This window comes from Castor canadensis, chromosome 1 (genome assembly GCF_047511655.1).
Source record: "Castor canadensis chromosome 1, mCasCan1.hap1v2, whole genome shotgun sequence".
Taxonomy (NCBI): Eukaryota; Metazoa; Chordata; class Mammalia; order Rodentia; family Castoridae; genus Castor; species Castor canadensis.
The window spans coordinates 52,158,054-52,216,926 of record NC_133386.1 but is presented as its reverse complement, the minus strand read 5'-3'; the positions used below and the strand labels follow the sequence as shown (position 1 = coordinate 52,216,926).

The following is a 58,873-nucleotide window of genomic DNA, read 5'->3' as shown; positions in this document are numbered from 1 at the left end:
CTGTCTATCAGACTCCAAGGCTCAAACTCTTTTATTTACATTTTTATTAGCAATATTAGTTGTGCAAAAGGGTTTGATTATGATATTTTCATACAAATGTACAGTGTACTTTGATCAATTTCATCCCCTTCTTACTTGTTCTCATCCTCCTTTCCCCCCTTTTAAAAATAGTTTAACAGGTTTCATTATTCTATTTTCACAGATGTGTATAAAGTACTTTGACAGTATCCACCCTCTTTTTGTCCTGTTTTAAATTCCCATCATTCATTTTTAAGGACTAAATTCCACATATGAGAGAGAACATGTGATATTGGTCTTTTTCATGCTGGCTTCTTTCACTTAATATAATGATCTCCAGTTTGATCCATTTTCCTGAAAGTGACATAATTTCACTCTTCCTTATGGCTAAATGCATTGTGTATGTGCTTCAAATTTTTAAAAATCCATTCATTGATTCCATAGTTTGACTATTGTGACTAGTGCTGTTATAAACATGGGTGTACAGGAATCTCTACTGTATGTTGACTTGCGTTCCTTCAGATATATGCCCAGAAGTGGTATAGCAGGATCATATATAGTTCTATTTTTAGTTCTTTAAGAAACCTCCATATTGATTTCCATAGTAGCCGCATAATTTAAATTCCTGCCAAAAGTGTATGAGGGCTCCTTGTTTCTGCATCCATGCCAGCATTTGTTGTTCTTTGTTTTCTTGATTGTAGCCATTCCAGCTATGGTGAGATGGAATCTCAATGTTGTTTTATTTGCATTTGTGGATAAGGATGTTGAACATTTCTTCAGGTATTTATTAGCAATCTGTACTTCTTTTAAAAATCATTCAATTCATTTGCTCATTTGTTAATTGAAGTCTTTGTTCTTTGGTAGTTCATTGTTGAGCTCTTTATTATATTCTGGATATTAATCCTTTAGCCGATGAATAACTGGCAAAGATTCTCTCCCATTCTATAGGTTTCTTTTGATTTTTGTAATTGTTTCCTTTGCTGTGCAGAAGCTTTTCAACTTGATGCAATCCCACTTGTCAATTCTTACTCATTTTTCCTGAGCAATTGGAGTTTTATTTAGAAAAGCTTTATCTATGCCTATATCTACAATGGTTTTCCCCTAGCAGTTTCAAAGTTTCAGGTCTTATATAAAGATCTTTGATCATTTAGAGTTGATTTTGTACAGTGTGAGCGATAGGGGTCTAGTTTCAGTCTTCTATGTGTGAATATTCAGTTTTCCCAACAGCATTTGTTGAAGAGGCTGTCTTTTCTCCAATGTAGGTTTTTGGTACCTTTGTCAAAAACCAGATTGCCATACATGTGTGGGCTTATTTCTGGATCTTCTGTTCTATTCCATTGAGCTGCATGTCTGTTTTTGTGCTAGTACCATGCTGGGTTTTGTTACTATGGCTCTGTAGTGCAATTTGAAGTCAGGTACTGTGATACTGCCAGCACACAGTCTTTTTGCTTTGGCTGTTCCAGGTATTTGTGCTTACAAATGAATTTTAGGATTCATTTTTCTATTTCTCTGAAAAAGTGGCACTGGAATTTTGATGGGGATAGCATTGAATCTGTAGGTTCCTTCCAGCACACTTTGGAGTCAGGAGCCTTTGTCTTACATTGAGCACCTGACTCACCAAACCTCTGAGTTTGTTTTGCCATCTGAAAATTGAAAATGATCTCAGATTTCCTTTGCATGCTCTCATGAGCTTCTGATGAGTTAAGCTATGTAAAATTCTTTGAAAGGTGGTCCCAAAACCAGAGAGGCACTGCTCCCACAGTCACTCAGTACAGGACACTTGTGACCTGTTGTGTGGGGTTGTTTCTCCATACCCCAAGTAATCAATTCTGCAAGCTCTCCCTAAACACCAGCTGGGTGTTCTGTAATTCGATTCTGTTCAATCTGATACTTTCTACCTGGAGATAGATCAGATTCCACAGGATGAGGGCTCAGTCCCTAAGACTCTACCTCTCCCATACTTCAGCTGACAATTGCAGACCCCAGGTTGTACCTTGTACTTCTGACCTGCCACCTGCAGATCTGGTTCCCACAATACCCACCTCACGCTTGAGCGATTTGCTAGCGTGGCTCACAGAACTCAGGGAAGCCCTTTATTTATGTCTGCTAGTTAGTTGGATAGAAGAAATGCATATGGATAGCACAGGAAGAGGCACAGAGCTTCCAGACCTCTCTGGGAGTGTCGCCCTCCAGAAACCAACGTGTGCTGAGCTGTGTGGAAACTCTCCTACCCTGTCCATTTAGGTTTTTGTGGAGGCTTCAAGACATAGGCATGGCTGATCACATCACTGGCCTTTGGTGCTCAGCTCCCTGAAGGTTGAGGGGTGGAACTGAAAGTCTCTACCCAATACTCATGCCTTGGTCTTTCCTGTGACCAGCCCTCTTCCCAAAGCTACTGAGGAGCCTTCATCTACAGGTCAGCTCATTAGTATACAACAGACACTCATCGCCTCAACAGACAATAACCAGAAATTCTAAGGGTTTTAGGAGCTGTGTGTCAGGAAATGAAGATAAAGATCAAATATGTATCTCATGTTATTATATGTAATATCCATATTTTATTGAGCACTACTATAAAATCAATCTGAAAACATTTACAGGACAGTCCCTCTGTCCAAGGCATGCTGCAAAGGCTATAAGAGATTTAAAGATGTCTAAAGTGATGTTTTGTCCCTCCAATACAAGGCAGAGTAAGTCAGTCCCCTAATAAACAGCACAGAGTATGAGTGCTGTGTGGGGTCAGGGGAGACAGAAGCTGTCCAGGGGAGAGGATGGGAAACAGGGAAGTCCTCAAAGGATCAGTGGGGTTGGATAGACAAAGAAGAAGAAGGAGAGAACTCTCAGGAGGGGGGACAGTATGAGTGCAAAGTAAGCTGAGGAATGAGGGGGAGGCTGCCTGGGGAGGTGTGTAGGGGCGGCATGGCAAGGGCTGACACTCAGCTAGGCTAGAGGACTGAATTTGAGAAGTAATGGGGGCCATGGAAAATAAGTAGAGGACTCCTTTTGCCCCTGCCCAGTCACAGTTCTTCTTTCCTCTGAAAAGCAAGAAGAGGAGGAAACCTTTAGTTAAAAATGAAACCCAGAGAGAAAGCTGTACAAGGCCCTTTATTCTCTTCATGCAGAGTGGTGGCGATATGACTTGATGGGAAACCAACTTAGGTATAACTGAGAGTGATGACTAAAGGGACCATCTAATGGAATCTAATGTTACCATTTTACAACTTAGTGGCTGAGGTCCAAAGAGCCAAAATGTTCTGCTTGAACTGCAAGAAGAGCTAGACTTCATATTCACACATACACCTTTTCCAGAAGTTTTTTGCCTCACCTCTTCAGTGCATTTAGGGTATTCTCATCCAGCCAGTCTCTCCAGCTCTGTTCCCCACAAGTGGTAATGGCTTGTGGTGTGTAAGCCTTCCTGGTGTTGCCAGTAAACAAAGGGCTTCAAGCCAATAGAACTCACACTCTGCAGAAGGTGATTGAAGAATCAAGGCTCAGCAACCTTGTGTACAGACACAGGTTGAGCAGGAAGGCAGGGAAGGAGCAAGCTGAAGGCAGCTCAGGTTCTGTATGGGCTAGTAGCCATGATTCCCGACTCAGGATTAGGACAGAGTCTATAATCTACAACCTTTCCTCACAAAATAAGACTTTCAAGACTTACTTATTGAGGAATCCATAAAAATCTCTCATGTTTGGTGGCTGAGGGGATGGATGGCATAGAGAGAGAGAGAGGAAATTAATGATAATTTACTTACAAAACTTGCAGTTACCTACAAAATACTGGTACGTGTGGACTTCAGATATCAAAAAGAGTAGCCATTAATGAGCTCTGTCAAATTCAAGTAAACACAAACCCAACCCCCACATTGCCCAAACACCGTGCTGGGGAATTTGCCAGATTTTTCCATAGTCACTTTCACAATCTTGAAGAACAGAATATTCTTCTTTGCCATCTACAAGAACTTTCGACATACCCCTTTGCATATGTCATTTTACAGAATGAAACTTTGCATTTAGTATGTTTTCAGAAAATACTTAATAGGTGTAAAAGAGGACAAGTAGCCCTTCCTAACTGCCCATCCAATTGAATACATTCTCGGCATATATTGAGTATGAACTTCCCCAATGACACACCATTTAACAGTGATATACATGAGACCAATCAGCTTTTGTGAGGTCTGACATTTATATAGTTTCATGAGTCCCCTTTAAAAGGGGGAAACAGGGCTGAGGCATGATTCAAGTGGTAGAGTGCCTACCTAGCAAGTGTGAGGCCCTGAGTTGAAACCAGCACCACAAAATAAATAAATAAATAAATAAATAAGGAAAAAATATGTTGAATCATGAAAACTGTGACCACTCTGATGTCATTTGACAGAGAGAAATTGAATAGAAGAGTAAATAGATGGACAATAGTGGTTTTAACTGATTGTAGTGAATATGTCTTGGTTTTGCAAAATTTACAAAATTTTATAAATATTTATAACCAAATGAAGAAGGTCCCTCATAAGAGCCTATGCAAGTGAAGGAGTCTGAAATTTGTCCTTCATTTAACTTCACAGTCTATCCTGCAGCCACCAAAATTAACCACCAGTGTACATGTAAGTAGGAGAATCCGCAGGGGAGGGCTCAATATTTGTTGTAGGTCACAGTCAACTTGGGGCAGTGACCATTTGATAGAGTACTGAGTAACAAGGACTCCAAATGCTCATTGGCTGAGACTCAGACTTGGACATCCTGTCATTGACCAGGTTGTAGAATAGTATACAAAGCATGAAGAATAGCAGCTGTGTGGGTTGTCTTCTTACATTTGCCTCTGCATACAACCCTAATACAGCAGACCCTTGATATCTTCAGGTCTGTGCCTTCAAAGAGACCTCCATTGAGGAAAGGCCACACATATGCAGTACGCAGAGTTCAGTGCTGTACTGCAGATGCTTGATTCATTTTCACATAACACCCCAACATCTGCTAAAGTGTGCATCTTCCAACAAATCTGAAATGTTCACTTTATCAGTTACATTAAGCACATTCACTCTTACCTTGCTTTTCGGGGGGGCACCATTTGCTTTTTGGGAAGCAGATTTTCACAAAACTAAGGGCGGGGGTCAGTCAGCAGATCATGTGATTTTAACATAGCTGACAATAATCTGGGGCTGACTAAGTTCTTCTCTGTATCAACTGAGCTGTGTAACACATGGGAGAATTTAAAATTTTTGTTTTTAAAATTTCTTTTGATTTTTTTAAATTATTTTTTTTTATTGCACTTGGTCAAACCCTTGTGTAATACATCTGCAAATGATACTGTGGCAGGAAGGTCAGGAGAGGGAAGAGAGATTAATGAGTGCTACAGTAAAACAAAGGAAAACTGGAGTTGGGGAATGTTACCTGGAGACCAGAGGAGGGTCACCTCGCCCCAGAGGTTAAAACAGCCAATGAAATAACATGTGGTTATGTATGGGAGAAACTGTACCCCACCCCCCCACCATTTCTGTAACCTGCTCTAAATGGCATATAAGGAAAGCCCCCTTTGTTCTTGGAGCTCAGCCTTTGGACTCCAGTCCACTGAGTCACTGCCAGCTTGTTTAATATACTTGCTTCCCAAAAGCTTTGGTGCCCTCACAGTCTCTGTCTGAGCCCTCCTGCAACATTTCTGGGGGCCAGCCCAGGATTTGGAGGGTGGTGTTTTCACTTCCTTGTCACTGGCTCAATATCCCTGGCCCGCCAGGAGGGCCACCCCTGCCAGGCACCACCAGACTGTGTTGATCCGGGGGAGGGAGCCTATCTTCTGGCAAGCTGAGGAGGTGAGTTCTGGTTGTACAAAGGAACCTGGGAAGGCTCAGGAACCAACCTGGGAGCCCCACTCATCAGACTGGTAAGAACCTGGGTTCAAATTCAGTCCTGCCTCAGGAGGCAGAAGGGCAGTCTGATCAACTCTCAAAAGGCACCTGAATAAACCCCTTTTGGGGGGTAAAACCATGTCTTTTCAGGTTAGGGAGCGGGATGGAAGTACTGTGCTGTGAGAGTATGTGAAAGTGCAAGTCTGAGACATAGACTGGTTAAGAAGTGAGTGCAGAGTCCCAATCCACAGGTCAGTGATGAACTCATATGGTCCAGGGTGAGTCCTAACAGGGCTTCTGGTCCAGGGGCTTATACAGACTCATGACAGCCAAGAGACACCTAAATCCCTGAGAGGGGAGTGGCTGGAGACAGACAAAGTAAGTGGTGTTATTTGTTTTCCTCTGTATGCCAGAAAGGAGGACCCCTTATCTCCTCTCCTCAGTCCTCATCCCTTCTGTCTTTATCTGTCTTGGTGTCTGGCAAAAGGGAGACTGGGAGGAGATCAGAGTAAGAACATCCCCCTAGATTTAATGGAGATTATGGGATAAACTGACTCCTGACAAGCTGAGGACCTTCTGTGAAATAGACTGGCCTGCTTTTGATGTAAGATGGCCCTCAGACAGGTTATTAGATAAGATCATATTCAATAGAGTTTTTAAAGTGGTTGTAGGGGAGCCTGAAACACCCAGATGGTTCCTTATATTGACTGCTGGCAGGATGAAGACCTGCCCTAATAGAGAAAGCACATAAGGTTATGGTACCCAGAGGGGACAGCAGCTTCCAAGTACAGGGAACAATGTAAAAAGCCAGAGAAACCCATATTAGTGGGAGACCCCGAGAAGTCCCTGTCCCCATATGCCACTGTACAGATTAGAGAATTTCTAGGAGCTGCAGGTTTCTGCTGGATCTGGATCCCCAATTACTCTCTCTTGGCAAAAACCCTTTATAAAGCCACAAAGTGGGGAGAACAGGAACCCATGGTATGGGGGGAGAAACAAAAAAAGGCCTTTAAAAAAATAAAGAGAGTAGTCACAAGCGCTCCTGCTCTGGGCCTGCCAGATATGATAACGCCCTTCTTCCTACATGTAGATGAGAGAGTGGGAGCCATAGGAGTCTTGATCCAGCTGCTAGGTTCCTGGCACCACCAGGTGGCCTATTTATCACAGCAATTTGATGCAGTTTCCCAAGGCTGGCTGCCCTGTCTGTGCACCCTGGCAGCTACTGCTGTCTTGGTGACTGAAGCAGACAAACTTACTTTAAGACAAAAACTCACAGTCCAAGTTCCCCACTGTGTTTTGACTCTCATGGAATATAAAGAAAATTATTGGTTAACAAACTCCCAAATGGCCAAATATCAAAACATGTTATGTGAAAACCTGCATGTCCAGCTAGAGGTTGTTAAGACTCTAAACCCAGCCACCCTACTACAGGTTAGTTCAGGCCCACCAGAGCATGACTGTTTAGATTATGGATGAAGTGTTCTTCAGCTGGCCAGGCTTGACCAGCCAGCCCATTAGTCATCCAGACATTGGGTATTTCATGGATGCCAGCAGCTTTGTCCAAAAACACACATACTTTGCCAGATATGCAGTAGTGACTCTGGACACTGTCATAAAAAACATGATCACTGCCAGTTGGGACTTCTAACTCAGAAAAAAAAAGTGTTAAATATGGACAAAAAATTCTAAAATTACTAAAAGCTGTATGGGCCCCTAAGCAAGTAGCAGTCATGCACTCAAGGGCACCAGAAAGAGGAGATGACAGCCACTTGGGGAAACTGAAAGGCTGATAAGAAAGCCAAGAGAGCAGCCCTCACAGGAGGACAAACCTTGGCCTCACTGGCAGCTGCCTTGTTCCTATGTCCCTTATCTGAATGGGATCCATGGTATACTTCACAAGAACAGGCTTGGTTTGAGACTGAAGGAGAAAATTTTCTACTGGGCAGATGGTGGAAGTTTACTGATGGCCACATTGCCATACCTGAGTCACTGGCTCCCACATTTGTCAAACAGTTCCATGAAGGAATTCACTCAGGACAAACAGCTCTCAAGACCACCTTGGCCCAGCATTGTTACGTCCCCAAGCTCTCCAGCATAAGTAAGACAGTATGGGAAAGGTGCAGTCTGAATGCCAGAAACAATCCCTGATATTTGCTAGTGTTTGCACCTTCTCAAGATGGATAAGACTTCCCCACTCAGACTGAGAAAGACCAGGTGCCTGTTAAAGAAAATCATCACTCGATTCAGAAAACCTGTGTTTATTGAATCAGACAATGGGCTGGCCTTTGTGGATGAGGTGGTACATTAATGGCTAAGAGATTAAAAATAATTTAAAAGCTACACATGAGAAATTTTAAAGCAACAGAGGCCAATAAAAGAAGGGGCCAGGAACTAGAGAAAAGGTTAGTTCGAAAAGAATTAATTTAGAAGATAACACACATACACAGGAAAGCAATGTGAGTCAACTCCCTGTATAGCTATCCTTATCTCAACTAGCAAAAACCCTTGGTCCTTCCTATTACTGCTTATACTCTCTCTTCAACAAAATTAGAGATAAGGGCAAAATAGTTTCTGCTGGGTATTGAGGTGGGGGGAGAGGGAGGGGGTGGGGGGTGAGGGAAGGGGTAAGGGGGTGAGAGAGGGGCGGGGGGGGCGAGGGAGGGGGCGGGGGGGTGAGGGAGGGGGCGGGAGGAAGGGGGAGAAATGACCCAAACATTGTACACACATATGAATAAAATAAAAATAAAAAAAAAAAAAGAGCATGGCTGATATTACCCTTCCTAATCCGCAGGTACAGTGGTCTTTATCAAGATGAAGGTCTTTGCCCCAGAAGTGGGTCTGAGTATCAAAGGGGGGAATGTGGCAGGAAGGCAGGGAGGGGGAAGGGAGATTATGAGCACTACAGTGAAACAAAGGAAAACCAGGAATGTTACCTGGAGACCAGAGGAGGGTCACCTCGCCCCAGAGGTTAAAACAGCCAATGAAATAACATGTGACATGAAATAATTAGACATCAGACAATAGCCAAAAGCTATTCAACCACATTCAAGTTTTAGGTTTCTATCCCTTTCCCTATCCCTCCCATGCATGGTCTCCCCTTGGTGTGTGACCCATGTCCAATAATATTGCTGCATTTGTTTTAGGTCTATGATACCCATGAAAACATGAGATTTTTGGCCTTCTGAGCCTGGCTAACTTCATTTAAGATGATGTTCTCTAGTTCCATCCATTTTTGTGAATGACAAAATTTCATTCTTGTTTGTGATTAAAATTCCATTGTATATAAATACCACATTTACTTAGTCCATTCATCAGTAGTGGGTCATCTTGGTTGTTAAACTAGTTTTAGAAGACTATGGTGTTAAGTGAAGTTGGGAAAACAACACTTGGTGAAAAAGAGTAAAATCTCCAGGAAACTATTTTTAAAAAGGAACTAATATTTACAGTTTTTTTCCATTAGCAACAAATCCAGATGGAACGTAAAGTCAGTGTCCCAGATGATCTGCTAACTGGAAAAGTTTATAATGCACTAAAACATTATAGCTTCTCTGTACTCAAAAAGAGACTTCACAGGGGCAATTTAGCAAATTTGGAAAAAAATAAAAATATCAGACAAAAACTCACTCTTAGTGCCTGGCAGGTATGTCTCCCTTCACTGGACCAAACATGAACGGGTCATTTGCACCTTCAAGCCTTCTTGGCTAGGGTGCTGTAAAACAAGACATCTTTTTTGTAGTTCTCCTTTCTTGTGGTTTAATTATAAAAACAAACATGACAGGGTTTTTCTGAATAAGACTTGTTTTTAGAGCTATGATTCTCATAAATGGGGAAAAAATATCAGAAATGGAATCTTCAAGGGGCAGTGTCAAAAGAAACACTCTTACATGCCCCTTTTCCAGCTTGGAGGGCAGGGGACACTGGTACCATCAGGAATGGTACCATATACCTGGATGGTGGCATAGGTCAGGGAAGGATGAGAATCAATGACACAGACAAAGTGGGGGAAATATTTTGCAGCAGTTTTTAAAAATAAGAACTCTCATCTTGGCTTTTATTTGGTTCACTTTTACAAAATAATTGTTTAAAACTTTCTTACAAAATTTTTTAGCAAGACACATCAATAACCTGTGGGAGATGAGATCACTGTTCCTCTGACACAAAGGCATTCATGCAAAGAGTGTTTACGATGCTAGACAGCACGTTCAGCCCCTCCACAGTCCTCCAGATCAACCACTTCCAGTTTTTCCAGTTTAATGTTATTAGCTATGGGGAGCAATTTGTTCGAACTGCTATTGTTTTCTGGTACCATATCTTTCCAAGTAGTTGCCAGCAGCTTCCCACGGGTTTCTGGAAGCGTTAGTGACAGAAGTCCACTCAAAAAGGCCAGAACTCCAACTAACGACTAGAAGAAATTAAAAAAATAATAGTAAGTGACATATCAAGAAAAAAATGTACCTCTCAGAAAATAGTAACTTCTGAACCTTTTGCAGAGTTTGATATAAACATTACTGTGTTTACTCCTTGGTGAGATCTCAGGTTACTGGTGTTGGATTGGGAGTTTGTTAACTCATCAACTAGGCTTAATCTGGTCACTCATTAATTCATTCTTTATGAACCATTGTGGAGCGTCTATCCAATAAATGCCAGCTCCTGCCTGCAGGCTCTGTCCTGTGAGCTGTAGTCACAGAGAAAAAAGAACCTATGCCATCTTTCCAAACCCCAGTCTTTGCAGGAATCAAGCAACTGAGCCCTCAGTTTAGACTTGACCATCAGGGACTGTCCTAGTCAAATCTGCCCTGCCCCAATAATTGGTACACTACTAGCTGTTCATATATGATAGGATATGAATGACTAAACAAATAAACAAATGTCTCAATGAACCAGAACCTACAGAATTTAGAGGAAACAAAACAAAGACAACAGAAATTACTACTTGGTGACAGGGAGGGACATCTGGTTACCTACAAAATGTCAGTATGATTTCTTTACTTTACAGATTTTAACACAGAAAAGACAACCTTTCAGCCTACCACCAAGGTGTTCACATTTAAAAATGCAAGACAGATTACAAATTAAAGTCTGTATAACTTCTCTGTCAATCATTATGGAAAGGTTGGCTGATTTTCAGAACTAAATATTTACACAGTCTGTACAAAATATGACCCACCCTTACATAATTTAAACTCCTTTTGCAAAAATAATACTTGGTGGAGAGACCACATAAAACATGAAACAATTTTTCTGATAAACCTACATAATATGGTATTTTTACATCTCCAAGAGTGAAAATCTTAAAATACATAGTGCAACTGTGAAGTGGTATGAGCCCTCATCCATACAAGATGAGACCTGGAAAGGCAGTTTCTTATTTCATTTTGCAGAATGCTTATAACCTAATTCTCAGAAATACACACAACTTTTACCTAGAAGCAACAGCAAAATTTAAAGTGACATTCCAAGAGATTTTTTTCAGTGTTCTTAAGACACCTGGTTCTCAAGTCATGGCTGGCATATCCATTGACCTAGACACCCCAGAAGAGCCAGCCCTATGCCAGGGTCTGAAAAATACCAAGTAAGTCTAAATGCAAAATAAGATCAAATAAATCTAAGATAGGACTGGATTTTCTTCCTAGCTTGATAGTAAGAATGGCAGGCAGTAAACAGGCCTATAACCCTCAAACTCCACCCTATTCCTGCTACCCTGGCCAACTGCCCACCCCACAAACCCCAAACCAAACACCCCAAGCATCCTCCTGGCCAATGGATCCCTTCACTCTGACCAGACCCCATGATCCTTCACCTCATCCTTGGAGCTCCCCCCGCCAACAAACACTGCCCCATAGACCTCTCAGCTTCTCACATACTCATGGCCTTTTACTTTCCCGAGTGAAAGCAAAAGTTCTTGAGCTCTTATAATCTCTGCAACCACTTTGCCTAGGTTCTTGCCCCTTGCTAACTGTACGGTGTGACTGTGAGCAAGTTATTTAATGTCTTCGTTCCTCAGTTTCCATACCTGTAAAAGAGAAATGAGACTGGCACCTGCCTCAAAGGACTGGTGAGGGGATGAAATTACATAATGTACTTAAGGCTTAGAACAGTGCCTGGCCCATGGTCAGTGGCCAAAAATGCTAGCTATCGTCACTGTTATCGTCTCTCGATAAACAAGTTGTTTTTAATGTTCTATCACTACTGCAGTTACATCTTTGAAAACAAGACGTGTACTAGAGCCTCCTCACCTGCCCAATCCCCAGCTCTCCCTGTGTCCCCATTCCCAACTCTGCTGGGCCTGCCCCTCTTAGCCTGACCCCTCCCAACTCTGTAGAATTTGCTCATCCTGGGCACAAATCCTCAACTGCCTCACCTGAGGGACATGTTCCTGTCCTGCTCTTTTCTGGCTGCTGCCCTCTCTTGCCATCTTCACCTCCTCTCCAACCCTGATCTCCTTAATGATCCTCGCCCATCTAACCAGCCACATTCCTTTTCCCCTCCAAGCCTCTGCTTTTCTGTTCTCTCTGCTCAGCTGACTCTTACTGGTCCCCAGATACAGACAAAAAACTCCCTCCTCCAGGAAACCCCCTCTGACCCTAGCCTAGGTTGGCAGCCCTCTTTCAGTCCCTAAGTCTGGGGCTTGTAATGTTTGCTCTTGCTCTTCTGCCTTTCCCCCCACACCAGCTATCTCAGGACAGAGGCTGTTTTTTTCATCCCTGCTCCTCAGCACCTAGCAGAGTGGTGAGTTCAAAATCAGCACTCAAAACATTGTTGTTACTTTCCCTGTCCACCATGAGATGAGCAGTTCCTCCACCTGCTCTGCCCAAGCTCAGGAGGTCAGCCAAATGTGGGCTGAACCTCTGAAACTGAGAGCTAAATAAAATTTTCCTCCCTTAAAAAAAATCTCTACTAAACAAGACTATAAACATAGAAAAATGAATTTGACATCCACCTTCTTTGAGATTAAGTAATAGTCGGTAATAAAAGCATCAGAACAAGTGGTTTTCATGGGCCTGTTCTCAAAAAGGAAAATATAACCTTCTAGATTAGTGTTTTTATCATTCAAAATGAAAATACTGGTTCTCCAGGGCAGTGTGATACCCACAAACATTTATTAATATGTATTTATCACTTATTTTCTTGCTCATTAAAAGCAACAAGCAACATATGTGCATCCCATGGAAGCAAGTTCATAGATTATTTCTGCAAATATACATAAGACCCCGTAGCAGAAGATGTCTTGGGCAGAGGGTTGGGGCACTCGGGGGCAGGGAGGCAGACAGCCGACTGCCCTGCTTCCCTCAGTACTGTTTGCTTATTTGTTGGTTCGCCTTCCATAAAAGACACATGGGATTTGGGCTAGAGTCCCAGCTCTGTCACCTTTAAGGTGAGTGACCATGGCCTAGCCATTATTTTCTGTACATCTGTCTCCTCGTGAGTAAATAAGGAAAACAAAAGTATCTGCGTTATATGAGAATTAATTTTTGCAAAACACTGAAAATTAAGGCTGTTTAAGAGTCTATTAAATAAAATAAATGATGCCTTTTAGTTCTATAGTCATTAATGGACCCTTACAGATACGCTTCTTTTAAATTTGATTTGGCTTTTTTAAATTGTTACAGCTTCTTGCTTTAAAGAACTACTTGCTATTTTTATCTCTTTTTTAAAAAAATGAGGAACATAAAGTGCTAGCACAAAAGAGATGCTTCTGGAAATTTCCAGCCCTAAAAAAGGTGGTAGACTCTTCCCAAACACCTCTTTATATAGACCAGACATTCCATATTATTTCTTTCCTTGAAAAAAACAAAACAAAAAAAAAGTTCTGGTGAGTCTTCTTCTTGCTGTTGTTGTACTGAGGATTGAACACAGGGCTTCGTGCTTGCTAGGCAAACACTGTACCACTTGAGTGAGTCCCATCCCCAGACCTGGAAAAGTCTTATTAAGAAAAATGTACATAGTTTACTTTTCTCCAATCTGTCCTGGTGTGCTTCTAATGATATTGGAATCACTTGGATCAATAACAGCCAGGGTGCATACTCTAGTATTTTCCACATGCTGTGCCCAATTCAATATGGTTGCCACTGTCGTGATGGACACCAGTTTTGGCCAACATGGTGCAGAACTATCCTGGATTTCCTCAGGCTGGGAAGTTGTCAGCAAGAATGACCACTTTTATTTGCTTTGTCTGATTTTCAGCATCTACTTTTGTTGTGGCAATATAGTCAGAGGAGAAACCAAGCGACACTCAAAGGAGTGGAGAACTCAGATTTTAATTTTACGCCAGCGGGCCCAGACGTGTACCTGTGTCTGAGCCCTGAACAAAGGATTCACAAGATATTTAAAAGGTAGTGTAGGGCATCAGGTTACAAAGATGTGCTCAGGTCATGGTGTCCTAACCAGTGAGTTAGATTGTTTAGGTTAATTGGGCTGGTAGGGAGCTAGGGACCTAGTGTTGTTTAGATAAGAACAGCAGGGGAGGCCTGCTTTGGAAAGTTTATTTACAAGTGGAGACAAAGGAAGGCAGGAATGGGTGCTTATCTCTGCATGGTGCCTTTCATCTCGGTCCTGAACTTTTGCTTGGCTCTAATGGGCAATTCCTCACAGCTCTGTCTGAGGTTACAGCTTTTAATTGACAGTTTACCATGTTTTACAACCCTATTTCAAGGCTATCTTCCTCTTCACTTTGACATACTTTCCACTTTCCATAACCAGTCAGAGCCTAGAGGTGATTAAGTCTAAACCTTCTGCATCTTCTTTGTAGCCACCAAGAGCAACTACTAAGATAGGCAAGTAGCAGGAAAAACGAACTACAGAGGCTAGTAATTTTTCTCCGCCTCCGAGTCAGCTGAGAGAGAGGATGGTCCTGACACCACAATGAAGCAGACTTACTGAGCACGGCTACTGGGCAGAGCAGAAGGTGCTCTGCTAGGCCACTGATTCCAAAGAGCAATCTGCATACCACTTGTGGAGCCAAGGTGACCCCAGTCGGACCAAGAACCTTGTTTTCTTCCTTGTGACATTATGTGAGTGTATTTTACGAAAACATTACTGTTATCACACTCTCAATTTCACTAGTACTGCTGCTTAGGACAAAGCTAATTTAAAAAGCCAAACTAATTGATTTAAAATATAAAGGAAATTTCAGTGTAGGTAGAGCACAAGATGAAGGAAATGCTTTGCTGGCCCCAGGGGCTACAGAATGCTCCACAAGCAAGAACTCAATAGTGTAGCTGGAGAGAAGGACACACCATGGAAGCATATGGAGTACTGTGCAGACTGAGTATAGAAGAGGTTGGCTCATAGGGCCTTGTGCGGCCTTTCTAGAAATATGACAGTTGAAAGGCTGCCTTGCAGTTTAGCAGGGGAGGTAAGAGAGGAGCATTCCCTTTGAAGGGGCTGTTTAGGCAGAGGTGTGGGTGGGGAGTGTGTGGTAGCTGACACAGGGAGCAGGTGGGAAGGCCTGCAATGGGAGGGGAGTGTGACAGAAGTGGAAGCTGTGTGAAGAAACACAACAGAAGACAGGCAGGTGGTAATATGGAAATTATAGGCTGAATCTGGGTTTTTATTCTGAAGATGACAGAGGTAGGATGGAGGTGGGGGTCACTTCTGTGCTATTCTGGTGGAGTGGAGGGATGGAAGAGAAGGAGGAGAGTCAGGAGAGAACAGGGCAGGAGGTGATGAGGACCTGAACTGTAGTAAGCAGGGGTGTTTTTTATGGAGAATGTAAGGATTTGATGATTAATGGCTTGGGAGAAGATGAGGAGGAGAGGGTCAATAAAAAGCCAACATTCAAGTGTTGTGCTTGTGTTCTTTGACTTACCCTTGATCAGAAGTGAAAGAGAGGGCTGGCAGAGTGGCTCAAGCAGTAAGATCACCTGCCTAGCAAGCATGAGGCCCTGAGCTCAAACCCCAATGCTGCCAAAACCAAAAAAAAGTGGAAGAAAGGAGGGAGGAGGAGAGAATTTAAATCACTGACCAGTGCCACCGTGAGAACCCTGGATTTATTCTAAGACATTAGAATAGCCACAAGGTTAGTGTGCAGCTACCTCCGCAGCACAGAAAAGAGTGAGAATTTAGGAGAGGTCGACCTTGCAGGAGAGCAGAGGAGAATCAGGGTGGAATCTTAGAAAATGAGTCAGTTTAATTGGTCATCAGAAAAAGGGGGAACTGAGGAAGACCAAGAAGGAACAGTCTAGAGGGAGCAACTGCAAAGAAACTTGGGAGGGAGAGCTTAGAGAGGAGGGGAAGGCCAGCAGGAGGGGGGTCCCCCTAAGTCACTGCTAGGAATGCTGGCACCATGTGCCACCCTCTGCCCTCTCCAGCTCTCATCTGCCTCAGGACCAGAAGAGTTACCCTAGACCAAGTGTCAGGTGTAATAGTGTTCTGTCTTCCCAACTCTCAGTCCCCATGTGAAACACTGTGCAAACCAAGGATGACTGCTCTCTTCATCTAAAACCAGGCCAGTAGCTCCCATGACCAGAGCCAGAAGGACTCAGAGGGAAGCCTTGCCCACCAAGAGCCCCTCAGGTTCCAAATCAATGGAAAAAACCAGATTCCTCAACTTCTCCAGCAGGTACAACAGAATCTTCCAGGAAGCAGGCAGCCTCCAGAATTTTCCTGGAGCAGCAGGTTCACAGCAGGAATACAGACACAAGGACTGGGCCTGAGAGGGGACTGAGAGCAGAGCTCTCTGCTGCAGAGCTGGCTTCAGGCTGAGGGTAGAGAGAGCCCTCTTCTGGCAAGCAGAGTGATAACGAATAACAGCTCAGCAGTGCTGAAAGGCAGTCACCAAATAATAACACAGCTACCATCACCCTACTTACCAATTAGCGAGCTACTCATGGTGTTTCTAAAACCCTCTATTACTAAAGGATAAATTGGCTTGCAAAAAATAAAAATACAGAAGGCAACTGGTTCCTCTGCCCCTCTGCTATCCCAATAAGTTTCTATAAAGTAATGAAGACCTGTGGTAGGAAGACCCATATTTGGGTGAGCTCCATGGAGAAGGGGATGATGATGCTGGCCACAGGGGACACCACGTTGCCACTTCCCACAGCTGTCAACCTGCAAGCACCAGGAGAATTAAGATGGGAGCAAAGCACAAACGAGGTAAAGGGTGTCGCTCCTGCTCTACCCTCCCAGAGTGAGGACCCAGAATAGAACTTAAGCTCAGAAATAACTCCGATGCTTCAACAGCCACCCGTGAGTAACACCTATATTCTGTGAAATGGTGTACATAAGCATGCAGATAAATTCAAGACAAAAGAAAAAATGGCAAAACATTTTCTTGATCCACTAGTAAACAAGGCCCATATGTATACCAACCCAGCTTAATAGTGAGGCTAAGATGATGGACTTTCTAGAATAGGAATTTGTTTAGGGTAGGAAGCGGGAATTTGGGGGAGAACAAAATATTTGTCTGTTTGTGGACTGTTCTATTTCAATTTTTAAAAGTTAAGCAATATCTTAATGTACTTTTCTTTAAAGGTTACTTGAAGAAAACTTCTTGTATCTCTTGGGCTGGAGGTGTGGCTCAAGCGGTAGAGCACCTGCGTAGCAATCATGAAGCCCTGAGTTCAACCCCTAGCCCTGCCAAAAACTTCTAATATGTCTGTTAGTAGAGAAAGATTACTTCCCCACTCCATCCCTACACACGCCCACATTTCCACAGCCTCCCACCCTGACCCAGTGCTGGGGATGGAAACCAGCACCTCAGGCATGCTAGGCAAGTGCTCTATCACTGAGCCCCATCCCCACTCCGGGAAAGACTGCTTTGAATGTGCAACTTAAATCAATGGTGCTTCACCTCTTCTGGGTCAGACACATTTATAAGTAACTGATAAAATTCACGACATTCTTCTGAGAAAGAAATCTCACATAAGTCTTACATGCAATATTAGTATGTTCAGAAATCCATAGAATTTGTTAGAGCTTCTCTGCATTAACTAGTCATATGTTGTACTTTTTTGAGTAAATGTATCTACAGCTATAAACCAATAACCAAATTGGTCTGAAAAATACCATCATATCTGACAGGCATAGGTAATAACTCTATGAATGGAACTCCAATAGCTCAGCAATTAAGAGAAAGGATTGACAAATGAGACTGCATAAAATTGATAAAGCTTCTGCACAGCAAAGGAAACAGTCACTAGACTGAAGAGACAGCCTACAGGATGGAAGAAAATCTTTGCCAGCTATACATCTGACAAGGGATTAATAACCAGAATATACAGGGAATTCAAAAAACTAACCTCTCAAAGAACCAACAACTCACTGAATAAGTGGGTAAATGAACTGAACAGACAATTCTCAAAAGAGAGGTACAAATGGTCAATAAACATATGAAGAAATGCTCGACATCCTTGCCCATAAAAGAAATGCAAATCAAAACTGCACTGAGATTCCACCTTGCCCCAAAATGTCTATCATCAAAAAATACAGGTGTTGGGGATTTAGCTCAGTGGAAGAGCGCTTGCCCAGCAAGTGCAAGGCCCTGAGTTTGGTCCTCAGCACCGGAAAAAAAAAAAAAAGGAAAAATAGAAAAAATACAAACAACAAATGCTGGCAAGGATGTGGGGGGAAAAGCAACACTTCTACACTATTGGTGGGAATGTAAATTAGTGCAACCACTATGGAAAGCAATATGGACGGAGGTTCCCCAGAAAACTAAAACTAGAACTACCATATGATCCAGCAATACCACTCCTGGGCATATATCCAAAAGAATGTGCTCCAGGATGTTGTAGGGGCACCTGCACACCATGTTTATTGCAGCACTATTTACAGTAGCCAAGCTATGGAAACAGCCCAGATGCCCACAAGTGATGAATGGATCAAGAAAATGTGATATGTATATACAATAGAGTTTTATTCGGTCATGAAGAAGAACAAAATTATGTTGTTTGTAGGTAAACTTCATGTTAAGCAAAGCCAGTCAAGCTCAAAAAAGTCAAAGGTCACATGTTTTCACTCATATGTGGAAGCTAGACTTATAAGTTAAATGTATATATGGATACATATACGATTATATAGAGATATATACACTGTATACTATGTATACACTATATATATATGCATATAGTGAGAGAGAAAGAACAAAATTGTACTAGTGAGTCTGTCTAAGGGGAACTATGGGAGGTGGAAGAGGTAAAGAAAATGTTAGAGAATGAAAAAATATTGAAACAACCCATCTATATATATGAATCTAATAATAATGTAATATAATGTATAATACTGTAAGTTATTATTGGAGTTCTGTTCATAGAGTTATTACCTATGTCTGTCAGATATGATGGTATTTTTAAGACCACCTTGGTTATTGGTTTACAGCTGTAGATACATTTACTCAAAAAAGTACAACATATGACTAGTTAATGCAGAGAAGCTTTGACAAATTCTATGGATTTCTGAACACACTAATATTGCATACAAGACTTTGCTTAGGTGGGATTTCTTTCTCAGAAGAATATGAGGGGAGCATGGGAAAGTGAACAAGTAAGTAACAGGAGGTAATTTGATAATATACAGACCAGAAGTACCAAGGCAAAGCCCCCTTGGACTATCAATATACACTTGATTTTAAAAAATGAAGGGCAGAAGGGAAACATAAATCTTTTCCAGGGGGTGTCCCAGTGGGAGGGGTGGGCATAAGGAAAGGGGGAATGAGGGTGAATATGGTGGATATATTTGTATCCATATATGAACGTAGAAGAACGAAACTTGAAATTTTCTAAAAAGGGGGGAAGGAAGGAGGAGGGAGGACAATGGAGGGGATAAATGTGACTGAGCTACATTGAAAGCACATATGTAAATGTCACAATGTGTCCTCCTGTACAAGTATTCTATGCTAATAAAATAATTTTAAAATGCCGTTCTGTAATGATGATGCACACTGACATGTTTTGGCTACGCTATCTTTGCGCACATCACACATCAGTCAATACCTATGTGTTGCATTGGTATATCTTATCCAACCTGAACTTGAAACGGGAAGCATGCCCCTTCTCCTGGCTGGGCAGAAATCCACACAAGAGAGGCCAGAAGGAGCCACGGGCCATGGCAGAGCCATTTGCTCTGATTCACAGAGCGCTCTCCTCCCTACAGAGCCACAGGAGAACCCAGTGACGGCCTGAGTTGGCAAATACACTTCCCACTCTGTTGTGTTGCCCTAGTTTCTCCCGTCACCCTTTAAGAGCTGGAAATCACTGTGTTATTCTGCCTGTCTGCTACCGTGCCTCTGCACAGGGCTGCTACTATCATGGAAAGATCTGAAAGGAATCCAAAGGCCCTTACCCTAAAAGCTGTCTACTCCACTCCTACAGCTGTGCTCCTGGGATTCATCCCTTGCAAATGTTCAGCACAATCTCCCAGGAAAATTCTTGCATGCTTTCATTGAGTGATCGGAAGGGTCCGAACATGTGGGTCTGAGTTCTAATCAGTCACTGACTAGCCATGAGCCTAGGTCAAGAACCTAATCTTATTTGAATCTCAGCTCCACAGTGTATAAACTGGAGGCCACAACAGCAGCCTCAACAGAGATGTTGGGATGAATAACGTTTATTTATTATTATTTATTACTTATTATTATTTATTATTTGAGGGGGGCCTGCAGAAGAAATAGGGAGAAACGAAAAACCCACTTTTACCTTCTGACAACCGAGCTAGCTGACACTTGTGTGGGGAGTTATTCTTCTCCTGTTCTATATCCCTGGTCACACAGTAATCTGAGTCTTTTTTCTTAGATTTAAATCTGTCTACCTACTCTATCTGTCTAGCCAGCTGGCCACCTAGACATCTATCTACAGCCAGCACAAGTGTACGTACACATCCTCACAGGCAGGGGGTCTCCCTGCCCAGGTAGATGTGCGGACTTACGTTCTTCTCTTGATGGATGGGTTTCGAGGTCCTACAGCCCTCTTGCTTGTGGAGCCAAGAAGGAACACCTATGGGCTGCCATTATGTGCCCTTATCGCTACAGAAGTCACTTGCCTTTCACACTTGTAACACATAGCAAATAACAGACCCCTAAAAAAGGGACACACCACTAGGTAAGCACTTAGAAATTTCAAAAACAATTTCCTGTACAAAAAGCCTAATACCAGGTTCTGATTTATTTGTTTATTGTTATTAAGACTGCCTCTTTCATAGGGTAAGACATTATCCAGCCTCACTAACAAAAAAATTTCCCTTAGAAAATAAAAACTTCCTTGGAGTAAGTAGGCAGTAGGAAAAGATGGCTTGGAGGATTTGGGGTGGGTCTGTCAGTAGGAAACCATTGCAGAACTTTACTGAGGGAAATCTGGGGCCCAAACCTCTCATGGCACTAGTGTAACACTAAGCACCCTTTAAGCTTTAAAACCCAAGATCATTTGGCCAAAAGAGAACCAAAAAGTTGGATGAAGTGTTGGAGAAAGGATCCCTTCCTGTCAACCCTGGGTCACAGTTCTGTTTCTAGCACAAGGTGCTTGATCTCCCAGGCCTCAGTTGTCTTGTCCAGACATGAAGGGCTGCAGTAAGAACTCAGTTTTCAAAGAGAGCTGTGTTGGGGCTTGGGCGTTATGCTGCAGTCCTGCAGAACAAGAAGGTGGAGAGAGAAGGAAATTCCAGATTCCCCAACAGAGCAACCAAAGTGCCTCTGTTCTTTTCTTCACTACGTAAAGGACTTTCCAATAAACAGTGTTTGAAAAAGCTGTTAATAAGCCAGATGTGGTAGTGTATGCTTGTAATCCCAACTACATGCATAGGTAGGAGGATCACAGACTGAAACTGATCCAGGCAAAAAGTATGAGACCTTATCTGAAAAAATAACTACAGCAAGAAGAGCTGGAGGTGTGGCTCAAGTGGTATAGCGCCTGCTTTGAAGCATGAAGCCCTAAGTTCAAATTCCATCCTATAAAAAGAAATTGCAGGTGTTGAATTCACTACCCCCCAGTATCTTAGAATGGAACGCACATGAGAGAAGTCTTTAAAGAGACGATTAAATTCAAATGATGCTGCTAGAAAGGGCCCTGATCCAATAGGACTGGTGTTTGTACAAGAAGAGGGAAAGTTACAGTATTTTTAAAAAGCATAGCTATACTAACAATACTTACATATTACTTAAATAATACTTAAATATTAAATGCATGTGCATTTAAGTAATAAAAAATAAAAAGAAGACAGAGAGACCCCTGGAGTGCACAAGGGAAGGACACGAAGGAGAGAGGTCTCCAGAAACCAAACCTGTTGACACTTTGATCTGGAACTTTTAGCTTCAGAACTGTAAAAAAATACATTGTTACTTCTTATGGCCCCCAGTCTGTGGTGTTTTGTCATAGCAGTCCTAGCAAGCACATGTAATTGGCATCAGAACATTGAGGAAGGCATCCTGAGAACATCAGCCTTGGGTCCTGTGTGAGACACCATTTAAAATAGTATTAGGATAAATGTGTTATTTCAAAGTAATGTCTTTAATGTCCCTGCCAGTGAGGTACAGATGGCACATCAGATTCAGAGCTAGGATCATCGTATAATTTTCCCACATCTGAGTTTCAGGTAACTTCTATGGACAGCAAGCATTTATATTTAAAGGCCAAATATAACAAATTGCAAGCCAAAAGCAATAGGAAAATATTAATCCTCACCTTATAATGGTTGGATACAGCTCGCCTGTGTAAAGATAAACGAGGCCAAACACTGACACTATGGCAAATTTGACAGCCAAACTTACTATCACACTCAAAGTACGGCTATTCTGGAAAAAAAAAAAAAAACAGTGAACTAGACCATCATAAATAATATTTTAAGAGAAAAAATTAAGTCATTAAAATCATTACTTAAGCCTTTATAATTCCTTCACTCCTTCCATATTTTTTTCAGAACAATGAAGAGTTTAATTTTTGTGTGTATGTATGTGTGGTACTGGGGCTTGAACTCAGGGCCTGAACTTTAAGCCACTCCACCAGCCCTTTTTTTGTGATGGGGGTTTTCGAGATAAGGTCTCACAAACTATTTGCTTGGGGTGGCTTCAAGCCATGATCCTCCTGATCTCTGCCTCCTGGTATAGGATTATAGGTGTGGGCCACCAGTGCCCAGCAAGTTTTCCATCTTTGTGAAATTTAAGGAATAAGGTTTATTGTGTCCCTCCTCCCCCAACCTGGGGGTTTTGAACTGTGAACTGTTGGACAGAGAGCTTTGGAATGAGACCCCCCTAAACAGGGCTGGTTGGACTGGTAATTACCCGCTCCTTCTGGAACTGATCCATAGAATGAAGCCAAGCATGACCAAAACGAGCGGTGCCCTTTGTAATCGCTGACTTACAAATTATCTTCAACAAATAATTTGAAAGTGATAACTGAACTAGTACACACCTCAACCTCAAAGCCTCTCAGTGAGTGTCTCCAGCTCATTTCTTGCTGACTCTCCATGTTCTGAAATCCTCTTTCTCCCTCATCTGACAGCTGGATGTTAAGACCCTGACCTTGGGGTTCACGTGCTAACAACGGTAGTGCTTGGCCAGCCTGCAGCCCTAAGGAACTCCCTGGAGCTTCCCACTCTCACCTCAGCCAACCGAGTACACTCACATAAACTTTCTATGAGCAAGATACAAACAAGGATTGTGTTAAGTCACCAACATTTGGGGATGAGTCTACTAAAGTTGCTAGTAACAACTACTTTAGACAATATTCGTTGAATGAATTAGTGACTTTTTTTGGCTGGGTTCCTCTACATGCTAGGCAAGCTACATTCCCAGCCCCAGTAAGTGTAAGTTTTAAAACTAATCTATATTGGGTTGGTATTATCATTAGGAGAGGAATTTTATTAAACAGAGCCAGCCCTGACAAACAGTTCCCGAGACCCCCATCTCCAAAATAACTAGAGCAAAATGCACTGGAGGTGTGGTTCAAGTGGTGGAGTGCCCGACTAGCAAACATGAAGACCTGAGTTCAAACCCCAGTTCAGCAAAAAAAAAAAAGGTATGCGTTGAAGTTTGCTCAAATTGGCAGAGGCCTCCTGTGCTGAGTGGTTTTATTCATATTAGTAGTATTTCAAGCACCTGGAAATTTCAGCCACATAAAACATTTGGTCCCCCAGCTCTGATAAGTGAGAAAAGAGTTACTATAAAAGGAAGTCACTTGTTAGCTTAAATTAAATTTCAAACAGTATGCAAAACTTAAAATGCTTTGCCCTAAACCCTGCTATACTACTGTTTAATAATTATAGAATTTCTGGAGAAAATTGCATAAAATATTTTAAAGTACTGTTATAGTAACCATAGTTTTCCAAATTGAGAATTAAAATACAGGCACTAATAGCATTTTTGTGTGTGCCTGGTACTGGGTCTTGAACTCAGGGCCTATACCTTGAGCCATGCCACCAACCTTTTTTTTGTGATGGTTTTTTAGAGATAGGGTCCTTCGAACAATTTGCTCAGGTTGGCTTTGAACCACGATCTTCCTGATCTCTGCCTCCTGAGTAACTAGGATTACAGGCCTGAGCCACGGGTGCCCAACTACTAATAGCATTTTTTTGGAGGAGTGGGAGAGAGCTTCAGGTAATTCAAGAGGTATTCCGGGTGTGCAGTTTGCCAAAATGTAAGATGAGAATGTTGCTTCAGTACTTTAGGGCAGCACTTCTCACTAAGAAACTGCCTTTAAAAAAAACAAGCTCCTAGCCAAGTCTGGTGGTATATGCCTGTAATTCCAGTTACGTGGGAGATAGAGACAGAAGGATGGAGAGTTTGAGGCCAGCCCAGGCAGTTAGTGAGACTTTGTCTCAGAGACAAAAGGGCTATGGGAATGGCTCAAGAGGCCCAGCAATCAAACGTACACAGACCATGGGTTCAATCCCCAGTACCATAACAAAAAAAGCTCCTTAGGGGAATTTGTGTATGCCTGATTCAGAAACTGCTACACCACTGGGAAAGCCAGAGTATTTAAACTGGAACAATCTGAATATTTGACTCATTCAGATGTCCCTGTGGCTACCACTCTCATTCAGGCTTCTGACCACTTGTCATCTCTGAGGCCCATCAAGCCTGATCCCTCTAAAATAGTACACACTCATTCTTCCTTTCTTTCTCCCTAATTCACCCACTCTTCTCCACACATACCCAAGTCATTCTTATTCTTTATCTTGTTTTGCTTTTCTTCTTGCTTCTTTTTTTTTTTTTTTGGTAGTACTGGAGTTTGAACTCAGGGCCTTGTGCTTAGTAGGCAGGCGCTCTACCACTTGAGCTACACCTCCTGCCCCTTTTTACTTTTTCAGATAGGGTCTTGATTTTTTGCCTAGGCTAGCCTTCAACCTCAATCTGCCTACCTACGTCTCCAGAGTAGCTGGGATTATAGATGTATTCCACCATGCCTGATTTGTTCTTTGTTATCTTGGTGAGAGGTCTGCTGTTTTACTTCTTTGAGTAGCCTGCTCCTCACGGCTCCTTAGATGGTTACGTTTAAGATGTCTTCCTTCTCCCTTATCTGGGATAAAATCACTCGTGTTATTTGCTCCCCTCGCAGCCTTGACCAAGATCCTGTATCTCTGTCTCCAGAGTCTCTGGGATGACAGGTGTGTGCCAGCACACCTGGCTCCAGTTTTGCTTTTCTTCATTATGCTTAGAAAAACTTGATTCACTGTGTGTCTTCTGTTTCTGGCACATAATAGGTACTGATCAATCCTTAAATGAATAAATGAATGACTGAAAGTTCTATATGATGAAATCACTGGAAAGTGTAATCAACTTTCCTAACACAAGACAATTGTGTTCACAAATTCAACATGGGCCAACTTTGGGTTTTGTTTTGTTTTTTTAAAACATTTCTTTTTTTCCTTGAATTTTCTACAATGAATATATATTACTTACATAACAGAGAAAAGATGGTTTCTTAAAGAAGACATTTTAAGAGTATTATCTATATGCTCTATTCATGTATCTGAATTGGTCTTCATACTTACAGTAAGATGTTGAAAGTCCTTTCACTACACTGTCACAACCCTTCCCTAAATAAAACATGAAATAACTCACATGGGTACCGTGATGACCACCACAGGTCAGCGACACGAAGAAAAGGGAGAAGGCCAGAGTAATTCTTCTCCCCACCCAGATGGACCCAACGCACACGAAGAAGTAGGCGGGGATATCCATGACACCTGCATGAAACAAAGAGGCCTCCCTGAGGCCACTGCCCACCACGCAGGGGACCCTGCCTTGAACCCACCACCCGAGGGGAACCAGCAGCCCTCTCCCTGCCTCCGGGGGTCTTTAGGAACTAAGGACTGCCTGAGAGGCAGGAAACCTTATGGCATTCAACTCTGGAGGGAGGACAAGCGTCCCTGTGAAACACTCAGTGATCCACCTGCTCCTTCACACCTGTACTAGGAGCAAAGCTCCGGAGGACACCGCGGGGTGCCTGGGAGACAAGCCCCTGAATGAATAAAATAACAGATCACAGTACTTCTGATCTTTGGTTTCTTACACTTGGCAGAACTAAGGGGAAATGTATGTATCCATAATTTCAAACCTAGAAACTATTCAAGACAAATGAAAACAGAGACCACAGTTCAGACAGAACCTTGCCCGACAAGGTTATCAGCTCTATGTCCTTGTCAGCATGATTCAGTGAAGTTAAACCAATCAGCTTTAGACAAATGGGCTCAAACAGCTCTGCCTGCCCTGAAAAGAATGCTAATGTATAATTAGTCAATCACAGAAAAGGTCAAGATGGTAGAAATGGTGCCCTCAGGCAAGTTTCTGACCACTTGGTCTGAGACCCTGTTCTTTTGTATGCACAATAAACTTTAATGTTTTAAAATTTTGATATGATTTTATCTTTGACAAAGCTAAAGTAGGAAGCTCCCTATCAACTAGGTACATTAGCTAATGATAACTGTTAAATAGATTTTAAATCTAACACAAATCCCCTGTAGAACAGGGAGTTTGTCTTGGACCCCTCTTTAATCCACAAGGTTTAAAAAAAAAGCAGCATCTATAAATCTGTAGATCCACTGACAATAAAAACCCTTCCCTACAGAAGCAAAGCCTGAATCTCAGGTCCAGAACAAAAAAGCCTTGTGCCATGAGCCAGCCCCAAATAGGAGCAAGCTGGCAGCAATCCCAGCCAAACAGCAAACCCAGCTATCTCCTTTCACCATTTTTGAGTTCAGTTGTCAGCCATATTTCATAGACCTGTCACAGTACAAGCCCCAGAAAGGCAGGGCTGAGTCTACACATCTCACACAGCTTCTAGAACACATCATAGTGGGTAGATACGAGGCAGGCTAAATTAGGGAAAGTGTGGGACTCATAGAAAAAACATAGCATCTTAGATTAACAACGCTTTGGCTCAGGAACCACCCTCACCTGGTCGGGAACCACCCATGCCCCTCCCCACTCATTGATTATTGCCTGGGAATCTCCTTCTCCCCTTCCCATAGGTTATCATAGGTTTTTAAAAGCACCTGAAAGGCAGAAACACGCTCTCTCGGCTTCTGGCTTCTAACACAGAACTGGGTATAGGCCAGCACTATGATATGGCAGAAGAAATATTTAAAGTGCACCATGGATGTATTCAAAGTGTACTGGTTTTTCTTGAGTTGGTACTTCTTCTATACCAACTATAATACATCCATATCTGGCTTGACTCTGAGATATTAATGGCAGGAGTAAGAAGGCCCAGACCTTTTGGCATTGGACCATGTGCTCTTACTTCCTTCATTTTATGATATATCATCTCTTGAGTCACTTGAGTCCCATCCACCACATAATCCCAAAAATATGTTGTGAAGATATGAAGTGTATATCACCTGCAACTGGCACAAAACCAGGGTTGAAATTCCATCTCAGGAGGTGCAAACTTGGTCAAAAATTTCAAAGCAGGACCCAGTCACCTGTGGCTCATGCCTGTAATCCCAGCTACTTGGGAAGCTGAGATTGAGACGATCGAGGTTTGAGATCAGCTTGGGAAAGTTCTCAAGACCCCATCTCAATCAATTGCTGGGCACAGTGGTGCATACCTGTTGTCCCAAACTACTCAGGAGGCTGAGATCAGGAAGACTGATTTCAGGCCAGCCCAGGCAAAAAAGTTTGCAAGACCCCATCACCTGTCTCCTGTCTTCCTAGCGATGGCAGGAAGCATAAATTAGGAGAATGGTAGTCCAAGTCAGTGAGGGCAAAAAACAAGACCCTATCTCCAAAATAACCAGAGCAAAAAGGGCTGGAGGCGTGGCTTAAATTGTAGAGCACCTGACTTCCAAGTGCAAAGCCCTGAGTTCAAACTGCAAAACAAAATCCTAGCAGAGTACAATAAGAAGTGTCTATCTGCAAAGTTCTAATGAGAAGGGTAGTGGCATGCAAAATTTGAAATCTTGAAAAAATTATACTTATGAGATCATCCAGTTTCTTGATGGTAAGGTTCTTAGGGTTCTTGTTGTTTTGTTGTTTCTGTTTTTTGAGATGGGGTCTTTCTGTTACCAAACCTTGAATTCATGAGTCTAACTGATCCCCCTGCCTCAGCCTCCTGAGTAGCTGGGACTACAGGCATGTACCATTGTGCCTAGCTTAGTTTCTTGAAAATTTAAATCTCTATCTGCTGTAGTTTGGATGTTAAATATCCCCCAAAGACCCATGTGTTGAAGGCTTGGTCCCCAGGATGAGTTGTGCAACCTTTAAAAGGTGAGGCTAGTGGGAGGTCTTTAGGTCATTGGGGCCATTCCATCCAAGGGGATTGTGGGACCCTGCCCTCCTCCACACTGGCTTTTTTGCTTCCTGGTCATGAAGTGAGTGGTCTTGTTCCACTAAGCACTCCCACCAGGTAGCCCTACCTCACCAACCAGCCCAACCAACTATGGACTGAAACCTCCAAACTACGAGCCAGAATAAATCTTTTTCTTTACAAGCTAGTTATTCAGGTATTTTGTTGTAGTGTCAGAAAGCTGACTTACATGATATCAAAATTAAGAAACATTAACATATAAACCATGAGCCGGGGACGTGGCTCAAATGGTAGAGAACCTGCCTAGGTTCCACCACCACTCCAAAATTTAAAAAAAAAAAAAAAGAAAGAAAGAAAAATATCTGAACCTTCAGTTTTCCTAAGCTTCTCCATGTATACTCCACCCTACCTGCTTCTCCTACCACTTGCTACCATGTTCTGGGATAACTACAGAATGGGTTGCAAGTCAGGATGGGCTCTTCCTACAAACATCTTAGTATCCCTCCCTCCCGCCAAAAAAGAGTAGTTTTAATAACTTCTCTCATAATTCTTGCTGAGTTCTAACAAACAGAAGTCACGATGTCATCAGAGCACTTTGATGAGAAGGGATAATATCTATACATAAAAATGTAAAAGCAAGGTCTTATGAGAGTGACATAAAATGTGGGAAACCTATGCAAAAATAACCAGGAATTCAGACTAGATGGTGAAATACAGATTTCCAGAATTTCCCTCATGTTTAGTTCACATGGTTCATGCTGGAAGTTATAGCTCAAGCTACCTAAAGCCATTTTAACCTGCTACTAAAATGAAATCAGCATGATAACATAAATATTTGTGTGTATTAAAGTTATTTTGCTTACTAAAATTTCTGAACAAGGGACATTTGGAAGTAGAAAGATACCACATCTCCAAGATGTATTACATTTTAAAAGAAAAGGGATCTGCAAAGAACAGTATGTAGTGAATTATTCAGATTACATGCAAAAAAATATATGAAATTGCACAGAAAAAGAGTTGAAAGGGTACAAGAAGTTCCTCTGGGAAAAATTACAGGGAAGGGATGGATCTAAAGCAAAGAAGCAGGCAAGGAAGGAAGGAGGAAGGGAGGGAAGAAATGCCCCCTTCTGGCTGTTATCTTCTTTTCTTTTCAAAAGGAAGATGCATACATGTGTTTTGGTAAAATAACATTAAAAGATACCATAATAATGTGGTTGGTAGTATTGTTCCTGGTATAAAAAGATTATAACCACACATAAAAAAAAGATGGCAGAAATACCACTTCATTGCCACATTTAAATATATTTTAACTACTTACTCAGTAGGAAGTAGAGAAGGAATTCATGTTTTCCTATGTTAAGAGTATCCAAGGTGAACGTGTAGAATCCCAAACTCCCCGTCAACCAAATCAGCCAAAGGATGATTGTCCTTATTGTGACACTCCTGTCATAAAACAGATTGACTAGGCTGTGCTTTACTGAAGTACGGCTGTTGCCATCAGGATCATTTGCGTCCAGCGACAACAGTTCTGACAGGTTACAGGAGTTGGCCTTGTTCCACACGGCCATCGTGTCAACTACTCTCTGTGCTTCTTTATACCTGCCTTATGAGAGAAGCCAAAAAGGTGTCTCTGGGAGCATCCAACAGCACAAGATAAAGGGAACAGTTGCTGTGGAAAAGGTCATCTGATAAAGCCACCAGGTTCTGATGAAGTAGCTTACCAAAGCCACCAACTTGGTTCTAATTCCAAAAAACGTGTGCATATGGATGGATGCCCACGTCCGAGACTTCATGCCAATGAATTCCATCACATAGACAAATACCACCACAAGATAGCCACTTACAGCCTGAAAAACAAAGGGAGGTCCAGATTTAAGGTCACATTTATAACTACTGAGGGGTTTGATCTCTCTGCAAATCACATAGGTAAGAAAGAAAATGACTCATGAATGTGAAACCCATTTCACATTTATAAAACAGTAAGTATTCATTCTGTTCCATCTTCCTTTTTTAATGGGTCCTTTTACTCTCCCCCCCCACTCCAATCACAGACTTGAGAGATTATTTTAATTGTAGATGCTGCCTTTTGTTTCATTCCAATGTTCCATTGTAGTATGGATTTATTTCTCAGTACCTTCTAAATGCGCACACACACACAGTCCTTATTGTTAAATCCTACTTGTTAAATAGGGGCACAAAATTTATAGTAAAGAGTAGGAAGAAAAACATACTTTCTTAAAACTATTTGACAGGCAACAACAAAAAATAGACAAATTAGACTTCATGAAAATGAAAATTTCCATGCGTCAAAGGATACTATTAACAGAGTGAAAAGACAACCTACAGAATTAGAGAAATCACACGCAAGTCATACATTTGATAAGGGATTATACACAGAACTCCTGAAACTTAATAACAAAACCCAAATGATTCCATTTAAAAATAGGCAAGGGACTTGAATAGACATTGAATGGCCAAAAGGCACTGAAACGGTGCTGGATGCCACTGTGAGGGCGATGGAAATCAAACTGCAATGAGCTAAGCACAGGCAGCTCACACCTGTAATCCTAGTACTCTTGAGTCTGTGATAAGGAGGACTACAGTTTAAGGCAAACTCAGGCGAATAGCTTGAAATACCCCATCTCAAAAATAACTAGGTGTGGCTCAAGAGGCTGAGCACCTGCTTTGCAAGTGTAAAGCCCTGAATTCAAACCCTACCCCTCCAAAAAAAAAAAACCCACAAAAAATAAACATTGGTAGAAATTTAGCCAAACTGGAACCCTTGTGCACTGTTGGAAGGAATGTAAATGGCACAGTCCCTATGGAAAACGATATGGCAATTTCTAAAAAATTAAAAATAACATTACCATACAATTAGCAGCTCCACTTCTGGGTGTATAGCAAAGGCTTTGAAAGTTCGAAGAAGGAATTGTTACACCCATGTTGATAGCAGCTTTACTCACAACACCTAAAATGCCAAGGCAACCTATGTGCCTAGCACCAAATGAATGGATAGGTAAGACTGTGCACACTTGAAAACGAAAGGAATTCTGATCTATACAACATGGATGAACCTTGAGGATGTTACACCAAGTGAAATAAGCCAGGCCCAAGAGAACATGCTGCATGGTTTCACTTAAATATGGTACCTCAAGTGGTCAAAATCATAAAGATAGAACACAGATGATGACTGTCAGGGGCTGGGGAGAGTAGGGACAGGAGTCATTGTTTAATGGGCACAGTTTTGGTTTTGAAAAATGAAGGGAGTTCTGAAGATGCATATAGTGGTAATGGTTGTAAAATAACAGGAATGCATTGAATATCACTGAACTATACATTAAAAAATGACTGAGATGGCAAATTTTGTCATGTGTAGTTTACTACAACAAAATGGTAGGGGACTTATATTTTGAAAACACACCTATCTTTTTATTTTGCTTTGTTTTGTTCTGTTTGTGGTATTGGGGTTTGAACCCAGAGTCTCTAGGCAGGTGTTCTACCACTTGAGCCAGTCTGCCAACCTTGTTTTGTTTTCTGCGACAGGATGTCACTAATGTAGCCCAGGTTGGCTTTGAACTCATAATCCTCCTGCCTCAGCCACCCAAATGCTGGAATTACAAGTGTGTGCCACCATGCCCAGTTAAAATATGACTACCTTTAATTTAACAAAATTTAGATTATAAAACACTATCTGATCGCTTGGGATAAACAAGAATGAATCAGATGTAGAGTTTTGTAGGGAGGTTGAAAGGATTCAAATTTTACCTGCAAAATTATTTTGCATTTGACTTTTACAACACAAAGTATGAAGTTACTTCTTGCAAAATTATCCTGAAGCACCACTGATTTCCCCAAAAGCCTCTTAATCCTTTGGTATCTGGATCACTCTCTTTTGAAGAACCTTTTGCAGACTCAAGGTGTCATTATCCTCAGTGTTTAACTGGACTATCTCTGCCACATCCAGGATTTGGTCAAGGATTTGGGGTAGGGTTCAGGCAGTTTTCCCTTATTGCTTCTAAAGACTTTCTGTAGTCACACATCCCTTGTAAGATCTGCAGTCTACCTGGCACCTGTCGCAGAGGCAGGTCTATGGGATGTTGCTGGGATGACCCATGGTTGACAAGAGTAGAAAGCAGGGAAGCACACAATAATGACTACCGTATCAATGGCCCGTTTAATATTTTTGTGATGACAGCTTGTATTTCCCTATTCAACCTCAACAATAGCAAGATTCAGACAATGAACCCTGATAATCAGGCCCCTGTATCCAATAATCTAGCAGTTGCCTGGTGTATGCTGTTCTTATGACAAAGATTGTGACAGTCTTCAAATTCTGCAAATCACACAGTTCAATTAAAGGGTAACATCAGTCCCTGTCAGGTTTTTCAACACTAAGTATTTCTCTGGAGTCCACTTCCATTTCCCTCTAGGTCACTTCTGTCCCTGCATTCACACATCCCCTACGCAACTGCTTGGGTGATTCCCAAAGACTATTTGCATCCATTTGTACCCATGAGCCCCACTGCCAACACTATTCCTCATGCCTGCTCTGACTCTGTCTCCCCTGCACCTTGCCTGTGTCCCTTTGGTGGATTCCCCACCTTTAGGAGACACACCAAAGCCTTCACCATCCTACAAAGTCCATGCACTGCCCCTCCTTCAATGTACCTGACCTCCTCTCCATCGTCCAGACAGCATGGTTTAATTCTTTCTCACCCCTGGCCCTTCTCACCTGCTGCTACCTTTGCTGGAATTTTCTTCTTTCACCCCTGTCCCACAGCTCAGAAGCCCCTGACCCTCTAGACCCTAAAGGGACCCCTCTCCTCTGTATCGAGGTATGTACATATGTATTTGTTATTGGTTACATAGTCTATTTTGTGAAAATCCATCAAGACATATATTTATAATATGCATACTTTTATGTATATTTCTTTTTTTCTTTATTTATTTGATACATAAAAGTTGTACACATTTGTAGGGTTACCATGTGTTTTGAGACATGTAGAAGTCGTATAATGCTCAAATCAGGATAAGCCTATCTATCCCCTCAAACATTTATTATTTCTTTTTGGTGAAAACATTCCAAATCCCTTCTTTTAGCTTTTTAAAAATAAACCACACATTATCACTGTGTATAGTCACCCTATTATGCAATAGCACACCGAACTTATTTATCCTAACTGTAACCTAGTACCTGTTACCTAACCTTTCCCCATCTCTCCCTCCCCCGTGTCCCCAGCCTCTGGTCACCACTATTCTACTCTCAAATTTGATACGACCAAGCTTTTTAAATTCCACCCAAGAGTGAGGTCAGGTAGCATTTGCCTTTCTGTGCTGGCTTATTTCACTGAACATAATGATGCTCCATCCCTGCCATCATAAGTGATGGAACTTCTGATCAAACTTTTGCCTTTCCCCTATACAGCAGATTGATTAAAATAGCCAGGTCTGGTTTATTTAGCATTAGACTCTTTAAATGAATCTTGCTGCAACTCCCATAGTCAAAATTCTACCACAAATATATTTCCCATGAAAATCAAAGAAAAAGTCACTGATAATGAAGGCCATGTTTCACAGATGGATTCCATGGATGTGACCTCATTTCCTTGGCTCTGTGAACCAATATGCAGTATTTTGCAAGCCTCAAAGAGAAACCTTCAGAACTGTCCTCATAAGTTTTTCAAAGAGGACTTTCAAAACCTGACTGGAGTTACAGAGCCATGTGCTCAATAGAGACAGAACTCCTAGCTGCAGTCTCTCCTATCACTAACTCTTTCCACTCCTAAAATACACGTTTACTTTTTATAAGGTGCCACACTTTCAATTTTCCTGCATCTGTGTATATCCTCTCAAATCTTTGGCAGTCCTTTCCAGCCACCGAAACAGAACATACCACCTTGTTCCCTGAAGGATGCAGACATGTCTTCTGAACTTGAAGTCAGGGCTTCTCTCTGGACCTCAGGTCATCCACCCTGTTGAGGGGAATTTTAATGCATACCCTGCTCTGCTGTTAGCAAGATCACAAACGCTTCTCCCATTATCCACCATCAGTGATCTCCAGTTAAAAATCACTGCCACTGGTGTTTGATGGTTTGGACACCTGTCTAGAAGCCTCAGCACACGTGGAAACAGCTTCAGTGCCCACTTCAGATAACAGTGATCATTGCGAGGCACAGTGCCAGGCACTGGAACTTTGGATATTTGTATTTAATCTCACTGAAGCCTCATGACAGCCCAATGAAACAGGCATTATTGTCTAGAGGATAGCATGTTTGCTCAAGGTCATGCAGCTAACAAGCCAATACATGACAAAGATGGTATTCAAACTCATGTTTGTCCACTGCCCCCCTATTCCTCCTAACGCAGGCCTACTGGCTCATTTTCATCCTCACTGTACATGATATGAATGACTTTAATGACACACTTTAACAGTCTGGTTCCTGTACAGGCCCTGACTGGACCAATATAATTGCTCAAAAATAAAATAATGACTTCCTTATTGTGAGATGTGGGCCATGTACCAGACAGAATCAAAATAAAAATTTCTGCCCAGTAAGCAGCACTTTTTTATTTTAATAAGTTTCTTTCCTTCTTTTCGTTTCTTTCTTTCTGTTTGTGTTTTTGCCTTTGTTTTGTTTTGTTTTGATGGTACTAGGACTTGAACTCCGGGCTTCACGTTGAATGAGTTCCATTTTCAACACAGAACATTAATATTCCACAGAAAGTCTTCTGCAGTAGAGTGAACAAAGATTAGTCCATCCTTCTTCTCTCTCACTAGATTCTAAATAAGCAAAACTAAGAGAATTAAGGTTAACATGGAAATCCTGCAGTAGAACTAAAATAGTAAAAACCCCAACTCACCATGGCAAGCAAAAAGCATGAGGCCATGAAGCTGAAATAATCAAACATCAAGGCTGATGATACTCCGGACAAAAACATGCCTATGCTTGTGGACCACAGAATCAGTTGTCTTCCCAGCCTGAAAAACACCAAGTACATAGGGCAAGAAGCAAAGCACATTCCAACAGCTTAAACACCTACATGAAAGATGAGCATTCCCTCTATTTTGTTGTTGTTTTACGCTACTGGGGTTTGAACTCAAGGCTTTGTGCTTGCAAGGCAGGGGCTCTACTTCTTGAGCCACACCTTCAGTCCTTTACCTCTGTTTTTAATAGCTTATATATTTGATAATTTTATGCAGTCATTTATTTGGGGGAAAAATCATGAGTTAACACATTCTTTCTACAAAGACCAGCCTCTCAGTGTTAACTAGGCTGCTGAGATATGTACATAGTCACTCTGGGGCTGGGGGAAAGGGAAGCGGGATCTGTCCTTTCCCTCTCAGGACGTCAGCTCTTTGCTCTGCTGGGCCATCCTTCCCACCGGTCTGGCTCTGTCCAACAATGCCTTGTTTTCATTCATGTCACCATGGCTGTGACAACTCTTGCGGAGCCCCTCTAAAACCGACGTCATGCTACCTCTACTGCTACAAGGAGGTGCACACTTGCCCTATACTCTCATGACTGAGAGAGGCGTTTCTTTGTCTGAAAAACAAATAATACTCCTGACATATTTTCTAAATTGTGATATACTTCAACTGTCATTCCAAAAATCACCCCAAAGAGAAACTCTTTACCTAGGAGTCATCACTTCCCATTCCCTGTTCCCCCAAAGTCCCTGGAAACCATGAATCAACTTTCTGTGACTGTAGATTTGCCTCTACTGGACATTTCACATGAGAGGAGTCAAACAGTATGTGGTCTTTTGTGTCTGGCTTCTTTCACTTAGCACTATGTTCTCAAGGTTCGTCCATCATAGAACAGCAATCAGTACTTGATTTGACTGCTATTATGAATGAATGCACTTTGTTTACCTATTCACTGGATGTTGGACATTGGGTTGTTTCTAATTTTTTGCTATTATGAATGATATTGTTGTGAACATTCATGAACCATATTTTGTAAGAACTATTTTTGTGTGTGTGGTGGTGCTAAGGTTCAAACGTAGGGCCTTGTGTATGGCTAGGCAGGAGTTCTACCACTGAGCTACATCCCCAGCCCTTAAATTTAGTGAGACTTTATTCTGTTTTCAATAATTCTGAGTGTACACCTGGTTGTGACATTACTGGGTCATATGGTAACTCTATGTTTGACTTTTTGAGGAACTGCCAAACAGTTTTCCAAGATGGCCACCCCAGTTATAATCCCACCAGCAATGATGATCGTTGTCTTTGTGTGTGTGTGTGTGTGTGTGGTACTTGGGTTTGAACTCAGGGCCTCGTGCTTGCTAGGTAAGTATTCTACCACGTGAGCCATTCCATCAACCAGTTATCATCTTTTTATCATTTACCTTCTTGATTATAGCCATCCTAGTAGGGATGAATTAGATCTCACTGTGGTTCTGATTTACATTTCTCTAATGATGTGTTGGGCTTATTGACCATTTTTATTTACCCTATAGAGAAATATCTACACAAATCTTTGCTATTTTAATTTTTTGTTGTAGGATTTTTTCTGTGCTTTTTTATTGTTGTAGGTTTGTTTTTTGAGACATGATCTCACTATAAAGCCCACACTGGGCTTGAACTCACTGTCCTCCTGCTTCAGCTTCCCAAGTGCTGGGATAACAGGAATGAATCACCATGCCTGACCTGGTTTTAAATTAGTCTAATTTTTTTTAAATGATGAATTATAAGAGTTCTTTATATATTCTGCATACAAAACCCTTATTGGGAGAGACAAGAAAGGGTAATAGAGAGGGTGAACATGCTCAAAGAATGTTATATGCATATATGGTTGTCACGATAAAATCTGTTATTTTGTACAATTAGTATAAAAAGTTTTTTTTACACTTATCAGATACCTGATTTGCAAATATATCCCTGTGAGTTTTGTCTCCGACAAAAGAACATTCCAACCAACAGGTTTGCTGGTATGCCAGCAAAAGTGCATGTACACAGAAACTGTCATCTTCTTCACACCTTAGCCTTCTCGCTTCCACTCACGTTCCTAGGGTGAGTGCTCCCCAGTCCCACCTGAGACCTGAATACCACCTATCACCAATGGAGCCCCTTCCCACCCAACACCTTCACCCTCTGCAGGTGTGTGGTGTCTCCTGCAGAGAGCAGAGGCAATCGAGGACCCCGCAGCTTCCTGCCCTGCCCCTTAAGCACTAGCCAGTGCCTGCAGTCAGCCCCCTTTTTTTCCCACCTGTCTCTCCAAACACCATTTTTCAATCTTTGTATTGGATCACAGCTCTCCCCACCTCCTCTGAGAACTTAGTCTATCCACTTCTTCTTGTCCCTCTGTCTTTTTCTTTCTTCTAACTCCTTTCTCTCAGTTTAAGTCTTAGCCAGCCAAGTGGCTCCTTTAGGTACCTTACATTCCTCCTGACAGACTTACCAGAAGGAAATGCTTCCTTCTTTAGTAAATGGCAGCTGGCAACACCAGCTTTGCTGAGATCCCTTTGCAGCCATCAGGGACTCCTAATTGCCCATCTGTGGTGCCACTGACCCTGCCTAGACATCATGGCCCTGCTCGCCCATGACTTGCAGAGCCCCACTCTCTCCCTGATGACCCTGTTCCCATGTCAGCATTTCCTAACGCCCTCTGTGACACAGCTGTCCTCATGATCCATGTCCTCCCAGCTCTGATTGCTCCCCACTCACCTCCTGGCCCTCCTTCTTCCCTCTACCTCAATGTCCTGAAGAGCTGCAATCTTTTATCACCATGCTGTTAATTTGAATATATCCCTCCTTTCCCATAATCCAGAAAAGTGCACACATTGAAAAAGCATCCAAACATGTGTCCCTGTCCTCTAAAACTGCTCTTGCCTGGTATTTCCTGAATAGGATGCCAACATCTCCTGCCATCCAGGCTCCTGAACCCCACTCTCCCCCATCCTGCCTATTCATCACCAAATTCTGTCTGTATCAAAATGCCTCCCAAATATGTCTTCATCTTTCTCTCCCCACTCTCCTGCTTTTGCTCATTCCTTCACCATATTTTTTTCCCTTTGGTGGGACTGAGGTTTGAACTCTTGGCTTCAGCTTACAAAGCAGGAGCTCTACCTCTTGAACCATGCCTTCAGCCTATTTGGCTATTTTGGAGATGGAGTTTCATGAACTATTTGCCCAGGCTGGCCTTGAACCTTGATCCTCCTGTTCTCAGCCTCCCTGGTAGCTAGGACCACAGGCATGGGTCACCATTTCTTAGTTCATTGCACAGCTTTCCACCTAGTATTAACTTCACACCAGTGAACTGCTGGCCCACACTTCCTGGAAATACACCAATCCTGGCCATGCTTTTGTCTCCTGTCATTTCCTTTATCCATCCTGCTCTTGTTCCACACAACCCTTCCCTGGATGCGTGAGCTGCTCCTTTCCCCTTGGAAAGCCTTGTCCATCTGACAACTTTTGTGGAGCTTTGAAAACCCAGGTCAGATGTGAAGCCTTTCCTCATCAGCATCTGGGGTCTCAGAGCAGAAATCGTGACCAGGCGGCACAGTACTTTGGGCATACTGGCTCCACGCCCTCCCATCCAAGTGACCTTTCTGTGCTTCCTCCTCCCCATCAGTGGAAAAGAACCATGAGGGCCCACCTCACAGACGCCTTTAGTAGTTACACAACTCACAGGTCATCTAGAATATACCTAGTGCATAGTAAGTCTTTCTCACACCTGAGTAATGATTATTTTTTAAATTATCATTTAAAAGACTGTCTCCTCTTTCTTTTCTTTTTATTATGTCGCACACGAGAATGCATAACATTACAGTATAGAGAAAAATAACTAAATACCTAGAAGTCACAGCCCAGGGCAAGCAAGATGTCATCGCCAGCCACTAGATGTCACATTCCCTTGTGATCGCAAGCCCTTGCCTTCCTAGGAGGAGCCAGTAGCCTAATTCTGGTGATAATCAATTTCATTTTACCACTTTCATATGCAGCACTAAAACAATATGTTATTATTTATAAATAATATAGGTTAGATAAGCCATTGATTTTTAACCTTTTTGGCTTTTTTTTTGAGGCAAAACTTTGTATCCAGCTGATTTCAAACTCAGTACTCCCTGTCTCAGCCTCCCAAGTGCTGAGAGGGAGGGAGGAAGGGAGGGAGGGACAGAAGAAGGAAGAAAGGAAGGAAAGAAGGAAGAAAGGAAGGAAAGAAGGAAGAAAGGAAGGAAAGAAGGAAGAAAGGCCTAAAGGAAGGAAGTTGCATATTTGGGGTCATGTGTATGAAGGAGATATTGGGACCCTAGCCTCTCCCTCTCACTGTCTTTGCTTCTCAGTTGCCACAAGGTGAACAGGTCTCCTCTGACCAGTGCTCCCACCCAATGTACTGTGCTACCACAGGCCCAAAGCAACAATCCAAGCAAGCATGAACTGAAACCTTGCAACCGTCAGCCAAAATAAACCTTGCCTTCTTTTGTGTTGATTATCTCAGGTATTTTTCACAGTAATGAAAAGCTGACTAACATGGTAAATCTTGTTGTAGGTGTCTTGTACCAGGTTTTTTTTTTTTTTTTGAAGTACTGGGATTTGAACTCAGGGCCTCACACTTGCTAAGCAGGTACTCTACCACTTATGCCCCAGCCCTGATTCTTGCATTTTTAGTTTTATCATGAATGAATTTTGCAATTTATCAAAAGTTCCCTTGCATTTATTGAGTTAATCATATGAACTTTGTCCTCCATTCTGTTAACCAGTTGTTTAGTTTCTAATATTAAATATATCTCAGAATTTCTCCCTCTTTCTCTCTGAATTTTAATTTCTCCTATTTCCCATCTTTTTGTGTTTTCAAGTTTCATTGTTGATAATTTTTTCTGAGCTGTCATCCACTTCATTAATTCTTTCTTTAGCTGAGTATAATAGGTTACAATAACCAGGGGATTTGTCATTCACTTGTATTATTTTTTTTATTTCTAAGTTTTTTTATCCTCATTTTCTTCAATTTTATGTCATTTTCAATACAATTTCCAGTTTTTATTTATATTTTCAAACTTGTCTTCTATTTTATTTAAAGTAGTAAGCATAGGTATTTTATTATTTGTGCACAATAATTCCAGTACTTGAAGTCTTTGTGCAGAAGTCTGCTTCTGCTGTCTATTGCTTCTGCTGCTTCTCACTCATGGTTCCTTTAGTCAATGTGTCCTAGTTTTGACTGAGCTACTTAAATGCCATGAGAAATAGTTTCTGTGAATCTTCCCAGGCTGAGGGTGATGGCGAACAAAGGGCCTTAAATTTGATTTAGCTCTACTTTTAAATTAATAATCTGTTGCTGTTTAAAGGATGCTGGCGAAAAACATAAGGCCCATGGGTCAGAGAAAAAGAACTTGTTTACGTATACCATCGCAGAAAGCAGCAGAGCATTAGCACATCTAAGTTAGTTCTCTTGAACCACCTGGGAACACCTGCACCTGTAGAGTATTGCATTACAAAAGAGCAACACTGGACTTGGGGAATCCACTGCTTTTACAGCAATTATTCAGTCTGCTCTTTGTGACAGAAAGAGGATCTTTTATCTTTTCTTTTCTTTTTTTTTTTTTTTTTTGAATTCAGGGTTTTGTGCTTGAGAGGCAGGTATTCTACCACTTGAGCCACACTCCTAGCCCATTTTGCTCTGGTTATTTTGGAGATGGGGTTCAATTTTTTGCCCATGCAGGCCTGGACGGTAATTCTCCTATTTTATGCTTCTTGAACCTCTGGGATAAGAGATGAGTACCACCATGCCCAGTTTTTTTCTGTTGAGATGGGATCTCACTTTTTGCCAGGGGTGATCTAAAACTTCAATCATTCAGATCTCAGCCTCCCACATAGCGAGGATAACAGGCATGTGCCACTGTGCCCAGCAATTGGTTGAGATGGGGGTCTTGTGAACTTTTTGCCCCAACTGGACTTGAACCATGGTCCTCCCTTATCTCAGCCTCCCAAGTAACTAGCATTACAGGCGTGAACCACCAGAGCCCAGCCCATTACCTCATCTTTTAATGTTATCAGCTGCATTAACAGCTGAGAAACAGTCTGTGCAAAAGTGGTCAGAGACTTGCAGCCTTGGCCCAGCCAGCGAGATGTGCAGAGGCCCCAGAAAGACTGCCCCTCTCAACGAATTCCTGTAGGAGGATAGCAATTTCTGAGCATCTTGAGACACTGCCAATCTGGGAAGGACCAGGTTAAATAATTTCTTAGCTTGAGGTTTTTCTGGGAGCTCCCAAGCTATGTTAATTTGAGCTAAATACCCAAATGAGTACTGACTTGTGATTTCAGTTTTTAAGGACTTTAAAAAATACAAATCCCTACATCTAGCAAAATAACTGGGGCACAGGTGTTCAACATATGTTTGTATAACTGCACTAAGTTTACACATGAAGGAACTCAATTTTCTTTCATTTAACATAGTCTGTTTTTTTTTAAGCATTAGTTATATCCCATTTTTGTCCTACAGCAAATGTATTTTAGTACATTTACTTAGTACATGTGTTTGAAATATTTTTAGTCTCAAGTGTCAAGCTTGACATTTTAACAGAAAAGGCCCAAGTGATAATGTGTGCACGAACCTACCAAACAAAAATGAACACTCAGCCTCTGTGAGTGTTCTATGAGAAGTACAGCCCTGGCCACAACAAAACCCCTAAAGTTTTCTTCAGATATGTTTGTCAGTCACAGTAAAGTGGCATATCCCAAAGGCAAGGATTTCTGACTTAAGCTATTATCTTTAGGTCCCCAGTGCCTCACACATGGCTATAAAATTCACAGCTGTGTTGATCAAGTAAGTTCCTCTCTGTGCTTTTTTTTTTTTTTTTTTTTTTTTTTGTAATATGGACCGCTTCACGAATTTGTGTGTCATCATCGCACAGGGGCCATGCCAATCTTTGTATCGTTCCAATTTTAGTATATGTGCTGCCCTGTGTGCTTTGGTAGGTACTTCAAGTATGGTCCATGTCCACATGGAGATGAACTTTGTTTGGCTCTAAGAGGTAAATATTTATTTTAATGTGAATGTTGTAAAAATATGACTGCTCTATGATCTGCATGATGGTGTCCTTTCCAAAATTCATGTCAAAACTTAATCCCCAATGCAACTGTATTAAGATGTGTGGCCTTTGGGAGCGGATTAAGTCATGAGGGGTGCTCCTCTCAGGAAGGGAATTAGCACCTTTATAAAAGCACTGAGGGACTGAGGCTGCTTTGCAAGCCTGAAGCCCTGAGTTCAAAACCCCAGTCCCACCAAAAACAAATAAATAAATAAAAGCGCTGAACTCTGAAGGCAGTGCACTCTTGCCCTTCCACCCCTTCTGCCATGTGAGGACACGATGTTAATCTCCTCTGAAGGACACGGCAACAAGGCATCATCTTGCAAGCAGAGTAGCCCTCACCGGACATCAGTCCTGCTGACACATTGATCTTGGACTTCCCAGCCTCCAGAACAGTGAGAAATAAACATCTATTATTTACAAATTACCCAGTCTGAGAGATAAACATCTATTATTTACAAATTATTATTACAAATTGCAGGTGGTATTTTGGCTATAGCAGTACAAAGAGGTTAAGACAAGCTAGTATATCAAATTTTCAATTTTGTAGGTTGCCTAGGACCAGACTATCACTCTTCAAAAGGAAGTCTATTTAAAGAAAAAAATCTGGCTGGAAGTGTGGCTCAGTGGCAGCATTCTTGCTCTGCATGTCTGAGGCCCTAGGTTCGAGCCCCAGTACCACAAAAATAAAACACTTTAATAAAGAAAAAAATCATCTAAAGTAATAACTAGTATCTACTAAGCAACTTCTTCTGTACCAATTTTGCAATAACCTTTTAAGTGTTTTACTAGCTCCTAAACTGATATTCTGAAACACAGCTGAATGAGGCAATGTCACAGCTAATAAGAAGTAAAAGAAGCCGACTTTCCTAGAAGCCATCCACCTACCACTATGTTATTTTTCATCTCTAAATAATGGATCCTCAAAGTGGTAGATAGTTAGATAGAAGGTATGACAATGACTGAAGTTTTGGACATAATTCCCTGTTCCCAAGGAAAATCAGACAGAAAGGTGAACCCCACGCTGATGCAACAATCGTAAGTATTTCATTTTACCTGTCAGAAAGGCAGCCAAAAATAATCGCTCCCAGCAGGTTTCCTAGCATGAATATGGGCTGAATTGCCTTTGCATACCACTTCTGCTCACAGACCAGATTCCACCTGGACACCATAGAACTTTTCCACTTGCTCTGGTCATATACGTAACCGTCCAAGCAAGGAATGGCACGCTTATAGCCACTCTACTCGTAGTCAAAATGTGATGTGTTCTCCCTCCAGATCCTGCTGCATCTTGAAAGCTCCCAGGTCTCACTATCCTGCAGCTTCACTGTAATGTGATCTTTCTGGCCTGGAGACAACAGGGCCAAGATGTCCTCCAACTTCCAGGTAGAGTAATTGTGGGAGATAGCCTGTTTGACTAGGCCCGTGGGTTTGCAGGTGTGCTCAGGGGTAATAGACATGAACACAGAAGTCAAGTAGTGAATATCACAAGAGATGTTCTGGTAGGCACATATAAAATACAGCAATATCTGGAATCTGTAAGTGGAAGAAAAGTTAGTTATTATAGCTTGCCTATAGATGGAATACCAAAAAAAGCAAGTATGAGGACATCAGGTTGCCTTTAACATATATATAGAAGGGTAAATACAGAAATAATTGTAGGGGTGCTTGTATCTATGGGTTAGTATATATATAGAGAGATATATAGATATATAGATATATATCTCTCTATAGATACATATATATCATATTATCTTCCTCTGGCTCCTAAGAAGCTTAGAAACAATGATAAACCAAGAGTAACAAACACAACCACTACCCATATCTCAGTTGTTAAATGCTATTCTCCAATAATAGGAGCCAGGAAAAATGGCTGAGTCTAAGCTCAGGATAGGGAGAATACAAGATAAGTCTGGAGTATCTTGTAGTATCAGAAACTTAGGACAAGCCAGGCACTAGTGGCTCACACCTATAATCCTAGCTATTCAGGAGGCAGAAATCAGGAGGATTGAGGTTCTAAGCCAACCCAGGCAAATAGTTCATGAGACCCTATCTCAAAAAAAAAAAAAAAAAAGCAAAAAAAAGGGCTGGTGGAGTGGCTCAAGAGGTAAGAGTGACTGCTTAGCAAGCATAAGGCCCTGAGTTCAAACCCCAGTGCAGCAAAAAAAAAAAAAAAAGTAAGGACATGCTTAAAAAACAAAAGGATAAGGGAATGTGAAAAAGACACAGGAACCAACCTAAAAGAGCTGCAAATGGCCAAAGCTGAAACAGTTAGAACAACAAATAAACATTACAAAGTATAAAACAAATGTACGTGATCACCCTGTGACAGTCAATTTTATGTGTCAACTTGGCTGGCTTAAGGGAGGCCCAGATAGCTGGCAAAACATTATTTCTGCACGTGTCTATAAGCTGTCTCTAGAAGAGATTAGCATTCAATCAGTAGACTGCCCAGTGGGGCAGGCATCATCCAATCCCTTGAGGACCTGAACAGATCAGAGAGGTAGAAGGCCATGTCTCTATCTCTGCTTGACAACCATTCTCTCCTGTCCTCAGACATCAGAGCTCCTGGTTCTTGGGCTTTTGGACTCAAACTGGGACTTGCACTCTCACGCATCAATTCTCAGGCCTGTGGTTTGGGAGTGAGTTACACCATTGGCTTTCCTAATTCTCCAGCTTGCAGCTGGTAGACCATAGGACTGTGCAAGCTCTTTAAGAGCCAGTGCCTGTAATAAACTATACATATAAGGGTGTATGTATATATATGTATATACATGCACACTCTTATAGGCCTCATGTCTCTGAAGAACCCTGACAAGCACAGGGTTCTAGAGGAACAGAACTTTAAGAATGAGTTTTCTCAATTGGTTCCGGAGTTCCTTGAATTGGTTCTCTAATTTGATTTGATTTAAGGATGCTGATGGTTCCATTTCCAGTAATAAAGACAGTCCTGATAATCCATGGTGTAAACTGTTTATAGAGAATTGCAAAATACGTCCACTGGATATTTTTCATCAATCACTTAGAAGAAGCAAAAAGCTAAGCAACTCCATGTGTCATACTTTTGAACATTTTTGGAAAACTAAGAAACCAACACTGGTGGCTGCTCCTATTGTCCCTACCCAGACAAAATGGTGAAAGGAAAAGATTGAGTCCAAGGATTCCCAGGGTAAGAGCCGCATACATGACCAAGAGCTCCTAGGTGTGCCCTGAAGATCAGCCTTAGCCCTTATAGGCACCCAACTGAAATTGCTGAAATTATAACTCCTCCTGGGCTCCTTTGGATTTTGGAGGCAACTCATTCCTAATTTGGGGTGTTACTCTGACCCATTTACTGAGTAACCTAAAACTAGCTTCTTTTGGGTGATACCCAGAACAAGAGTAGGCTCTGCAGTAGGCCTACACTTCTGTATGAGCTGCCTTACCACTTGGGCTACAAGATCTGTAAGGTCCAATGGTGCCTGCAGTGGCAGTGGCAGATAAGGATGCTGTTTGGAGTCTTTGGCAGGCCCCACTAGGCAAATTGCAAAGCAGACCTTTAGGAGTTCGGAGCAAGGCCCTCCCATCATGTTTAGATAATAGTTCTTGGCTTGCTACTGAGCCTCAATAGATTAAATACTCAACTATATTCCAAGAAGTTACACTGAGCTGCCCATCATGAACTGGGTGTCAGCTGATCCACCAACCCACAGCTGGGCATGCTCAATAACTCTCCATAGTCAGTCATATGATGGGATCCAAGAAAACCCTGAAGACACAAGTTACATGAAGAACTGGCCCAAATATGTATGGTTCCTGCTCCTGCTACACTGCCTTATCTCTCCCATCCTGCACCTATGGCCTCGTGGCCCAGTGATCAGTTGACAGAAAGACTCAAGTCTGGTTTACAGATGGTTCTTATTATGATTCGAATGTCCCCGTTAAGTATTAAGAGGGTAGAAACTCAATCCAAATATGAAATTGGGAGATGGAACTTTTGGGAGATAGTTAAAATTAAATGAGGCCAAAAGGGTAGGGGCCTTAACCCAATGGGATTTATAAGAGGAGGAGGAAAGACCTGAGCTAGGATGCTCTGACTTTCCATGGATACCCTGCATCACCTTGGAACTCTGCAGCAAGAGCTGCCTCATCAAATGCAGTCACCCAATATTGAACTTCCCAGCCTTCAGAAACGTGAAACAAATAAGTCATTATTCTTTATAAATTACTCGGTCTGTGGTATGCAGTTATAGCAATACAAAATGGACTAAGACAGTTCTGCTTGAAATGCAAGTATGTCCCAAAAGTCCAACTAGCACACGAAAGCCCTCTCTGGGACATCCCTAAAGACAGTAGTAAAAGGAAATTTTCTCTCTGGGAAGAACGTTGAGCAGTATACTCGTTATGCACTTTGCTTGGCAGGGAAATAACCAGGTGTGCAATTATATGCCAGTTCGTGGGCTGTGACCAATGGTTTGGCCAAATGGTCAAGGAGTTGGAAGGAACATAATTGGGAAACTGATGATACAGAAGTTTGGGGAAGAATTATGTGGATTGTCCTTTCTGAATGGGCAAAAACCTGAAGATACTTCTTTCCCACTTTCACGAAAGATGACCTCAGTAGAGGAAGACTTTAATAATTCAAGAAGAAAGGATCCCCATTCTGTGGATACCTGTCAGCCTCTTCCCAGAAACCCCATTATCTCCTAAGGGACTCATGAACAAAGTGGACATGGTGGCAGGGGTGGAAGTTATGCATGGGCTTAGCAACATGGACTCTCACTCGCCAAAGATGACCTGGCTATGGTCACCTCTGAGTGCCCAATCTGCCAGACACCAACACTGAAACACCAATATGGCAACATTCTCTCAAGTGATCTGTCAATTACCTAGTGCCAAGTTGATTACATTGAACTACTTCTATAATGAAAGGGCAGCATTCTATTCTTATAAGAATAAACCTTTACTCTGGAAATGGATTTTCCTTTAATGCTTCTGGATTTCATCTATGGACTTACAGAATGCAATATATGTCATCACAGAATTCCATACAGTATAGCTTCTGACCAAGGAGCATGCTCCACAGCACACTTCACAGCAAAAGAAGAGGATGAAACAGCCCGTGCTCAGTGGAATGCACATTGGTCTCACCATGGTCCCCACTACCCTAAAGCTAAGAGAATGAAGGAGTGACCTTGTGAAGATTCATTTTCACTGGCAGCTAAGTGGCACTGTAGTGGAGATGAATGGTGGTTATTGATCTTGCCCAAGAAAGAATTCAGAGACTGAACCACAGAGAAGTTTTAACAGAGCAAGTTTCATGAAATCAAGAGCAAGTTCAAAGGCAAAAGTGTACCCTCAAAGGAAAGTGAGGGCATGCAGCTTGACCAAACAGTCAAGTGCCCCAAACTCCCAGGTCTTTGACACTTTTATGGATAGGGTTTAATGATTATTCTAAGGGTATGTATATAATAATTGCAGAGATCTCTGATAAATGAGAGGGCATTTCCAAGAGCTTACCTAATAAGGTGTCCTCAGAGCCAAGATGGCAATTTGAGAGGAGGTGTGTGCATGAAACTGCATGTATAATGAGATGTAAGTGAGGTCCCTGGCTAGCTTCTAGAGTTGGGACAGTCCCTGCTAGGGGATTGTTGGTCTTGACCATTACACCAGGACAATAGTGGAGTAGGATGTTTGGCATTGCAACCTCTCCCTGGCTCTTTTTGATATGTTCCCTTTCTGTCTGCCCACCTCATCTGAGCAACACCTGCCTGGACTGGGCAAGGTTCTGTAGAAGGCCATATATGCTCTCAATCAATGTCTAGTATATGACAACCAGGATTCCCAGGTCCAGGAATAGTGACACCACTCACTATCACTCCTATGACTCATTAGCAAGGTTTTTGTTTCCTATTTCTGTCACTATGGCTAGAGGTCTTATTTCCAGAGAAGAAATGCTTCTACCAGGAAACACACCCATGATTCTAATAAACTGGAAGTTAAGACTCCCACTGGGACGCTTCAGGTTTCCTGTGCCCCTGAATCAACAGACAAAAAGGGACTTACAGTGTTGGCTGGGGTAACTGGTCTGGACTTCCCAGGAGAAATCGCACTACTGTCCCTCAATGGAGGTTCAGGAGAGTATGCCTGATATACAGGAGTTCCTCTAGAGCATCTCTTATTATGACCATCTCCACTATGCCCTGTGACTAAGGTAACAGAAAACCTTATCAACCCAAACCAGGGGTTGATAAGGCAGGACTATGAATGCCCCAGACCCATAAGGAATAAAGGCTTGGGTGGTAAAGAATCATGACCAGCTGAGATGCTTGCTGAAGGCAAAGGTAATACAGAGGGAGTAGTAGAAGAAATTATAAATTCCACCTGCAAACACATGACCATTATGGAAACAAGGGCTGTAATTATCATAAGTATTTTTCCATGTTTTATTATGAAGGTGTTTATGTGTGCATAAAGGCATATTAAGCAAATATCTTTGCATTCTTTACTTTTATTCACTTATCATGTCATTCTACAGAGGTATGTTCATACCTCTACATGTGCATTGCTGTGTAAAATGTGTTTTTATGGCACCCCAAATGATTAGCTTTGCCCAAACCAGCGATAAACATGGCCTACTCTGGAGACTTTTGCAAGAGACAACACTAGGCAAAGTCACAGAAGTGGTGCTATGAAGCTGTCCACCCAGTGACTTCCCTAAGTCCTCACAGATAATTGCCAGGCATGTCTGGTCACCATTCCTCACTTCTCATAGGACCGCATGAAGGAAAATGGGTGAAATAGAACAATTTAAGGTGTGTGGCTATCATGACACACCATAGGCTAGCCATAGTGGCCACAGTTTAAAAGTGAAACTGTGCATCTGGCTCTTCTGGTGGCTAGGCCAGACCAGAAAGCCACAGAGCAAAGCAGGCAGGAATGAAGAAGAGGTACACACCTATAACCTCAGCTATGAGGGAAGTGCAGTAGAAGGATTGAGGTCAGAACCTTGCCAGAGCTCCAGGCCAAAGCCTGAAAAAGTACTAAAGCGAAAAGGGCTGGTAGTATGGTTCAAGTGGTGACTCTGCAGTCACACACACACACACACACACACACAGAGTGTGTAGCTCTCAGCAGAGAGCCGGGATAGCTGGGGCCTCCTGACTTGCCTCCTCTGCTCCAAGGTCACTGTGTAACCTTCTTCCAGTGAAGAAGATCAGTATCTCACTGACTCCGCACCAGACCTGGGAGGAGGCCAAGGCTGGAACCAGCATGGTCCCCACTTTCAACATAGGTGGCTGAGCCAGGAGGAGCTGTCCCCAGAATCACACTAGAGGTAAGTGGCAGACCAGACTCTGGTCTGGTCTGGTCATGATGGCCAAATCTCTGGCCATCGTGCTGTGTGACCCTCACAGAGCTGCCTTTCCTCTCTGAGTCAGAAAAAGAGGAGCACGTGCACATGAATGAATGAATGAATACATACATACATACACATCCCATGCCCTCCAGCCACCACTCACGGTGTGACACGCAGGGTGTCCGTATGGCTGCCACCCTCCAGGGGAGCCCGGCGCCTCCGGAACGTTGTCACTCAACAGCCCAGGGTGGGAGCGCAGAGGCCTTAGCTGCAAGGACGCAATCTTTTCAGCAGGACACACCCCAGAGCCACGGCTCTCAAATTTAGTGCTTGAGAATCTACTGCAGGGCTTAGTTTTTAAACGCACATTTACTTCTAGACTCCATTTCTGAACATTCAGCCTGCCTGGGGTGGGGTCCAGAAATGATTTGGTTATTTAGAGACAGGGTCTCATTATGGAACCCCGGCTGCTACCCTCGAACCCTGGATCCTCCTGAGTTCTGGGATTACAGCTGTGCACCACCACTCCTAACTTTTACTCCTCTCTTGCTTTCACACCCCACATTGTTTTCCATCAGAAAATTCAGATAGCTCTATCTTTACCATAGTGCCAGGTCCTATTATACTTTTCTGTCTTGCCTGGCTGGTGTATGGCTCAAGTGGTACAGCACTTGCCTAGCAAGTGCAAAGGTCTGAATTCAAACCCCATTACCACCACACACACACACACACACACACACACACACACACACAATCACTATTATACTTCTCTCTCCCCCACTGCTACCCCCATGTCCAAACCTCTGCCATCTCTTATTCCATTATACAACACTCTCCTAACTCCCCCGGCCCTGTCCCATGCTCCACACAGCAAGCAAGGGCTTCTTAAAGACATAATCCAAACCCAGTCACTCCTCCCTCAGAACTGGCTCTGGCTGTGACTCTGGCAGATCTCCTACCCCTCTTCCACTGCGACCACTACTCCACTCAGCCACGCTGGTCTCCTCACTCATCCTCAAACACAGCAAGCACTCCCCATCTCTGCATTTTTACACTTGCTACCCGCTGTGCTGAAGCTTCTGTCCCCAGAGAGCCACATGGCTCTGTTCTTCCACTTTGGTCAGGTCACTGTGCAAATGTTGCCTCTTCAGAGATACTGCTCCTAAAATAATCGGACCTCATCACTCTCTGTTCTCTTTCCACTGTCCTGTTCTATTTTTCTTCAACCTAATTACATGTGTAACACATGTACAATCTGATACATCAAACTACTGCAGAATATAAGCTCTGTGAGAGAAACACTTTAACATACAGCAATTGCTCAAAAAATACATGTTGAATGGATGAATAAATGCACATTATCTAAGTATAAGCAATAATAAAATTTAAGCAATTTTCTAAGAGCACCAATTCCTCTGCCACTCAGGCAAAGTCTTGGAAATTCCTAAAGAGGACCCCGGCAACATCATACTTAAATGCAATAAGGTCATCCTAACGCAAGCACGGAGCACATGAACATACTTTTCCCAGGGAATGGAAGGGAGATGGAAAGATGGGGTGGAGAAATCTAGAAGTAGCATTAAATTGAGTAACTTGAATCCCTGGCAGGTGAATAAATATTCTGTTGTCCTGGCTAGGCTTGGTGGTACATAATCCCAGCTATGAGAGAGGCAGACATAGGAGGATCATGGTTCCAAGCCAGCCCGAGCAAAAAACTCAGCAAGGGGAGGAATAGCCAGAAGCCAGTTGTGGTGGAGCATATGCCTATAATCCCAGCACTCAGGAGACCAAGGCTGACAAGGTCAACCTGTGCTATATAGCAAGATCTGCCTAAAAAAAAAAAAAAGAAAGAAAGAAAGAAAAAAAATCTGACCATGGTGGCTCATGCCTGTAATCCCAGCTAAGAGGGAGGCACAGATAGGATTATGGTTCAGGATGACCCCAGGCAAAAGCTGGACCCTAAAAACAAATGAGCTGGGAGTGTGGCTCAAGTGAATAATATATCCTGATGTCCTATGGCCCAATGGCCCAAGACTCAAATCCTCATGTGGCCTAGTCATTCTATCCAGTGTTCTTGTAGTTCCTACAAGGGATGCACAAAGTGGAAAGAAGACAGCGAAGACAGAATTACATTGATTGACGGACAGAGTACAACTCACAGGTATAAGCAGGTGTCAGATTGTACGGTAGTCTTAAGTGTATTGGAAACAGATTGTCTGACCATGGCTAAAAATCCCCAGTGATACCAGAAGGGGAGCTGGTGAAGTAGGGGAGAGATAGCAGGTAATGAAGTTCCCACAGAGATCCTCACAGGCTGTGCCCCCAACTTGTCCTCCCCAAGGCCCAGACTGTCCACTGCAGTTACTAAGTCCAACCCCTTCCTCAGACGAGCCCAGTCAGAGCCTGTCCAAGGGGAATCCCAGAGCCAAGTAGGTTTTAGAATTTCCCCCCTCTCCAATTTCCCTCCCACCCTTCTGTCCAAGTCCAGGCACCCACTGCTCTGTCCCTCACTGCTCTGTGCTGGGGCTGGTCCCTAATTGCCATCCACCCCACACCTGGCATCACATCCCATCCACTTGAAGTTTCCCAGCTCTAACTTACCTACTGCTCCTCTGTCAAGAAAGACTTCCCAGGGCTGGTGATTCTGGATGGAACTGATGCTAACATTGGATTCCCAGAGAAAAATGCTTTGCCACCTCCACTGCCTTTGAATGACAATGTCCCCAGCATTTCTTATCCCTGGCCTTCTTTTCTTCCCCATACTCTCTCTTAATGGAGAAAATTCATTCTACAGGGCTAGATGTCAGAAAATTCACAAAAATACTTGATAAAGCCCTATCTTGCTCAGAGAAGGGAGGCAGAGAGGTTGGAGTATTGGAGTCTGGTTTCAGGCAAGGGCACGTTTGGGGGTTGATGAGGTTCCTAATTTTATCAGGATTGAAATATACAGCTAGGTGAGGATTTTGAGGTGAGGGGTTGGAAAATTCCTAGGATACAAACTTTCTACTGAAAAGTTGAACAGTTTTCATGGTAATGAGTTTGAGAAATTCCTGAAATGAACAGCAACGTGTTTGTGACTTTAATCTTCCCACCAGGAGTTCCCTGGAGTAGGAAAGTCATGTTAATGAAGACATGAAGAGAAAAATGAGGTCAATGTAGCCAGTCAACTGAGTGAACCACACACCTCCAGACCCTCTAACTCAGCCCTCTCTTGTTATCTTAGACCCTCATTCCCTTTTTTTTTTTTTTTTTTGCAGTACTGGGTTTGAACTCAGAACCTACACCATGAGCCGCTCTGCCATCCATTTTTTGTGATGGGTTTTTTTCGAGATAAGGTCTTGCTAACTATTTGCCTAGGCTGGCTTCGAACTGCAATCTTCCTGACCTCTGCTTCCTGAGTAGCTAGGATTACAGGTGTGAGCCTAGCTGTTCCCAACTTTTTATTAGACAATACGATCTGATCATGCCTCAGGTTGCTAAAGTAACCTCTCTAAAATTCCCCTGTAAATACATCACTTCAGGGTAAATCCTTCCATGGCTTCTTGGCCTTCAGAAGTAAGTTTCATCTCTTCATGGTGTCCAAAGCCTCCTAGGATTGAACATCTGCTTACCTCTCACGTCTACCTCCAGTCATGTCCCATGCAGCCCCTTTGCTCCAGAATTGCAGGGCTCCACCAGTTCCCACCAAGTGGGGTGTTCACTCACACCCCAACAGCTTGCAGTTCTATTATCTCAGTGTGGACATGCCTCCTCATAGCACTTCCCAGCTAAATCCTGCTAGTCCTCCAGGACTCAGTATACCTGCCTCGTCGTGTTTGACCTCCAATGCTGCCTAAATGAAATTCTAATTCCCTCCACGCGTTTGAAAACTGGACTCTGGAGTCAGAACCACCACTTATGGTGTGATCTGCAAGTTATTTATATTTTCTATTTTTTTTTTCTCAAAGGTAATTAATAGTGCCTACCTGGATATAATAAAAGACACCAGTGTGTCCCAAACTTCAACTGTGTCTGGTCATTGAAACCACCTTCATGATAACACTACATCTCTATAATTTTCTGAATATATTTTTAATGAACCTTGAATTCACTCACATTTTTAAAACCAATTTTCATATGCTTGTTTTACAATACAGAAAGAAGTCTTATGTCGACATGACTGCAATCCAATTAGTAGGTTAAATAGTTAATACCAAACTGCAGGCAGTGTTGCATCTTTTCTCGTGTGGAGAAGCAGTTCTGATGGCCCAGGAGTTTTGGCAAAAGTTCTGGGAAACTTCCTTAATCTCGTTGCATTTTATTTTGTGTGGAAATAAAGTATCTGTAGTCAGGTAAACAATGTCCTTGTTTTACATATGCTATGTTAGTCAGAGCTGGGTGCTGGACACAGAAACCCCTGCAGGTGTTTCAACCAGAGGGGGCTGGAGGAAAGGGAGCTGTATCTTTTCAATATCGTTGAAGAGCGGGAGGGAAGTCAGGGGGCAAACCTGAGCATAGATTTCAAGGTCACATCACGGTAATTCAACCCAGAGTTCAGGAAGCTGCAAGCACCGATGCTGTTGCCACCACTGCAGTGCCACCACTGCCTCACACTCCCTTATAGGAGGATTGGACAGGGAACACACGATTCCCGAAGGAACAACAGAGCGCATGACAGTGACCACCCCACCTACTGTCCAGAGAGAAGCAAAGCAAGGGCTGAAGTGTGGGGCATCCAATGAGCAAGACTAACCCTGGGGTTCACCTCCACCAAATAAGACCTTCACTGCCCTTGTGATAGCTGTGCAACCCACCACCCACTGGAAGGACCACATCCAGCCTCAAGGAAATGACAAACTGTCACTTCACCAGGGGGTCTGGAGCTGAGTAGCTTACCTATGTAATTACCACTTATCTCCCCTGGCTTCCCCTAGCAATCACTAACTCCACTCCAGAAAACTTTTCCCGCCCAGCAAAATTTCCCCTCCAAACCGCTCCCCTCTATCTACCCCAAGTCTGTAAGGGCTGTCCCCAGCTCTCTTGCTAAGGACCCCCTCTGCAGGGTTTCTTCCCAAATAAATGCTGTGTTGGCCTTGAGCTGTCTTCCCGCCTATCTACTCTGTGCCTCTTTCATTCAAACAATAGCTTTTCTTCAACAGGTTTTCATTTCCTGACCCCCGTCTTCCTTCCATCTGCCCTCCACCCTGCTGCTTCCAATTCTCTGTAGCTCCCTCAAGCAAGTGCAGTTGGTCAGCAGGTGCAGAAGCCTAGAAGAGGGTGAAGACTCCATCTCAATGGGAAAAAGCTGGGCATGCATCCATGCCTGTCATCGCAGCAATGGGGGAACTGTAAAATAGAATCACAGACCAGGCTGACCTGGACAAAAAGCCAGAACCCTTTCTCCAAAATAAGGAGAGCAAAAAGGGCTGGAGGCCTGGCTCAAGCCTGCCTGGCAAGTGTGAAGTCCTGAGTTCAAACCCAGATAAGTGAGAGAGAGAGAGAGACACGGCAGACACTGTGCTAGGTTTTTAACTTTCATTGCTCATTTACTTCTCACAACTAAGAGCAATAGTGCTGTCCTCCTATTCAGAAAGAAAATGAGTCCCCAAGAGAATGAATAATCTGTTTAAGGTCATCCTTGAGAACTGTAGAGTCAACTTCGAACTGGTCTCATTTTACCCTAAATCCGCAAGTCACAACAACCTGGTGGTACTTGTGTAAAAAGTGCATTTTGCAGATACCATTGAAATGACTGGGGGCTGGCCCGTGTTCAATCCAAGTTCTTAAAACTTAGGAGGAAGTCATTGCTTCTGGGTACCCTGTTGAAGGCTTCCAGAGGATTTGACATTTGACTCATGAGTTGAAAGGTAAATAAATATGGCCTGGGTAAAGTGGACAGGGAGCAGGTTTCAGGTGAAGATCCAGATGGCGGAAAACTCAGGGCTGTGTGCACTCACACAGTGGGACAAATTGGGAAGCAGCAGCAGATGGAAGAGAAGGCCAGAGTGAGATCGTTTAGCCTGGGGCCTGGCACATAGGAAGGAAATGTGGGCACATTTTCCCTGGAGGGTCTTGGAATGCACCATTTAGGTACCCTTAAGAGCGCAGACATTAGATGTTAAGAGTTAGATGGCCTGGCTGTGAATTCTCTCACCACCACTTAAAAACCATGAGACCTTGGAGGGCCGCTTCTCTCTCAAGTGTCATTTACCCATCAATGGAGAGAGTAGCAGTCCCACCCCAGAAGGAGTGGTGAGGCTCAAGTGAAATGGAACATATTGCTGTGAACAGCAACCTCACTCAAGCTGATGGAAGGAAGGGATGTTTGGACGCCCTATGGGAAAAGTCCAGAGGTAGTGCGAGCTGCTGAGCTGTTGAGGGACAGTGTCATGTCTCCTCTTCTCTTCCTCCATCTTTTTTCTATGTTTGTCTGGGTAGATATTGATCCCAGAAGAAAGAAACCCACTTTCTCCCTCTCCTACACATCAAATTTCAGAAATCAAGAGTAGGGTTGGGTGGGAGAGAATAGAATGCTTTGATTGGCTACCCTGTTGGGTGTGAAATGCTCTGATTGGCTGGTCCATGTCACATACTTAGCTCTCATCAAAACCCTTAGAGCTGCTGAGTATAGTGTTTAACACCTATAATCCCAGGATTCTGGAGGTTGAGGCCGGAGGATCATGATTTCAAGGCCACTATGAGCTACATAATGGTAATTTGTCTCAAAAAAAAAAATCCAACAGGGAGGCATTCCTTTCTGGAAAGGGATTCTACATGGACAAGTAACATTTAGAAGCTTTTGACAGAGTACATGACTCACAGTAAGCGCTCAATAAAAGCTAGTGCAATGAAGCTAGGCAAAGAAGGAAGAGTTGGGCCAGATTCAAATGCACAGAGCCTTGAATTCTAGGCTAAAAGTATTACCCTTTAGTTATGGCAGAAGGGAGCTACTGAAGGCATTGTCCAGTAATCATGGTGTCTTGTAGGAAGATCATTTGACAAAGAGGGTGTGATGGGGTGGAGGGGGGAGGATGAAGAGGTGGATGACAGGAAGGTCAACTGGAGCTTGGTGTTCAGGATCCAGGTTAAAAATGAGACATGGGAACAGGACAAAGGGGATTCAGTCAAGTGCAGGAGAAGGAAAAATGGCAGACTTTAGCTACCGGGGAGGGCAAAGAATCCCTCCCTGCTTGTGCAAGCCTGGGTGGTTGGTCTTCTCTGGCTCCTCTCTCTCTCTTTTCCCCCTCTTCATCTCCCTCCTTCTCTCTTCACTCTCAGGAATGCTCCAGGTTTTTCTCTCCTCCTGGACAGAACTGTCATTCTCTGGTATGTTTCACTTACACACCTGCCAAGGGCTCTACTTGGAACAGCTTTGAAAAGATTGGTTCCTAAACAAATGCAATGTGTTAAGATTGATTTGGGTGGATGAAATGTTTCCCCTCTGATCAGAAAAGAAAAAGAAAAGTCAGAGAATGCACATTTTGTAGAATGTGCAAAAGATTTAGAATAACAGCTGTAGGTCTCTTTATGAGAGCAGGAAATGGATCAAAGTTAGGGCCAGGAACCATGAGTGTTCTAACATTCTGGTGCTAAAGATGTAAAGAGTGGAGCAAAAGATGGGTTTCACTTGCATCAGGAGAGAGAGGTGTGTGCATACGTGTGTGTGTTTGTGTGTGTGTGTGTGTGTGTGTGTGGTGAGGCGGGAGACGGGGGGCGGGGGTGGGAATGTCTGTGTGTCAGAGGCAGCTGCATGTCACAGTGATACTGACCAAAAATAAGAAGCAGGTGTGAGGCCCTACAAGAAACAGATTTTGCTAGTTCTGCTTCCCAAGTGCATTTGTTTTGTTTTGTTTTGTTTTGTTGTTTTTTTATGGTGGCACTGGGGTTTGAACTCAGGGCCTCACAGTTGCTAAGTAGGCACTCTACCACTTGAGCCACTTCACCTGACCCCAAGTGCATTCTTAAAGGGCCAGGAACAAAGAGGAGAGTTGTAGAAATGGTAGGCAGTGCACCAAAGCCACCTGGAAGCAACCTGTCCGTGCCACGGGGAGCCCTGGCCACAGCTCCAGCTTGCACAGTCAGTAGCTGTAATGGAAATTTTTTAATTAATACTTTTGAAAACATGTCTTTATGCTTTTTTCCATGTAACTTGGGTGTGTCAAGAGTCTTTTTCACAATCTCATGGAATTCTTGAACAATTCCCAATCTTCTGCTTCGTAACCTGGAAATAAACAAAATATGAGACAACCAAAAGAAGTCACAGCATAGCCCACTTGCCAATCATGTGAACTGGGTAACCCCATCTTTCTGAGCATCCTCTCCCCCAGTATCTTAATACGTACTGTAACCTATACGATAACCTAAAAGGCAAATTGAGGCACACAGATCACATAGGAAAAAAGAGTTTATAAGAGACAAAATGAGGTTGGCCACCCAGGAAGAAAAAAAGGAATTCTACCACCCAGAACAAAAGCTCCAAAAATGATGTCTGAGGAGTCTAGGTCTTCATACATTTTACAAAAGAATGGAAGTAGTACCCTTACAAGAAAACAAGGAGGTTATAACAAACCAGCTGGTATAACTGCATTTGTTGGCAGAATTGTACTGGATGTTGATTGATGGTTAGTGGCTTCTGATATACAGTCCAGGTAAGAAATGCTGAAAAAAGAAAGATTTACTGAGGTTATTTGTTATCCTTCATGTCCTCAGGGAGTCCCCAGAAACCTGTACTAGGACAGAATGACCTGGGTGACTGCAGTCCATGCCTCTTGTTCCCCGCAGCTAAAGAATTTTATGACCTCAGTTTTGTGACATTTTAAATCCTTTCTCAATACATAAATCAAAATTCAAAAGTTACTGAGGTATAATAAGAAATATATATTTGGTCTTTGTCTCTGGTTCCTGGCACAGAGCAACCAAGCCCTTGAAATTTCCTGAGTGACAGGGGTAATAAGAACATCTTTTATTATTCATTGCTGTGAATATGTCCTTTTGAACCA

The 58,873-nt window shown here is 42.6% G+C and overlaps 1 protein-coding gene and 1 pseudogene across 1 annotated transcript; both read right to left on the bottom strand.

Moving 5' to 3' along the window:
* Nucleotides 1-9,999: 9,999 nt before the first annotated feature.
* Nucleotides 10,000-50,908, bottom strand: Slc22a16 (solute carrier family 22 member 16). The gene is given in 12 exon segments (XM_020176934.2): nt 10,000-10,257; nt 16,808-16,907; nt 22,469-22,578; nt 25,026-25,054; nt 25,863-25,970; nt 29,850-30,378; nt 35,393-35,510; nt 43,616-44,095; nt 46,650-46,722; nt 49,704-49,851; nt 50,059-50,163; nt 50,855-50,908. Coding segments are annotated over 12 exon segments (2,067 nt in total). The 3' UTR covers nt 10,000-10,044.
* On the bottom strand, nt 42,338-42,438 carry LOC141416328 (U6 spliceosomal RNA; annotated as a pseudogene).
* Nucleotides 50,909-58,873: the final 7,965 nt, after the last annotated feature.